The sequence below is a fragment of the Macaca fascicularis genome, chromosome 14 (assembly GCF_037993035.2).
Source record: "Macaca fascicularis isolate 582-1 chromosome 14, T2T-MFA8v1.1".
Taxonomy (NCBI): domain Eukaryota; kingdom Metazoa; phylum Chordata; class Mammalia; order Primates; family Cercopithecidae; genus Macaca; species Macaca fascicularis.
The window spans coordinates 129,097,622-129,169,710 of NC_088388.1; the positions used below are offsets into that span (position 1 = coordinate 129,097,622).

General features: G+C 42.4%; 1 pseudogene; it reads left to right on the top strand.

Moving 5' to 3' along the window:
- The first annotated feature begins 4,389 nt into the window (after positions 1–4,389).
- LOC141408561 (uncharacterized) lies at positions 4,390–51,402 on the top strand (annotated as a pseudogene).
- Positions 51,403–72,089: the final 20,687 nt, after the last annotated feature.

The window sequence follows — 72,089 nt, forward strand, 5'->3', positions numbered from 1 at the left end:
CTCCCTCTGTTTTGTCTTCTATCTTAGAGGTATCACAACCAAAAACTCAGGTATCCAAGCTACAAACTTGTGTGGTTTTTGACTCTAGCCTCTCCTTCATATGTGATGTCCAATCAATAACCAGGTTCTATGGATACTGATTTCTAAACGTCCCTTGAGTCTATTCCTGTCTCTGAATCCCCAATGCTATTCCTTTATTCAATGATCACAGGCACCCCAAATTGCTTCAGGGTCCTCCTAGTTGGACTTCTGGTCTGCAGTCAGCATACTGGAGCCGTGGGGATAGCTTTTTAAAACAGGCTATGTGGTCAAGCCACTGCCTTGTTTAAAAAGTTTTAATGGTTCTCCGGGAAGCAGAGATTGCAGTGACTTGAGATTGCACCACTGCATTCCAGCCTGGGCAACAAAGCAAGACTCCATCTCAAAAAAAAAAAAAAAAAAAGTTTTAGTGGTTCCCATTACTTACCAAGGTCCAGACACATCATGGCTTAAAAGACTTCATAGTCTGACCACAGGTCATCTCTCATTCCTCATCTACTGTCACGTCCTCTGCATGCTTTGTGCACCAGTCGGACCCAGATATGGCAGAAGCTGCAGATGTGGCAGAAGCTGTCCTACCTGAGAAGATTAATAAAGAAATGTCGAGTGAAAAAACCACATACCACCTGTTCTCACTTATAAGAGAGCGCTAAACATTAGGTACAGTGGAAATCAAGATGGGAACAATAGACACCAGGGGAATCCAAAAGAAGGGAGGAAGAGGGGCAGGAGTTGAAAAACGACCTGCTGTGCACTGTGCTCCCAAACCTCAGCCTCACACAATCTATCCACATAACACACCTGGAAAGTGCACCCCCAAACCTAAAATTAAAAAAGAAATTTGGTTGGGTGCAATGCTCACAACTATAATCTCAGCACTTTGGGGGGCCAAGGTGGGTGGATCACCTGAGGTCAGGAGCTCGAGACCAGCCTGACCAACATGGAGAAATCCCGCCTCTACTAAAAATGCCAAAATTAGCCAGGTGTGATGGTGCATGTCTGTAATCTTAGCTACTCAGGAGGCTGAGCCAGGAGAATTACTTGAACCCAGGAGGCTGAGATTGAAGTGAACCGAGATTGCACCACTGCATTCCAGCCTGGGTGACAGAGCCAGACTCTGTCTCAAGAAATAAATAAAATAAAATAAAATAAAATAAAATAAAATAAAATAAAATAAAGAATTGTTAAAATGGTAAAAGTCATGTTGTGTATACTTTGCCACAATAAAAATGGATAAAAAAAAAAACTTGGGTAAAACAGGGAATCATACAAAAATGACATATACATATGATATGTATTTTATTTCAACTCAAAGCACAGAAATGTGTATTTATTCAGCAATGTCTTGAAATAGGGCCAAGACCTTTTCTTAGAGTGTAACTCGATTGGTGTTTGGAATCATCTTTTTTGCACAAACCACACCAATAATTGATTATTTATGATTTCTAATTACAAATGGATCAAGACTTAAGAACACTTACGAAGCAATGTAAGTGTGTAATTATTCTACATTTGAAAAACTTTTCTCCCCAAAACTATTACAGTTGTTTTTCCCATATCTAGTTTGATAGCATTTTCTTTTTAGGACTTAGACTCATGAAATCTCTTCAAAACATTCTACCTAGGATAAAAATAGTAACTTTCTTTTGTAATCATGTTTCATGAGTTTATATAATACCTATTTAAATCCTATAATTAAAATAACGTTAAGCCTGGCATAAACAGTTTTGGGAACAAATACAGCTGACCCTTGCTAAGCATATAACTCATCCAGTGGAGTGGAAGTACACAGGCTCCCCGGCCTCGCACGCTCCTGTGCTGTGTGTGCGCACTCGTCAGTATTTTTTTTTTTTTTTTTTAAGGCAGAGTCTTGCTCTGTTGCCCAGGCTGGAGTGCAATGGAGAGATCTCGGCTCACTGCAACCTCTGCCTTCCAGGTACAAGCGATTCTCCTGCCTCAGCCTCCAGAGTAGCTGGGATTACAGGCGCCCACCACCATGCCCAGCTACTTTTTTGTATTTTTAGTAGAGATGGGGTTTCACCACGTTAGCCAGGCTGGTCTCAAACTGCTGACCTCAAGTAATCCACCCGCCTCAGCCTCCCAAGTGCTGGGATTACATGTGTGAGCCACTGCACCTGGCCTTTTTTGGAAATGAGTTAACATAAGGGAAGGGTGGTTAAGAGAATGTCTGCTCTATTTGCAGTTCTTTAAATGTTCATCTCCAGGTTTGGCTTATGTAGGTCCTTCCACTTGAGAACCTCTTTCCTAATTATGTTTCCTACTCATTCTTCCTCATGTCTCAGTGCACTCATCACTCCATCTGATAAGCCTTCCCTAAGGCTCCGGCACTTACATGCCTCACTTTGTGCTACTGTGTGTTTCTGTTGCTCTCTAGGTTTTCCCAACATTTTGGGGCAGATGATGCCTTTTGAATGGGTCTGTTCTGTGCCTTATAAGTTGTTTAGCAGCTGATCTCCCCAAGATGCCACTAGCATCCTTCCCCCAGTTGCAACACTCAAACATGTCTTCAGATATTATCAATGTCTCCTTAGGGAACAAGATTGCTCTGGTTGAGAATGATTGCTATAGATTACAGATGTTCATTGAATGACTGAATGACCTTAGTTCTTGGATTGCTGCAGAACTGATCAGCAATAAAGCAGCATATAAATTCAGGAAAGTGCTCATGTTCTTTTTAGAACAGTATCTCCATCCTGTAAAATACATTTCAGTGCATTTTTAATTTGGCTCAGTGCTGCTAACCTAGGAAGCTGTTTTTACTACCTACAGGAGAAGAGTATTAGTGGTGTTTTATATAACTTACTCTGTCTCCCCTTCACCCCAATTTGCCACCTGCCAAAATCTTTGGCCCTCAGAGTGGGAAAAATACACCCTACCAGCCAACTGAAATCTACCAAGTGGATCATGGCCAAGTAAATGTTGAACTCTCTGCTCCTGAAGTTTTTGTGAGAATCAGTTTATGTAAGGGGGCGGGGCTGTGGAGTGAGGAGGCATGGGTTTGAAGTACAGTTAGCTTAACATCCCATCCTATTTAACAGTCTTTCTACATCCCTTGAAAGTAAACTCACCAAACTTCTAGGTGGGAACCCCTTTCCATATTTCTGCTATCTATGGGACCTTTACTTATTTGTTTAATAAATATTTTTGGGCACCTAATATGTGACAGACACTGGTTTAAATGCTGGTCATTATGCCTATGTTCGTGTGATTTGCCAAAAAATCAGTTTCATTTATAGGGTTCTTGGCCCCACCTTGGGCTCCATGCTGGGCTGAGTCTTCCCTGTCATCTGGTTTGTGGCTCCCACAATTTGAGAAAAGGTTGGGAAGTGATTCAGAGACAAATGAGTGGTTAAGAGGCTGGCTGTGTCTGTTGAGGAATTGCTGAGAACACCCACTGCGGCTGTCTCCTGAGGGAGAATCAGCATGAGGTGCAGGTCTATCTAGAAAAGGGGTCTCATACAGATTTTCAGAGCTTTGTTCTCCAAGTCCACGTGGCATAGAGAAGTGTCAGGCATGAGGGAAACAGGTGAGATGTGGCAAAGCACTTCCTGACATACCTGCTCTCTCCCACCAAGTGATGGGTGGTTCCCCAGACCCACCCTGCGACCGGGCACTGGCTGCCTTGCCATGCCTGCGTGCTGGCACCTTGGACTTCAGAGCCTGGGGAATTCTCATGGCAAATCCCTACCTGATAAAACTCTGCTGGGGGAAAATAGGTTTTCATGCACGTTCCCAGGAGTCACTGTTGAGGGTTGTGTTTTTTTTCCTGTGAGCCGTTGGCAGAAGCAGGCTCTAAGACTAACGTCAGAAGGGCAAGGGAGCTTTCTGTTAACTGATCGCCTGCAGAGGATCAGGGAGGAATTTCTGCTGGACTGCCTGCTTTGGTCCACCCTGGCCTCGTTTTCCATCTCTGGATCCTTCCAGCCATGCAAACATACACAGCGTTGCCATGGCGACTCTGAGACAGACACATGCTTGGGAGAAAAGCGTGAGGCAAAATCTCTCCTCTGATGATGTGCTGGGAGGGAAGGAGGCCTTGAACAGGTTTCAAAAGCACCTTGTTTCACCCCCTGATTTTCACACGAGAGCAGCTACCCCAGCCATAAACGCAGTGGCCTCTTTTCTTCTGCTTTGCTTGCTGAGGTGACTGCAGCTCTGGGAGACCGGAAGAGGCTCCAGGATGAAAGAGCCTCACATCCTTAAACCCACCCTCAGAATGTGTTGCCAGTCATCAGCTGGGGACACCACTGGATGATCAGGGCTGTCCCTGGTGATTAAACCCATTACGCTCCCACCAGGACCCCTCGCTTGTCCTTGTGAGTTTCTGACATGGTCCTCCTCTGTCTCTTCCTCGCCAGCTTGGCTGCCACCCCTCAGGCTGGGGTCACTGGGGCATGGCCCACCAGCGGCCTCTCCATTCTGGCCCAGCTCCAGCCGTCCTGTGAGCTCAAGTGGACTCAGCTTTCCAGGTCGTCCTGGAGAGATCTGGTCATGACCACATCACTCTGGATTCTGGTGCATTTCCAGCATTTTTCCCAGGTGAAATCAGGCTTAAATGAATATTACGCAGTGACAGGAAAAACAGCTGCTGCCTAAAGAAAGAACACACACAGCAGAAGAGAAATGATGGTGGCGATGGAGGTGGGGTAGATGTTCAGTGGGGGGCCCTGGAGGCGGGGGTGGGGTTGGGGGAACAGCGGCAGGGTTTATTTGTCAGCCCCCACCATGCTGGGTGTGTCCTGAATGCCCGTTCTGATTACTTGGTAATGTTTTTTGGGTGCTGTGCTGAGAAAGTGTGTGAGGCTGCACGAGGTTCTGCAGTAGAGAGCCCTGGTGCTCCATGACCAATACCTGTGACTGGTGCAGCAAGAGGGACGTTCCTCCCCTGAAATGAGTGAGTGCATCTTCCCTGAAGGTGGGTGTGGAGAAAGTCCATCACCAGGGTCCTGTTTGGAGGAGAAGCAGCAGATCTGAATGAATCAACTTTCATCAAGTCACACCATGGCTCTAGGAGAGCCAGCCCACTTTGTCATCAAGCCCCACATTCCCTGGCTGGCTGACTTTCAGCCTCCAGTTTGACCTGGCTCAGAGCAATTTCAACCCCTGTTCTCAGCACACCCCTCCTGCTGTGGTCGGGCACGTGGCCTTCTTAGTCCTTGAAGGTAGCCCCCAACACCTGTTTCCATGCTCTAGTCCAAGGCCCACTCTCCTTCCTCTGGCTTCCTGAAATCCCTCACGTTGAAGGCCAAGTTCAGGACCATGTCCTCCACACACCTTGTAGACAGCTCCACCCGTGGTGGTCTCTCCTCTTCTGCCCTTTTCTCTGTAGTCTGTGCATTCCAGATCGGCACATGAGCTTTTGTGTGTGTGTGTGCACACAGTGACTCCTGGGAATGTCCAAGGTGCCAGCACACAGCCATGGCAAGGCAGCCAGTGCCCGGTCCCTCTCCTGGCTTCCTTTGTGTTAGGCACAGATGGGAATCCAAGGCAGAGATGATGTTCTGCCTTTACCACATTGCTGGAGACAGGATCAGACTTGTGGGACCTGCTTGGTTACCACCTGCTGAGATTCTATTTTCTTTTATGATTTTATATGGTAGATGTAGCACACTCTTGGTTGCTTACCCAGTGTGCATTTCCCTTCTCTGCCTTGGTCACAGAACCCAATTTTATTTCAGTTAGTGTGATGCCCAGTTAAAAGGTATCCTTTCCATTTTATTATAAAGCTAAGAGTTAACATTGAAATGTGAGCAAACGTGGACAGAGATGGATGTGTTACAAATATTTTCTCCCAATGTGTGGCTTGTCTTATTTTCTTAACAATGTTTTCCAAAGACTAAAAGTCTTTCATTTTGATGACTTCCAGTTTATCGCTTTTCTCTCTTCTAGGTCATGTTTTCTGTGTCATATCTAAGAAGACTCTTCCTGACCCATAGTAACAAAGATTTTCTTCTAGGGTTTTTGTAGTTTTAGCACTTAGTCATAGGCCTGTGATCCATTTTGAGTTCATGTTTAGATATGGTGTGTGGTAAACATCAAGGTTCAATTTTTTTTCTTAATGTATTGTTGTTATTATTATTTTTGAGACAGAGTATCGCTTTGTTGCCCAGGCTGGAGTGCAGTGGTGCAATCACAGCTCACTGCAGCCTCAACCTCCCATTTTATTTTTGTTTTTGCAGTGATTCCAGCACCATGTATTAAAATCACCCAGAGTTTAACCTAGCATTAGAGACCTCTGTGGATTTGCTTAGGGAGTTTCGGAACACTTCAAGTTGCTTGGAACTTTTTGAGTGTATGTGCTCGTGTGATTTGGGGATGGAAGGTTGGTGGAAGTGGAGATGACTAACAGCTTTCACCAGATTCTGGAAGATGCTTATCTCCCAGAAGCTTAAACATCTCCACTGTAGTGTAACACGCAAGGCCTTTTTCTTCACCTCACTGAGCAAAGGGAGCTACAGAAGAGAGAGGGATGTCAAAGACTGCGTGTGAGCTGCTTTCGAGTTCCTGGGAAGAAAATAATATGAACTTTGGGGAGTAAGCCTGTAAAAACATACACAAATTATTCTTAATAATAGCATTAAAGCCAAGGCAGTAAAACTTTGTTAAATCTGATACTAGGCATCTTTAACATAGCACATAATTCAAAGCAACTGCACGGTTGTTTTAAGTTCATTCTTCTGGGCCGCTGTGTTTTGAATAGATGAACCTTACTGAGCAAGAGAGTTTAAAATCTAAGTTGAAAATGAAATTTTAATTAAGGGGATTTTGTGAATATGGCTAGAATGAGTATTCTGCATTCAGGATCTTATAGTCCCCAAATGTCAACTAGGTCTAATCACCAGAGATCATTGGCCCCCTCACTCTACTGGATTGGCCACAAGGCTCTGAAAACATGAGCTGCCTAACTCCCGGAGCTGCAAAATGTCCGTTTCCCTGGGCTAGAGCAGCGGCAGCCACTTCCCCATGAGGGTGAGGAAATTCAATATCTTCCTGATGGGAGACAGAGCCAGACTCCCACCGGCTGTTCTTTCACTCTAGCAGCTGCTTGCCCTACATTTTCCACGTTTCTGGTCAGGCCGCCCATCAGCCGACCCTTCCAAGTCACCGCTTCCTGAGAGCCCTCCAGTGTGACTCAGACCAATCCCATGGGGCTCCCTTGAGCCATGGAAGGCGCAGAACCAGAGAGCTGGACGGAATCTTGGACATGAGCTGCTCTGAGCCCTTTCATTTTCAGAGAAGAAAATTGAAGCCCAGAGAAATAAGGCCGGTTGCCCAAGGTCACACAGTTAGAGGTAGAACTGAAACTAGATGCTGGGTTATCCTGACGTGAGGCCAACATTCTTTCTATGATAGACGGAGTAGAAAAACGGAAAAAAGCACAAACTTGGGGCTCAGACAGACCTAGGTTTGGATTCTAACTTTTTGTTCACAATCTATGTTACTTTGCGAAAGGCACTTTAGCTTTCTAAGCTTTAGTGTCCTCATTGGAAAACAGAGATAAATATGCGGCAGATATTAAGTTCCTTTTCTGGACTGGCACATGCTATTTTTGGTTCTGAGTACATAGCTGGAAATGAAAAGAACCAAGTCCCTTGGCCCAAGGTGTAGAACTTACATCCCAGTGTGTGAAGGATAATACCAGTGCTTCTGAGGTTATTGTAAGGATTCAAAGAGACAAAAAATGTGAATGTAAGCCCAGTTCCTGGCAGAGTAGGTATCTAGTAAATGGTAACAGCAATTATAATTATTACTTTATGTTCCAAATGTCAGTCTCCACAAAGAAGGCCAACTCCTGGGATATAAGGGTTCTGTCTCAGTTTCCTCACCAGCACCCCAGTATATAGGACCCCCAGGAAGCCCTGGCAATCTTTGGTGCTCAGAATCCTGCCCTAACCTACCGTCAAACCCTTAGTTCTTGCTTCTGAATTCATCTGACATCCTATTGACTGACCTGTATGCTACCTTTGCTTCTCAGCTGGGACTCCTTTGGAGAGCCTGAAAGGTGGTCTTGCTGGGACTGGAGACCACCTGACAGCCCACTGTGTCCTGCAGCTTGGATCATCCCAATGGCCTGCTTAGCTCCCTTGTGCTCCCCTGGCCTCTGAGCCACAGCCATTAGATCCCGACTCTGGCCTGCCATTTGGCTCCTGACCCCTCATGTGGGGTTGGCTTTCTCTCTCCTGTCCAGTCCCAGCCCTGCCTGGCACCTCTTGAGCTGCCAATGATGCAATTCCTATTGGTAGTCCAGCAAAAGGCCTTAGAGCTGGAAGCAGTTATACCCTGCCTTGGTCTCAACCATGTCGAAGTCCATGGTCCATTCTGAAGTAACAAGACTCACATCTAGGGAGAGACGCCCTTGACTTCAAGGAACCACCCACTCTGTGCTCTTTCCACCCTCCCCTCATATATGAAGCAGGGTGAGCCATGACTTGGGTTGATGGGTGTTGTGGCAACTTTCAGAAAGGAGAGGAAATGGAAATTTGAATGACCCATGTACACATAGCGGAATGCTGCAATCACATGCCTTTCCTCTCACTGCCAAACCTCAATGGTGTTCTTATGAATTTTTCCTAATATATTGGAGTCTCCAATACCCATTCAATCCCCAGGCTCTCCAAAGCAGAAGATATCGGGACTGGAAAATGAGCAATATATATTTAAGGGAGTATGTTTCTGTACAAGAAGCCAATTTCTGAATAGTTCATCCCTCCTCGCTTTCTCTTTAGTAAAGATAACTGAGACTCAGGTAATGATGGCCAACAATTATGAAGCACTCAGAGATCCTGTTCTAAGTAGTTTACATATATTAATCTATGTAAGCCTCAAAACAACCTTGTGAGGTAGGCACTATCAAAATTCACTTTATTTCGGATGAAGAAACCAAAGCACCAAGAGCTCAAGTAATTGGTCCTAGGACACAGAGCAAGGATAACAATGCTGGCAACCTGGCTCCTGAGCCATTATGCAATACCACCTATGATCCACTTTCTGCTCAGTAGCCCACACAAGAGAAATGTCTTTTATCTTATCTCAGGCAAAAGCAGTAATTTAATACGAGTGTGCATTCCAGCCACATTTTGTTGTCAGAAACCGTTACCAGGGGCAGCAATGGAATGTGAGGCATGATGGTATGTGCCAGGCTGTGGTTTCTTTCCCTGTTGCATCAGGGCACCTCCTTTCTCTCTTCACGTGGAAAGTTAGGCTGCAGCCTGCTGTCTCTCCTCAGTGGCAGCACTGAGGAGGACAGAGTGGGGAGGCCCTCTCTTTGCTCAGATTGTCTCTTTTCAAAAGAACTTGGTTCCCAGAAGATTTGTAAATCGAGGTGTGCTTGAAGGGGAAGTGATAATTCTGATTGGTAAATCGGGGATCAGGAACTGGGCAAGTGCAGCTCAGCCCCTCCCCTCTCCTCATGCTCCTTGTATCTACCCAAGGCACTAACAGTCTCCTCTGCTTCTGCAGCAGAGATTTTAGAGCGTAGGTTCTGCCTTTGCTGATGGGATAGAACTGCTATGGCTGAGAGGTTAAGTACGTTGGATTTCAGAGTTCAGTGTTAGGAAGCCTGCTATTGCTGCAAATTTAGGTTGTATTTTCCAACAATTATGTCAGTAACTAAGTTGATATTTGGATCTTCCAGCCTCAGTTGGTTCTAAACACAGACAAAGAAAAGAGCAGATAATTATTGTTCACCCCTCATTCCTAACCATTTCCTTTCCTATCACTGGAGTTGGCTGAATTGGTCATGAGATATAGTTCAAAAATACATAGGTACATTTGCACAAATATATGTAGAGAGCTAAAAACCAATAATCACAAGCATTTCAAGGAAGGTTGTATGTGGTGGTTTCATTACTTCTATCGGTTGAGTCTACTGTGTTTGCAAGCTAAAATCTGAGAAGACTGAGTGTTCCAAAGTAAATTATCTATTGTGTGTGGGTCTAAGTTGTCTTTTAAAGCTGTCTTTTAAGTAGGCAGAATAGATTGCAGAAATAGGAAAAGAGCAGTGGTAGTGCCAAAACAATGCTGGGCTTGGGTCAAAAACAAATACGAGCTTTGGTTAGCCTAGATTTGGTGACCCCATACCTTGGCACACAGGAAATAATTAATTAGAAAGATAAATAGGTATGTGTCATTTAAAAGAATGTGTTCACTGCCACAATTTATATAAAATAAATACCATGTTCCTGGGTTTCTATTTATAGCAGACATTTTCACATTCACCACCTCAGTTATTATCATGACCAATATTTTGAGGAAGCTGAGAAACAGAGATTGAGGTTAAGTGACTTGTATAGAATCATATAGCAAGAGGTGAGATTTGAACTCATGTTTATTCATAGCAGGGTATATCATCTTTCCACTATATGATGTTATGGACACATTAAGTGTGGACATAGTCACTATTTTTAGGAAACTTAACACTTGAACTGAAAGGATAAAAATACATCCATGATAAGAAATTAACAACCAAATATGCTCAAAGAGCTAAAGGAAAGCATAAACAAAAAACTAAAGAAAATCTGGAAAACAATGCAAAACTGAAGTGAGAAGATGGAAATTATATAAAGGAACAAAACAGAAACTCTGGAGCTAAAAATATTGTAACTGAAGTAAAAATTTTAATAGAGGGATTTAACAGCAGATTTGAGCAGGCAGAAGGAAGAATAAGTGGATGTGAAGATAGGACAATTGGAATGATCAAGTCTAAGGAACAGAAAGGAAAAGAATTTTAAAAAGTAAAAAGAGCCTAAGGGTCCTGTGCACACCATCAGGTGGACCAACATATGCACTGCATGAGTCCCAGAAGGAGAAAAGAGAGAAATTAATAGAAAGGTTATTTGATGACACAATGGCTGAAAATTTCCCCACTTTGATGAAAGATATGAGTCTACAAATCCAAGAATCTCAACAACTTCAAGTACAATAAACTCAAAGAAAATCACACTGACATGTTATCATCAAACTCTAGATTCTTGAAAAAAGCAAGAGATTGTGATTCATCATTGTATTAGTCCATTTCATTGCTGCTGATAAAGACATAGCTGAGACTGGGTAATTTACAAAAGAAAGGTTTATTGGATTTACATGTCCACATGGCTGGGGAGGCCTCACAATCATGGCAGAAGGCAAGGAGGAGCAAGTCACATCTTACATGGATGGCCACAGTCAAAAAGAGAGCTTGTGTAGAGAAGCTCCTGTTTTGAAACCATCAGATCTCATAAGACCCATTCACTGCCACGAAAACAGCACAGGAAAGACCTGCCCCCAAGATTCAATCATCTCCCACTGGGTCCCTTCCACAACACATGGGAATTATTGTAGCTACAAGATGAGATTTGGGTGGGTATACAGAACCAAACCATATCAGTTATGCACATTGAGTCCTCAATAGAATTATTAGCTAATTTTTTATTAGATAATTTGGAGGCCAGATGGCAGTGACCTTAAAATGCTGAAGGAAAAATCCTGAAAACCAAAAATCGTGTATCTGGCAAAACTGTCCTTTAAAAATAAAAGGGAAATTAAGCATTCTAGTAAACAAAAGATGAAGGAGCTCATTTAAACTAGCACTGCTCAACAAGAAATGCTAATAGGAGTTCTTCAGAATGAAATGAAGGAATGCTAAATAGTAACTCAAAACTGTATGAAGAAATAAAGATCTCCAGTAAAGTTGAATATATGGGCGAATATAAAAGCTGATATTATTATCATTTTGACTGATATGTTTACTTTTTATTTTCTATGGAATTTAAAAGACAAAGGAATAAAATAATTGTAAATTTCTTAATTAGACAATGCATAAGATGTAATATGTGACATCAGTAACATAAAAGAAGAGGGCAGAGCTACATAACATTAGTTTTGGTATGTGATTAAGGTTAAGCTGGTATTAATTCAAAATAAATTGCTGCAAATTTAGGATATTATATATGACCCCCATGGTAACCACAAAAAAAGTATCTGTAGACTATACAAAGAAGGAAATGAGAAAGGAGTCAAAATGTGTCACTACAAAATATCGACTAAACCCATACAAGGCAGTAATGGAAAAAATAAAAGACAGAAAACAAATGCAAAATGGCAAGAGTAAGTTCTTTCTTATCAGTAATTACTTTAAATGTAAATAGATTAAATTCTCCAATAAAAAGGCATAGATTGGCAGAATGGACTACAAAAAAAAATTCAACTATATGCTATGTGCAACAGATTCACTTTAGATCTGAGGCGACAAATAGATTGGAAGTGAAAGAATGGAAAAAGATATTCTATACCAATAGTCACCAAAAGAGAGCTGGGTGGTTGTATTAATTCCAGGCAAAACAGACATTAAATCAAAAATTGTTCCAAGAGACAAAGAAGTATGTTGTATATTGAAAAAAGAGTCAATTGTCAGAAAAACATAACAATTGTAAATATACACACGTCAAGCATCAGTGTTCCAAAGTACATGAAGCAAACACTGGCAAAATTGAAGGGAGAGTTCAATATTCCACTTTTAATAATGGGTAGAACAATCAGATAATCAGTAAGGCCATAAAAGACTTGAACAACACTGTAAACCAGGTAATTTAACAGACTTACATATAAAGAATACCACCCAACAATAGCAAAATACACATTTTTCTCAAGTATGCCTGGAACGTTCTCCAGGATAGATCATATGTTAGGACCCAAAATAAGTCTTAACATATTGAGAAAGATTCAAATCATACAAAGCATCTTTTCTGATCACAATAGAAACTAGAAAGAGAAGGAAAACTGGAAAACAGAAGGAAATATATGTGGAAATTAAACAACACACCTTTTTTTTCTAACCCAAGAGTTCGTCACAGCTTTATTCACAGTAGCCAAAAACAGGTAAAAATCCAAATAAATTTTCATCAACAGGTGAATTGCAGTCCATCCATACAATGGACTTGTTTCGACAATAAAAGGGAACAAATACAGACAGAAAACAACATTGATGAATATGAAAAAAATGGCATGCCGAGTGAAAAAAGCCAGACACACAAGGCTACCTCCTGGGTAAATCTATTTACACAATGCTCAAGGACAGGCCAAACTAATCTGTGGTGGAGAAAAACCAGAACAGTGGGTGCCAGTGGCAGTGAAGGTGGGTATAAATGAGATGGAGCATGAAGGATCCTCCCAGATCAGTGATGGACACACTTGTTAGATGTCCATGAGAAGTACAATTATGATTGAAGGATGTTACTGAATGCAACTTATTAAATAGCCATTAATAACTATTCATCAATACTGGCAAACATTAAATACAAGCAAATACCAAATACTAGTAAACTAAGTTCAGGAGCATTTTTTAAACTTTTATTTTAAACATGTACACCAAACCCCCCAGTGACATGCAATTTATGTGTATAACAAACTTGCACATGTACCACTGTACCATGCAGGTTCACTATATAGGTAAATTGTGTGTCACAGGGGTTTGGTGTACAGATTGTTTTGTCATCCAGGTAATAAATGTAGTACCCAATAGAAGTTTTTCAATCCTCACCCTTCTACCACCCTCTACTCTAAAGTAGAACCTGGTATCTGTTGTTTCCTTCTTTGTGCCCACGTGTACTCAATGTTTAGCTTCTACTTATATGTGAGAACGTGCAGTATTTGGTTTTCTGTTCCTATGTTAGTTCACTTAGCATAATGGCCTCCAGCTTCATCCATGCTGCTGCAAAGGGCATAATCTTGTTCTTTTTTATGGCTACATAGTATTCTGTGATACATATGTACCACATTTTCTTTATCCAGTCTACTGTTGAGCACTTAGGTTGATTCCATGTCTTTGCTATTGTCAATAGTGCTACAATAAACATACACATGCACGTGTTTTTATGGTAGAATGATTTATATTCCTTTGGACATATATCCAATAATGGGATTTCTGGATTGAATGATAGTTCTAAGTTCTTTGAGAAATTGCCAAATTGCTTTCCACAGTGGCTGAAGTAATTTACACTCTCACGAGTAATGTATAAGCCTTCCCTTTTCTTCACGACCTCACCAGCATCTGTTATTTTTTGACTTTTTGTTAATAGCCATTCTGACTGGTGTGAGATGGTATCTGATTGTGGTTTTGATTTGCATTTCCCTAATGATCAGTGATGAGTGTTTTTTCATATGCTGGTTGGCTGCATGTATGTCTTTTTTTGCAAAGTGTCTGTTCATGTCTTTTGCCCACTTTTTAATGAGGTTCTTTGTCTTTTGCTTGTGTTATAAATTTTGTTTAAGTTCCTTATGGATTCTGGATATTACACCTCTGTTGGATATATAATTTGTAAATGTTTTCTCTCATTCTGTAGGTTGTCTGTTTCTTCTGTTGATAGTTACTTTTGTTGTGCAGAGGCCCTTTAGTTTAATTAAGTCCCATTTGTCAATTTTTGTTTTTGTTGCAATTGCTTTTGTCATCTTTGTCATAAAATCTTTGCCAGGGCCTTTGTCCAGAATGGTACTTCCTAGGTTTTCTTCTAGGATTTTTATAGTTTTAAGTTTTACATATAAGTCTTTAATCCATCTTGAGTTGGTTTTGTATGTGATGTAAGGAAGGTGTCCAGTTTCAATCTTAGACAGTTATCCCAGCACCATTTATTGAATAGGGAGTTCTTTCTCCATTGCTTGTTTTTGTCAACTTTGTTGAAGATCAGATGGTTGTAGGCGTGTGGCTTTATTTCTGGTTCTCTATTGTGTTCCATTGGTCTATGTGTCTGTTTTGGTACCAATACTGTGTTGCTTTGGTTACTATGGCCTTGTAATATAGTTTGAAGCCAGGTAATATGATGCCTTCAGCTTTGTTCTTTTTGTTTAGAATTGCTATTCAGGCTCTTTTTTGGCTCCATATGAATTTAAAAATAATAGTTTTTTAAATAATTATGTGAAGAATGTCATTGGTAGTTTGATAGGAATAGCATTGAATCTGTAAATTGCTTTGGGCAGTATGGCAATTATAACAATATTGATTCTTCCAATCTATGAGCATAGAATGTTTTTCCATTTGTTTGTGTCATCTCTGATTTCTTTGAGCAATGGTTTGTAATTCTCATTACACAGATTTTTTTTTTTTTACCTCCCTCGTTAGCCACATTCCTAGATATTTTAATCTTTTATGGCTACTATGAATGGGATTGTGTTCTTGATTTGGCTCTCAGCTTGGATGTTGTTTGTGCATGGAAATGTTGCTGCTTTTTATACATTGATTTTGTATCCTGAAATTGCTGGAGTTGTTTATAAGATCTGGGAGCTTTGGACAGAGACCACTGGGTTTTTTAGTGGCAGAATCATATCTGCAAACAGAGGTAGTTTGGCTTCCTGTCTTCCTGTTTGGATGCCTTTTAATTCATTCTCTTGCCTGATTGCTCTGGCTATGATTTCCAGTACTATGTTGATTAGGAGTGATAGTGATGAGAGTGGGCATCCTTGTCTTGTTCCAATTCTCAAGGCTAATGCTTTCAGCTTTTGCCCATTCAGTATAATGTTGACTATGGTTTTGTCATAGATGGCTCTTATTATTTTGAGATACGTTCCTTTAGTGCTTAGTTTTTTGAGGGTTTTAACATGAAGGGATGTTGCATTTTATCTGCATCTATTGAAATGATCATGTGGTTTTTTGTTTTTAGTTCTGTTTGTGTGATAAATCACATTTATTGATTTGCATATGTTAAATCAACCTTGCATTCCAGGGATAAAGCCTACTTGATCTTAGTGGATTAGCTTTTTGATGTGTTGCTGGATTCAGTTTGCTGGTAATTTGCTCAGGATTTTTGCATCTATGTTCATTAAGGATGTTGGCCTGAAGTTTTCCTTTTTTGTTTTGTCTCTGCCTAGTTTTGGTATCAAAATGATGCTAGCCTCTTAGAATGAGTTAGGGAGGAGCCCTTCATCCTCAATTTTTTGGAAATAGTTTCAGCAGGAATGGTGTCAGCTATTCTTTGTATATCTGGTATAATTCAGTTGTGAATCTATCTGGCCCAGGGCTTTTTCTGGTTGATAGGCATTTTATTACTATTCAATTTTGGAACTCACGATTGGTCTGTTCAGGGTTTCAATTTCTTCCTGGATTAATCTTGGGAGGTTGTATGTTTCCAGGAATTTATCCATTGCTTGTAGATTTTCTGGTTTGCGTGCATAGAGGTGTTCATAATAGTCTCTGAGGGATTTTTTGTATTTCTGTAGGTTCAGTGGTAATGCTCCTTTGTCATTTCTGATTGCACTTATTTGGATCTTCTCTCTTTTTCTCTTTATTAGTCTAGCTAGTGGTCCATCAATCTTAATTATTCTTTCAAAGGACAAACCCCTGAATTTGTTGATCTTTTGTATGGTTTATTGCATCTCAAGAGCATAGTAAAAGGATTATACTCCTTGATCAAGTGGGTTTTATTCCTACAATGGAAGGATGTTTCAACATCTGAACATCAATAAATGTAATATACCACATTAATAGAATGAAAAAAATACACATAATCATCTTATTGTAGAAGAATAATTTGACAAAATTCAGCACCCTCTCATGATAAGAAAAGACTCAAAGACTAGGAATAGAAGGAAACTATTAGTAAAGGCCATATATGAAAAACCCATAAGTAATGTCATACTCAATTGTGAAAGACTGTAAGCTTTTACTTTAAGGTTGCAGGAAGAAGATATGGATGCCTGCTTTTGTTATTTCTATTGAACTTAGTATCAGAAGTTCTAGATAAGCAATTAGGCAAGAAGAAGAAATAAAATGCATTCGAATTGGAAATAAAGAAGTAACATTCTGTCTGTTTGCAGCTGATATGATCTTATATGTAGAAAACCCTAAAAATTCCAAACACAAAACAGAGCTAATAAATGAATTCATTAAATGTGCAGGATACAAAACCAATGCATAAAAATCAATTGCATTTTTATTTACTGGCAATGAATAATCCAAAACGAAACTAAGAAAACAATTTCATTTCTAATAGTATCAAAAAGAGTGAAATATTTAGGGATACATTTAAACAAGGAGGCAAAAGACTTGTATGATGAAAACTAGAAAACATTGCTGAAAGAAATTAAAGAAGACGTAAACAAGTGGAAAGACATTTCATGTCCATGAATTGGAAGACTTACTATTGTTAAGATGACAATACTACCCAAAGAAATCTGCAGACATAATATAATTCTTATAAAATACCAATGGCAGGTTTCTAAAAAATAGAAAACCCCATCCTAAAATTCATATGCAATCTCAAGAGACTCTGAATATTATTCAGCCTTAATAAAAAATGAAATTTAGCCAAGAAGAAACGAGTCATACTAACTCATCCAAATTCTTTTTTTCTTTTCTTTCTTTCTTTCTTTCTTTCTTTTTTTTTTGAGACAGAGTCTTACTCTGTCACCCAGGCTGGAGTGTAGTGGCATGATCTTGGCTCACTGCAAACTCTGCCTCCCAGGTTTAAGCGATTCTTGTGCCTCAGCCTCCTAAGTAGCTGGGATTACAGGCATGTGCTACCACCCCTGGCTAATTATTATTATTATTTTTTTTAGAGACTGGGTTTTGGCGTGTTGCCCAGGCTGGTCTCGAACTCCTGACCTCAAGTGATTTGCCTGTCTTAGCTTCCCAAAGTATTGGGATTACGGGCATGAGCCACCACTCCCAGCCTCATCCAAAGTCTTTTTTCTCATTCTACTCTGTGGTCAATAGCATCCAGAGTCTTGGCAAGATGGCCAGCTGAGCTTTGTGGTCCATATGTGAAATCACATGTGGATTCATATGCATAAACCTTAGAAATAGTACGCTAAGTGAAATAAGTTAGACACAAAAGGACAAATACTGTATGATTCCACTTATATGAGTATCTAGAAAAGGCAAATTCATAGAGACAAAGTAGAGTCGAGGTTACTAGGGGCTGGGGGTAAGGGTTAAACATAATCTTGGGAGTTATTGTTTAATGAATATAGAGTTTCTGTTTGAAATGATAAAAAATTTCTGGAAATGGATAGTGGTGATGATTTCACATCATTTTGGGATGTGCTTAATGCCACTAAATTGTAAAATTGTACACTTAAAAGTAGTTAAAATGGTAAATGTTATGTTTACTGTAGTTAAAAATCTCAGAAAGATTAACTCTCACTTAAAAGACAGCTATAATGTTATGAGTAATATTTTAATTTGTATTTTCTGAAGAACAATGGATCATACTAAATCATCCAAATTCTTTCACCTGTTCTCCTTTATGATCAGTAGCATCCGTGGCCTTTGCAAGATGGCCAGCTGAGCGTTGTGGGACAGTCGGTCCCATATGTGGGGCAGTTCTGTCATTCCTTCAACTCCCCACCTGTCATATATATGAGTCTAACATACTGATATTTGCTTTAAAACATACATATATGTATTTAGGTTTTGCAAATTGGGATGTGGACAAACAGTACATATATATAATGCAGCAGCAATTTTTAAAATTACTCCCTCTGAAAAACTAGTTAAATTGAGGATTCATCTTATAATTAGTGATATATGTAAATTAAAAAGATATAGTTGTGACCCCAAAATATGAATGATATGGGAAGGTCATAAAGGACTAATAGAAAGGAACTAATTAAGAAAACAGGTAAGGAAGATTTCTTGGTGCTAACTTCTGGGGCTGCCTAGAAAGTGGCACAAATTAGAAGAAAGGAGTGTTTACCTTTTAAATAAAGCGAATAGATTAAGTAGAGAGTATTTCTATACTTGTGTCAGGAAATAATGTCAATCAGCATTAAGATCTTTATAGATGCTTATCCATAACCCTCCTAACAAGAGTATAAGGTGGATATTATTATTAACCCCACTTTACAGATGAAGAAATTCAGACACAGAATGAATAATCCCTACAAGGTTTCACAGCTGGTAAGTGGCAGAACTGTGATTTGAACCCAGGTAGTCTGTCTAGAGTTCACCCTCTGACTACTACTAGCTCTACCTGCTTTTGGTAGGAGTCATTAAAATAAAAATGGAAAAAGAAAAAGAAAGGAAATATGTAGTTACTGGATGCTTAAAACTACCAGCAAATGATCATTGAAATTATGTACAAGACACTGACTATTCATTGACCAAGTCCAGCACATTGGCTTCAAAGGGACTGTTGCTTGGGGATCTTGAGACAAGTGAACACTAATATAGGAAGTCAGTGTCAATCTGGAAATACGTTAGAGGTATTACACGTAGAATTTAGCAAGGAGTTAGTCTGAGTATGCCTTATTGTATCTTTGGCAATAAGATAAAAAGTTTGGAGTGTAATGAATTTATAATGGTCAAACACCACAGCCAAGAAGAAAAAACTTCCTATTACTGTGAGTAGGCTAATTCTTATGGGTATATTTTGATCACTGAACAGTGGAAGCACTGTTGGACGTCAGGCCAGTAGTAGGTGAAGGTGCCTCCCTGTGTGTGTGTGTGGGGGGGATCTCCCCAGATGGAATGAATCTCAGTGTGTTTTGGGTGTGGGGATATGAGAACGTCTTGGATATGTAGGAGTTATTATATAGTCATAGGTGAATTATTAGGTGCTTACTTTCATGATTTTCACTTTCAAATAAGAAAATTGAGCCTTAGAAAAATGAAGTAACTCTCTCACCACTGCCACCCCAGTACAGGTCTGTCTGACTTGACCCCAGTGCACTGAACTGAAGAGTTAAGGCAGTCTGAGTCCTTAGCCAGACATATTTCTGGAGCTTTTCTCCAAAAAGCTTGGCAAGTTTTGTGTTGTGCTTTAGTAAGGGAGGTATTCTCTTGTTCTTTTATGTGCTGATTAATGCTTTAGAGTCATTCCAAAGGGAGGCCTCCAGGGATATAGGACTTCCTGTGTTACCCACAAGCTTGATATGTATATCTTTTATGTCTTCCTATGTATATCTTTTATGTCTTCATATAATTAACTGATAAAAATGTTGAATAAGAGATGGCTAGAACTGAGTGGTATTTCAATATAACCTCAAAAGACTGGAATTAAGGGCCAAAACCAATAAGATGAAATTCAACTGGTAAAATGTCAAGTCCTGACTTGGTGTAAAGAAAAAATCAGTTTACATAAGTATCAGGTGGTAAAGACCTAGTTTGAAATTTAGTTGACTGCACACTTAAGATAAGCCCACATTGTGAAACAATGAATAAAATAGAGCTTGAATTCTTAGGTTGCATTGCAAGCAGCAGTGACCAGAGCAGGCAAAATGGCAGACCCATTGTACATGGTGCTAGTACCCCATCTAAAGATCATGTTCAGGTCTATATAAAGGAGGCATTGACAACCAGATTCTGGTCAAAGGGAGAGGGATGGTGACTGTTGAGAAAATCATGTCAAATAAGGAATAATTCGGGAAACCTGAAGTAGTTATAGCAGGGCCTGAATAAGAGAAGCCTTGAGGATAGATAAATTACATATTTTCTCCTGGAGCTCACCAGAAATTCTGAATATCTCCCTAGCCAGCAGGCATAGGTGTGGAGAATCATGAGGAAAAGAGAAAGGAAACAGTAGAGGAAAAGGAAAGGGGGCTATCTCAGTCCATCTGCCCCTTTCTAAACCCACACATCATGCTGCCGTTTAACTATGTATGTCTTGGGGTAGTGAGGCCTTCACATCCTAGAGTTCCAGTTGGAAATGGGGCTCAGTCTCCTTTTTGCTTTCAGCTTCCCACTCGGTCCATCCAGGGCCTGTATTCTTTTGCCATGTGCCTGCCCCACCCTGAGGCCAAGACTTGGGTAGGCATGGCCTCCTGATGGAAGAAACCCATGGAGCAAACTGTCCAGATGCCTGTGTGGTCTGTACATTAAGGTGTTTTGTAATCCTCTATGATCCGAGCTGACCACATTTGGTTTTTGATACTTACAGGGAGCGTTCAGAATTTAGAGAGAATCTTTCTTCTTTCAACAAAGTCTATTGTCCAGCTGAGAACCCAAGAAAGAACCCAGTGGTTCTTCAAACCACTGCAGCTTGGCTTCTAGGTACATCTATGGAAATTTCTGTCAATGCTCACCTTCTAACTTCCAACTCTTTCCAGGACTCTTTTCAGTGCTATTTTTTTACTGAAATCCTGCTGCATTTTCTTATCCTCATCACTCTTCCTTTGCAAAATTTCTATTCCCTTGTCTTTTGTTCCATACCTCTGGCATGCCTTCTCTTTCCCTCATACAGTTCCTTGCCTTTGCCTGCCCCTTAAATGTTGATATGTCATACGTTCTCATTCATGACCAACTTCTCTTCTTATCCTTATCCCCTTTGGGGTGATTTAATCCACCTGCAGGGTTTTAACCATCACTTATATGTGGATGATGCTCAATTCTAAATTTCTAGCCCACGTGTTTCTTCTGAGATTCAAATTCAACCTGCCTGAAGTGGAGTGGATCTCCTCATCCTCTAAAATACACCTGAAATTCTCTATCTCGTTTGATGGCACAACTGTCCGTATAGTCACCCAAGATAGAAATCATATGTAGTTGTTGACTCTTTCTACTGTTTCTCTTTTCTCAGAAGCTCTTGAACAGTCTTTTCTTGTCTATCCCTACAGCCAAAGTTTTATATCAGATCCTCCTTTTTTTTCTGCTCAGATAATAGAAACAGCCTCAAAACGGGCCCTGCTGTGTCCAGATCCATTCCCCTGCAGTTCACTTTCTGCAGGGCAGTCAGAGTGACCTCTTTAAACTTCAACAAAGGATGTTACCACCCCCAGTGATTTCTCCTTTGACTACAGGCTCCATACAGACCCGCGTGTCTCTCCATCACCTTCCTCTCCAGTGTCACCTCCCATCACTTCTAGGCAGACCCCTCTCACTCCAGCAATGAGCAATGGCAGTACAGATGTTCCCCTACTCATTCTGCCCCGCACCCTGGAGCCCCAGCCCCTGTCTTCTCTGTCTCTCCCAACTCTGACAAAAGCTTCCATGTTCCTCCTTCAGGATTCCATACATACTAGATCCTACCAGATAGAGTTCCCACCCTCTGCCCAGCCCTGCTTGCATGTGCTCAGGGGAATCAGGTATTCCTAAATGCTCAAGGAAGATCCTCTGAAGACATACACCACTCATTATACTGATTCAGCAAACTTATTTTTCCTATAATATTTATAATTTTTAAAGTGATTGAAGTGCTATAGCATACTCAGTTCAGAAGACCTGGAAGAAAAAACATCACTCACCATCCTACTAGTCCTAGGAACTTCATTATTAAAATATCAACAGTGGAAATATTATTTCCATCACTTTTGTGTGTGTACGCATACATATAGATTTTTAAGTAATGTGGTGTCATTCAAAATATATTGAGCATTTATCATGTGCCAGGAACAGGCCCTACCCTCATTCAACTATAGTCTAGTTGGAGAGTCAGACATTAATCAAAGAGTCACACAAATAAATGCAAGTTACAACTTTATTTACATAGTTGAGAAATGCTAAGAAGGTGAGGCCATGGAGCTCTGAGGACATAACTTAAAGAGAACTGACCTTGTAGGAGATGAGGATGAACAAATTAAGATTTAAAAGAAACTAGGAGTTAACTAACTCAGGAGGGTGGTGTATTGTTGAATTTCTGCATTGAAAGCTTCTTTTCTTCCTTTAGGATTTGCACTTAGCAATAAATTGCAAACATTTTCCTGGTAAAAATTCTTTTGTGACACACAAGTATCTTAGGTATAATATTCAATCATATGGATATATTGAAGTTTAATAAATCCCCTAACATCAGATATTTAAAAGTTTCCTACTTTTTATTATGAATTATGCTGCAATGAATATTTTTGCACATATGTATGTCTTTATGTATGTCTCCAATAATTTCCTAAGGATATATTTCCACAAGTGGGAGTGCTATGTCAAAGGGTGTGCATATTAAGGTTTTTGCAATAGGCTGCCAAATTGCTCTCTGGAAAGACTCCACTGGTCTGCTTTTCCTTCCATCAGCCACAGCCGGGAATGCCTGCTTCTCGCGGTGGTCACCAGCACTGCATCCTTGCTTCCTTTGGAATCTTTACAGATTTTAATTACCCCCAAAATTGTGTCTTACTGAAGTTTTAGTTTTCATGTCTTTGCTTCCCATCGAGGCTGAACTTTTAAATACATTTTTGGCAGTGAAAATTTCTTTTGCTAGCTGCCTATTTTACCACCGTATTATTTTCAAATTGTCGTTTCAGATCATCATTTTAAAACTGCCCAAGTGTTTGTTTCTTAATAGATCACTGAGGGCAGAGGCTCTTATTTTTGCCCAGTGTATTACTTTAAGCCTAATAAGTACTAATAAGGGTATTTTTGAAGGTGATTTGGTTTCTAGAGCACCACCAGTTCCCTGACCAGAATGAGTGTGCAGAACCAGGATCGCTTCCGTCTTGTTATCCTAGACAATTGCCAAGGTTAGAGAATTAATATTTTCTTTCTAGATCACATGATTCAATCATATGTACTATTTTTGCTTCTAACACTATATAGCTCCAGGTACCTAATCTTAAAGACCTTTTAAGTATAAGAAAGAACCGAACTTAGTGGTCTACAATATCTCTTCAATATTGTCTTCTCCTTTAAACCTCTGGCTCCCTAAAGGTGGTAACAAACCCTGCAGTTCAGGACACCCTGGCTCTTCCCAGAGAAGGACAATGGGAATACACTGGATAGCTGATGGCTCTCAGCTGTGGACCTGACATCTCTAGGGGCTAGGAATTATCAGTCTTCAATGCCCAGAAGAAAATAAGAATGACTGAAAGGATATAAAAGCAGATGATGAAATGAATGACTTAAAGATCTGTGGGCATTTAGCTGATAAAACAAATGATTTCAGGAGTGAGAAAATACAAAACCTGTCCTTAAATTCATTTTAATTATAACACACATTTTTCTTACCTAAACTGGATATAGCACTATGGATTAATAAAGGACATGATTTACTTTGCACCCGTTACTGTTGCTTGTAAGTTGGTTCATTCATTCATTCAACAACTCTCTAGTAAGTTCCTAACAGGAGCCAGATACTGTGGGAGGTGTTACAGACTCGAAGGGGAACAAGACAGCCATCACCCCCACTCTCACAGAGCTTACAGCGGATCAGGAACAGAAACTGGCTGTGCTCTGGGAGGACATAAAGTGTCGTGTGTAACACACTGACTTTGTCTGAGTGGCTTCATTTATGATAACAGTGGAAGAGAAGGGTCTAGAAGAATTAGTGAAAACACTGTGTTAATGACAGTGCTGGTGCCCATAGGAGCCACAGGGAAAGATCTTTTGATAAATGGTAAATGTGAACGGATGCTGGGTTTACTCAGTGATGTTTAAATTTTAAAACAGTCCACTTCAAACTGTATGTCTTTATTGTCAAAATGTCTTCATGAAACAAACAAAAATCCCGTTTTGTTATCTTGAGTCTAAAGTTCTCCATCTTTAATTTTTCCTTTCCTTTTGAACACATGATTTGTGGATGCAAGTGTTCCTGGCATGCTGCTAATGAATGATAGGACAGACCGCTTTGAGCTCTCTCTCTTGTTCCGCATGCCAGGTGTCAGTAAAGACCAATGACTGACTGCCAGCTGCAGGGAAGTAGTTTTTGGTTCAACATTAAGGTGAAGAATTTTGCAATGAAGGAAAAACAGAAAGGAGCTGTTTTTTCTTTCTTTTCTTTTTTTGAGAATAGTAGTGAGCTGTCTCTCTAATAATAATAACGATGCTGCAATAGCAGTGACCATTTTACTGTACACTCACTACCTCCCCTGGGTGTGCTCAAAGGTTTGCATGCATTATTTCATTTGATCTTCTCAAAAATAGCTAAGAGGTATTACAATGCATTTATATAGACGACGAAACCAAGGATGAGTGAGGCTGAAATATTGGCCCAAAGTCATGAAGTTACAAAGTGTCGGCACCAGGGTCTGGGCATGGAAGCATCTCCTCCCGAGCCCCTGTTCTCAATTACTGAGCTATTCTGTCCGGTTTTCATCACTGGAGGAGTTCAAGCATAAATTGGATTATTGCATGAATGAAACTATACAGAGAGAATTCAAGCTTCAGATGAGGATGGAGGTCACAGGGCTAGTTAACAGCAAAGTCAGTAGCTCTAAACATTTTTAGTAATGGGTTTTGTTGGGAATTTGACAACAATCTGTGGGCTTTCTCAAAAATACATGTGTGCACACAGGTGCAACCTATTACGATGTAAAAAGTTTGAAGATGCTCATGAACCTTTTGATACCATCTTGGGGTTGTACATTGAAAGCCCTTGCTTGAAAGACACTTTTGCTCTGAGATTGTATATGCAGCTACATGCTTTTGGAGGTGAATTTCCCTCCAAGTTATGACTACAGGTGTTGAGTTGGTGCTATCACCTTGTGGCACTATGAGAAAAACAAAACACTGAGTCATCTCCCTTCCAGAAGAAAGAGAAGCCTTCATTCCACATTTCTCAAAGTAGGCTTTGTGTGCCACTGAAAATCTCTCCCTTGGCTGCTACAACTTCAGGTGCATTCAGAATGACTCAGAAATAGAGACCCAAACCATATGTACAGTCTCCATTCATACTATTATTTATGGGGCACAGGAGCCTGTCTCTCCCCAGCAAGCCCCATTGCCAATAAAGAAGTGAAGGGAGACTGGGGAGGAGGGGCAAGATCATGGAGTGAAAGTGTCTGTGCAAGGCAATATTTTTATATGTTGTTGATTTCTGGTTCCTGCCTGGCCTGACAGCGCATGTGTTTCCAATTGGGAATGAACACGTGAGCTCAGTATCTACAGAGAGGCTTATTGGGTGAAGGACCCTCCTCTCCTACCCTGCATTCCACTCCCACCTGCACTCAAGCGTATGGGAACTCTGGTCCTGGGAGTTTGGAAAACATCCCACAGCGGGCCTGGGCTCCCTCAGTCTGGCACCATCTCAGAAACATATATGTGTGTGTCTGTGAGTACATGTGCATTGTATGGGGGTTCACTTAAACCTTCTCCTTTGGACATTTGGGTTGCAGCCATTTCTGGGAGATTATGGATGCAGGTTAGGGCCTTCTGGGTCTGCTGGGGAAGGCTATGGTGTTTATCCTCTCCTCCAGCCTGCCTTCCATTTTAATGCATTGTTACATGCTTAATTGCTTTGGCGCTGGTCCTTAGAGCAGCTCTCAGCACAGGTTCCTGATGATTCCTGCAGGGAGGCTCTGTGGGGAGGTGGGTTTGCCAAACAGGAGACAGAAGGCCAAGGGGTGTGCAGAAAACAGGTTTTGCTTCTGGCCCTGCTTCTGCTCTGCTTTGGGCCCTGGTATCTCTCATCTAGCCTGTGGGAAGAGCCCTTTCTCTGCCTCTACTCTTGCTCCCATTCAATTCGTACTCCACCCTGCTGCCAGAGTAACGTTTGTCAAAGGCAAAAGTGTCATTATGTGGCTTAAAAGCCTCCTGTGGCTTCCTGGTATCTTGTTAGAAACAATAATCACGATATCTTCTACCAGTTTTGGAGCCCTCCCTCCGTGCCAGGCACTCAGCAAAGGCACTTGCCATGCACTCCCTCTGATAATCTTTCCAACATCCCTGCCAGGCACAGTTTATTGTTCTCCGCGCTTAACGGATGAGGAAGCTGAGATTGCGAGTATATAACTAACCTGACCAAGGTCACAAAACTGGGAAGCAAAGACAGTGCATAAGGTTGCACCGCTCACACCCTGCCCAAGGGCACCCAGCAGCGGGAGACCTGAGGACTTAACTCCAGCCAGGCCTCTGCTGGCCAAGCCGTATGCCTCGGAGAGAAGCCCCTTGTCTAAATTGTCCTGTTTTCACGGAGCAACATGAATTCTTTAGCTCTTGACTTTCCGCCACCTGCTGTTACTGCTCTCCAGGCTATTCCTTTTGGTGCTGGTGTGACGTGAGCTGCTAGGGATACAGAGGTAATCAAATATAGCTGCTAATCTTTGAAACGTATAGTTCTGTATGGGGGGCAGATGGTCACAGATAGCTCTGTTTCCGTGGGTTAAGAATAACCATGAACTGTGAGCAATGCATGGGAGCACAGAGGCAAGTCATCTTATCCACCTTGGACCGGGAGTAGAAGAAGGGTGAGAGGTCCAGGAAGGCCTCCTGGAGGAAGGCGATGCTTGGGCAGTCTTAATACTGAGTCCTGGTTAGTCAGATGAGAGTGGAGGTAGGCAGGAAGAAGGCATTTGAGACAGTAGGAAAAAGAGCAAAGCAGGAAGGTGTAAACAACACGGAGTACTCAAGGCTCTGTTTTGAAAAACAAAAACAAAAACATTGGTAAGTGAATTTGCAGTGACAAAATGTTACATCTTAAGGCAAAACTTGGTTGGAGACTTAGATCACAGTAAACGTATGAAAACCCTTTGCACAAAATTTCAGTCTGGGCACGGTGGCTCACACCGGTAATCCCAGCACTTTGGGGGTGCGAGGCGGGAGGAGTGCTTGAGTCCAGAAGTTCAGGACAAGCCTGGGCAACTAGTAAGACTCCATCTCTACAAAAAGTTTTAAAAAAGTAGCCAGGTATGGTGGCAAGCACCTGTGGTCCCAGCTGCTCAGGAGGTTGAGGTGGGAAGATCGCTTGGGCCTAGGAGATTGAGGCTGCAGTGAGCTAGGATCACACCACTGCACTACAGCCTGGGCGACAAAGTGAGACCCTGTTTCAAAAATAAAAGATTACTGAAATAAGGACAGTCTGCTAAAGGCCAATGACATTTGCTATGACTTGGGCTATTCTGAATAGCAGTCACCGTGCTGTCAGACTTGATGGTCTACCTTCGTTGTGGATCTGATGGGATGTGGTGAGGTCATGAGGCTTGTATGAAGGCAACGCACCATCCACAGGCCTTGGTTGCATTTCTTCCTCCTTTCTGATGTCTTGTGCCTTTCAGATTTCACTTCGCCTGCCTTCTTCTTGCCAGATCCCAGTGATACAGAGACTTGGGTGGAAAAAGCATGAGTCAGTTGTCCACGTTAAGCTGCACATGATTTCCGGGCAGGTATTTCTTAGACCGGGGCTTTATAGCCTTCATTTTGCTCACTCTGCGCTTGGTGCAAAAGCTCATCCTGCCTGCTTGACTATCCCACCTGTCCCTGCTCCATTTCTGCTCCAAGCTAACATCCCTTCACTTCTTTATCCCCAGGGTATCACTATATGAAGATTCACTCTCATTATGCCTTTTCATTTCCCTTCTGTTCTCGCCCCACTTAAAAAAATTAACCAAAGTAATGCATAAAGTGTCAAACAGTGTTACAAGACTTACGACAAAAAAAACCATTCCACGTTCCACCTTTTCTCTTCCCTAAGTCCTACCCTTGCGAGGGTGTCATTCCAACTCTCAGCATTTTTGCTGGATGTTTATCTCTGTATTTCCTTACTCTTCTTGCTGTGAACCGCACCACTGGCTCCCCACGCCTGCCACACCTGCTACACCATTATCCTAGGGATTACCTTTCCCAACTTCTGATTCCAGCCCCTTAATCCTGAACACTTACTATATAGACTAAATGTTTGTGTCTCCCCCAAATTAATATGTTGAAACATATCCTTATAGTGACAATATCAGGAGCTGAGGCCTCTGGGAGGTGATGAGGTCATGCAGGTGGGGCCCTCATGAATGGGATTAGTGCCCTTCTAAAAGGAACCCCAAAGAGCTCCTTCACTCTTTCTGGCATGTGAGAAAAAGCACTTCTAGAAACCAAGAAGTGGGCTCTCACCAGACACTGAATCTGCCGACACCTTGATTTTGGTCCTCCAGTCCCCAGAAGTGTGGGAAATACATTACTGTTGTTTATAAGCCACTCAGTAAGTTATTTCGTCATAGCAGCCTGAATGACTAAGACAAGAGTACCTTTCTTTCTCTCATTTTATTCTTTCCCTCCCTGACTCTTTTTTGGTGAAGAAGTAGCTTCTTGAGAAAGGGTAGATGGGAGGTAAATTTTCAAAGAGGTCGTTATTGTATTCTCACACTCGACTGAAAGTTAGGCTGGCTTTAGAATTTTAGGTTGGAAAAAAATTCTGCACTTAATTTTGAAGGCATTGCTCCATTGTGTTCTAGCTTCTATTGTTGCTCTTGGGAGGTTCGATGCAATTCTGTTTCCTAAGTCATTCTATGTTACTTTTTAAAATCTTTCTCTGGAAGCTTTCGGACCATCTTTTTATCCTGCCCATTGTGAAATTTGATAGCTCCATGTCTTTATGTGGATCTTTTTCATCCTTCGAGGCCTCTTGCATTCTAGAAATTCACTTTACTTTTAGGGAAAATTCTTGTATTCTTTCTTTAATTATTTATTTCCTTCAATTTTCTATGTTCCCTCTTACTGTAAATTAGACATAACATTGTCTAGATTTGCCTTCTAATTTCTTACCTTTACTGTTTTTTATTCTTTAACTTTTGGCCCCGGATAATTTTCTTCACTTTACCTTCCAATCCCCTAATGGCTTTTTGGTTTTGTATTTTTAACTTTCTCTAGCACTTTCAGTCCCCAGGATCTAGCCCTTGTTCTCCGAATCTGCCCTTCTTCTAATCACATCTCGTTCTTGGGTCTTCTCACCAGTATGAGGCTGTTCAGAAAGTTTACTTGTAAAGTTTTTTTCTGCTCCTTCTGACCCTGTTTTGTGTGTGTGTGTGTGTGTGTGTGTGTGTGTGTGTGTGTGTGTGTTTAATTTTTCTGTTTATTTTAGTTTCTGTCTTCATGCTAGAGACTTTCATAAAATATTTAGTGACCTCAACTGGCCACTATTATTTTAGAGAGAGGCACTGAAAAACTCACTGGCAGCTCTGGTGTGGGGTCTCTGTTTGGTGACTGGGGAGTTTCACGGTGAAATTCTTCTGGTGGGGGAGCAGGAGGCATCTGCAACTGATGGTAGGTCTTTTCTTTCAGACCAGTCCATTTATCCAGGGAGGAGCTCCTGACTAGGGTGCAAGCCGGCTTCTCCTGGCCTGAGTGTTTTGGTGGGGTGTGTGAGCTGGGCGGCTCACTCTCAGCCCGTAGACTTTCTCTTCATCCTGCACTTTCACAGAGCATGGTCCCTGCTGCCCTCTGTCATGCATGGTATCTCCAAGCCCACAACCTCCCTGTTCCCCTGTTTCCTGCCAGTATTGGGAAGAAACAGATCTGCAGGTTAGGGAAAAGGCTGGGGGAGGCCTCTCACTCCTCCTAATACAGATTTTCAACACATTCTCGAACTTTATTCTCCACCTTCAGTTCACCAGGTGCCACCCGTTTCTGAGCCCTTTTGAGGTTCTGTGACCCAGATTGCTTTGCTTCTTGTCTCCTGTGCTGCAGTTTCACCCCTCTGGTAAGTCAGTTCCCATTCATTCATCCATTTTCTGTCTTCCGAAGTTTGGTTGTGTCTCCAGTCTGTTGCCATCTTCTCTCATTCTCTTTGTCTTCTCATGAGTTCAAAATTCCTACTTCCATTTTAATAGCGTTTCAGAAGAGAATGTAGATTGATGATGTTCAAGCTGCCGTATTGAACTGAAAGTTATTTTATCTCCTTTTCTTCTTCTGACTTTTAATTATTCTCCTAAAAATTACTTACAACAGCAGTAACTCCCTTTTGAATACATTGGTACTGAAAAGCTTGCATGCATTGAATAGGTAAAAAAGAGAAAATTCATATATTCTAGAATTGAGAATGAAGAAAACTGGCCAAGGCTTTGGCGTCTGAAATAAATCCAAGGCAATACAAGTTCTCAACTCCCAAAGGAGGCAGTGTGGTCTCTTGGAGCATGACACTAGGCCGGTGGTCAAGACACTTGCGTTCCTATTCCAATTCCAATCTTCCTACTAGTTAGCTCTGTAACCATGGGCAGGTTAGTTCTCCTCTCTGGGACTCCATTTCCTCCAGAGGACAATTCTTCTCAGTTCTTGACTTTCATGCCTGTGTTTTTAAGTTCTTGAGATTTAGCACTCACCTGAGGAATATCAGTTGCTGGGATGAAATCATGTGTGAAGGCAAACACCTATAAAAAGGGTCCTTGTTCCAGTGTAGTCTGTAAGTTTTATTAATTTTCCTCTACGTAGCCTCAAATAATATTCCTTTCATTCAAAGAAAAATACCTTTTCCTATTGTCTCTGAGTAATTCCTGGCTTTGTTTTGAAATCATCGTGATCTTTGCTAAAAATACCATATTGCTGGGTAGTAGGTGCTTACACAGGCAGTTCTGGCCACCCATTTGGATTTGAGCCCTTTAGAGACTCCTTCCCCAACACATGCCTCAGAGCCCTCTCATGTGCTGATCCCCTTCTCTGGAACACTCTTCCCTACTCTTTGCTTTGAGTAATTCCTACTTACCCTTTAGTCCTCAGCTTCATATCCACTTCTTTGGACAGGCCTTTCCTGACTCTACAGACTCCTTTGGCATATGTTCTCCTACTTCCTTATATATCTCTCTCTTTTTTTAATAGTTCATTTCACCTTTTAAATAAATAGTGCTGCCTGGATGTAGCTGTTGCCTCAGTTCCATGGTAGGCACTCTCTCTCTTTTGCCTCTTATCTGCTAGGTACAAAGTTTGGCTTCTTTACAAGTTTCCATAAGAAATCAACCACACTGTGGATGTTAGTAGAATTTACTCAAGATTTGGAGGACGTGTCAGTGTGTTAAACCCTGGAGGATGGGCCTGCCTGCCCTTCCTCAGCCTCCCTGTCTTTCTTCCTTCCTCTTTTCTCTCATGGATGCCCTTGGGAGCTCCACGTTCTCTTCTCCTGAGCAGTGGCTCCCCTTTCTTTGCAGCTTTGGTGCCAGCTGACTTCTGGGCAGAAGAGTCTTGGCTTCCACACACATAAGAAGACAACCCTTGAAGATAGAAGGGAGCATGGCTGACTGGGGGGCCCTGTCCGACTGTAGTGGAGGGACACAAGGCCACACTGTGTGCAGGGGCTTGTCAGATGCTTCTGCAAGGAGGCACCTTTCAAAGGCAGCTGTGGTGAGGAAAGGAAGCTGCCTGAGAGCACAGCTGGGTGCCTCCACGGCTCCGTGTTCACTCATTCCCAAGGCCAGAGGCCTGGAGCCCACAGAAGCTGCTGGTCTTGGAAACTCTGGTGAGCAGTGTCCTTGGATTCCCAAGCTCCTCAAATCCCAGGGAATGAAGATTAGAAAAAGCCACAAAGACATAGGCAGTGTCTGTCATGTGATATCAAGCTGCTAGGGGACCACAGAGGAGCCACTAGGGTGGAGACAGGCCCGAGCAATTCAGCTCAGCTGTCTAGTCCCCTACTCCAATCTACTAGGACATGCATGAAGATAATGTAAACATAAAAATGGATGCTTAGGATGATGAAAATAATATGGTGCAGAGAATGTGTTTTGTCACAGAAACATTTACCAAGTACTACAGAAAATGTCTGATTTTAGCCATTTTGTAGGCTCAGACATGGGTTAGATATTATCTCTCTCCCCAAGAAACTTAAGTCTACCTTGTGAGAGAAGACACACATGGAAAGCTAGTCCTTCAGGTCAGCACAGGGGAGAGGCAGCATGAAGCAGTAAACCTAGCATGGCATGCTTGGTTTCAACCTTTTTACTTGCCCTGTGATCATAGCTTTGTCTTTAAAGCAGGAATGCTACCATTACCTTGTAGTATATTAAATATGAAATGAGGGGTCAGGTGCGGTGGCTCACATCTGTCATCTCAGCACTTTGGGAGGCCGAGACAGTATGATTGCTTGAGCCCAAGAGTTCAAGACCAGCCTGGGCAACAGGGCAAGACCATCTCTACAAAAAAATACAAAAATTAGCCAGACATGGTGGTACATGCCTGTAGTCCCAGCTACTTAGGAGGCTGAGGTGGGAGGATCACCTGACCCTGGGAGGTCGAGGTTGCAGTGAGCCATGATTGTGCCACTGCACTCCAGCCTGGGCAATGGAGTGAGACCTTGTCTCAAAAACAAAAGAAAAAAAAAATTAAATGAGGAAAAAACCATGTAAAGCACCTACGTCTGTATGAGGCATGTATTGAGACCTTAATGGCCATTAAATCTAATTTTAATACATAACTAGTAAGTGGTTAGATTTGTTTCCCAGGGCTGCCATTACAAGCACCATGAACCAGGTGGCTCAAGCTATAGAACTTGTTGCTTCACAGCTCTGGAGGCTGAAAGTCCAAGTCTCAGTGCCAGCAGGGTTCGCTTCCACCAAGGGCTGTGTGGGGAGCCTGCTCCAGGCCTCTCTCCTAGCTTCTGGTGGTTTGCTGGCAATTGTAGGCTCTCTGCCTTGGCTTCTACTGCATCACTCTGATCTCCACCTGCATCTTTGCATGGTGTTGTCTTGTGTGTGTGACTTTGTCTAAATTTCCTACTTTTATAAGAACAGTAGGAGTGGATTAGGGACCCACCCTACTCCAGTGTGACCTCATTATGACTTCATTAATTACACCTGCAATGACCCTATTTTCAAACAAGGTCACATTTAGAGGTACTGGGGTTATGATTTTGACATATAAATTTTGGAAGACACAAGTCAACCCATAACAGTAGTAAAAGAATAAAAATCTAGAAAAGGTGGGAGAGATGGCAACAAATCCTTAGTACCCAGGGCGGTCAGTGGAACCTTCTTAGATCACCTGGAGCTGAATCCAGGACTGGGCAGTTGGCAGGAACTTGTAGTGGTGGGCATGGGGGCACAGCAAGGAGAATGTGACATGCAAGGACACAAAAGCAGAAATGTGTAGGCATGTTTGAAGGGCAGTGAGGAAGCCAGCCAGGCTGGACTGGAGAGTGTGGGCCGGGGAACACTTTGGAAGCCTTTGACTCATGAAGGAAGGAGTTTGCACTTCAGACTCTTGGCACAAGGAAGACAGTGAAGGATTAGGATGCGTACCGCTGAGACAAATAAGCACTTAAGACCCGAAGATGTAAATATTTTCTCTGGTTATTGAAAATGACACGAGAGAGCTGTATTACTAGTGCATTCACTATGACTTACTTTACAGTAGTGAGATTGGAATGAGTGGACTCATTCCCTATCCGCCCTGGTTCTCTCAGCATATATTTGCCCTCTTGGCTGGTTGAACGTAGAGGTACAGTCTCTGATCAGATGAGAGCTTATCTGCGATCCAAGTGACCTGATTTACATGGAGATCAGTCTAAATTAAGAGCACACAGTGTTCTCAGAGCTGGAGGGAGGATAACAACAGAGGTCTGGCTGTCTGTGTTCTTCAGGAAGTGCTGGCAAGGAATAGGGAGCTCTAAGAGAGGAAGACGTGGTCTGCTGAATGGAGAGATGGTAGAAAACACAAGTAGTGGTCTCCGGAAGCTCAGGTTTATAGATGACTGCAGCTCACTGCGTTTATCCTTGCTCCATTAGGATCTCAATACCTAGGTTATACAAGAACAAGTGTCTCATGGAAAAGTAAAAATCTATCCAACCAATCAATTGTTTGGTCTACGTGATGCCAACTAATTCAAGGGAAACTACTGTGTAACCTCAGTCTCCGGTTGCGGTGGCAGTAAGTCGGCACTGTCCTGATGTCTGGCACATCTGACACATCACTCAGCATTGCAGCAACATCTGGCTCCATGCAATTCTTGTGGGCAATTTCGCAGTCACCACAGACAGTGTAGACTCGTAATTAACTTGTCAACACTCCCCACCAGGAATTTCCACTGGTCCTGGAGGGCCTAGCTCAGGGTATGAGCCGCAACGCAGGAAGAGTTTCTGGTCCTGACTCCTGGAACCAAGCCTGGCAGTTGTGGTGGGTGAGTGTGCTGGGACCAAGTCCGGTCCACTGCTTCTCTATGTACTTTCAACTCTGCAGACTTCTCCTTAGAAGGGATCTATGTTGGTTTTTTAAAGGCTGCTACTATAGATGTATCACAGACAGAACCCATACTCAAAGCCAATGCAAGCTGACAACACTGGTCTAATGTGTAAGTACTTTGATTTGGTATGTAACTAGCATGCTTCATTGCATGTTGAAATACATGGGTGCTCCCCACCTGGGCTTCTTTCTCGAAGGTCTTCCACTCACTTGAGAATGGGATGCCACATCTGTCTCCTTTTTACAATGACCTTTGGCTCTGACTGTTCCCCAGCATTGAGAAGATGCATGGAAAGCCCACTTATTACTCAGCCCTTGATATCTAGCGAGCTCCAAATAAACGGTAGATAAATACAACAATTACAACCAACCCCACAGTGTGCCAATTGTTGTATCAGCGAAGGCTCCCCCAGTCTAGGTATTACCTTCTGTTTGGGTTTCTTACAAACAGTCAGGTCCAAACTGCAGCACTGGTTGGAATTATCAGGGAAGGAAGAGGTGTTGGCTTCCCTGGTGTGGCCAGCAGTCATGGAATCAGCTGTACGTAGTGCTCCAGGAAGGGAGTCGGTGCCTTGCAGATATGACAGGGATTGGTGATCCCTCTTATTTTCTTTATCAGTTCTAAGTCATTCACTAGAAAGCTTGAAGAAATCTAAAGCTAGAAGATTTTGTGGGTAGTAGCTGATAGTTCCTAGTTTCTCCTATTTGAAAAAATTTAGTTAGAGGAATAATCATTCCTCATTTTGTTTATGACTTAGTGCCTTTGGTGTTGTGCAGTGAGAGACAGGAAGGACAGAAGACACAGTTCCTATGATCAGAAGTTTACCATCTAGTTGGATAAAGAGGGCATTCATACATAAACACAACAGCTACAGGAAAAGGTTTTCAAAACTTCCCAGGCACTACCCCAAAGGATTCACAGATTTAGTGCAATTCCTATCAAAATACCAATGATGGTTTCTGCACAAATGGAAAAATCTACCCTAAAATTCATAAAGAATCTCAAGGGACCCCAAATAACCAAAACAATCTTGAAAAATAAGAATAAAGTTGGAGGACTTATACTTCTGATTTTAAAACTTTCTACAAAGCTATAGGAATCAAAACAGATTAAAAGTGGCAGAAAGACAGACATATATACCAATGGAATAGAATAGAGAGCTCAGAAATAAATTCTTGCATATATGATCAGTGACATTAAACAAGGGTACCAAAACCATTCAATGGGGAAAGAAAAGTCTTCTCAACAAATAATATCGGGAACACTGGATACATGCAAAATAATGAAGTTGGACCCTTACCTAACACTACATACACAAATTAATTCAAAATAGATCAAAGACCTAAATTTAAGAACTAAAAATAGAAAACTCTTAGAAGAGAACATAGGGGAAAGGATTCATGACATTGGATGTGGCAATGATTTTTAAAGGTATGAAACTACAAGCATAGTCAACAAAAGAAAAAAACAGGTAAGTTGGATTTATTAAAATTAATAAATTTTGCGCATCAAAGAACATGATCAACAGAGTGAAGAGGCACTCTTCCCCCATGGAATAGAGGAAAATAGGCAAATCATATATCTGATAGGGGATTAATATCCAGAAAATATTAAAAAAAAAAAAACTCTTACAACTCAATGACAAAAACAACCCAATTAAAAAACAGACAAAGGATTTGAGTAGACGTTTCTCCAAAGATTATACAGATGGCTAATAAGCACATCAACAGATGTTCAGCATCACTCATCATTAGGGAAATGCAAGTCAAAACCACAATTACACAAAGTCATTAGAAGAGCTATTATCAAAAATAAAAACAAAACAAACAAGCATTGGCAAGGACATGGAGACATTAGAACCCTTGTGCATTGCTGTTCAGAATGTAAAATGGTGCAGTGCTATGGAAAACCATATGGCAGGCCCTCAAAAAATTAAATAGAATGATCACATGATCCAGCAAATCTACTTCTGAAAGAATTGAAAGCAGGAACTCCAGCAGGTATTCATACATCAATGTTCATAGCAGCGTTTTATTCACAATAGCCAAAAGGCAGAAACAGCCCGAATGCCCATTGACGGATGAATGGATAAACGAAGTGTGGCGGGCACATACATGGGGTATTACTCAGCCTCAAACAGCAGTGAGATTCTGATACATGCTACCTCCTGGATGAACCTAAAGATGTTACGCTAAGTGAAATAAGCCAGACACAAATGAACAAGCATTACGTGATTCCATTATATGTGGGGCTGGAGGAAAGGAGGTGTGGAAAACTGTTGTTTAATAAGTATGGAGTTCAGTGTGGGAGGATGAAATGGTTCTGCAGGTGGATGGTGGTGACGTTTGCACAACCATGTACATGTATTTAATGCCACTGATCTGTACACTTAAAATGGTTAAAAATGTCAAATTTTATGTTACATTTCTTTTACCACAATTAAAAAAAAATTTCCTGAGAAATCCAAATGACAAAAGTGATCAGCCTGAGGAAAATGGAAATGGATGGCTTCCTGGGGGAGCAGAGTCTTCAGGGAAGTCATGACCGCAGAGGGAAGGCCTGGGGTGCTTGTCAAAGGCTCACAGTCAACTCTGCATCAGCTGTGTGTGGACAGCGCAGGGAGGTCTTGTCTGGCAAGGGCAGCAGGTGTTGGGGCTCTGGGCGAATGAAGCTGGGTGAACATGGGGCGGTGGTGTACAGTCTGCAGGAGGAGGGCTGGCTGGTGGGGCTGGGACAGAGCCCAGACAGGCCGGTGGGAAGGGCTGGGTGCTGGAAGAGGGACCAGTGCTACTGTGTTATCAGAACAGTCTGGGAGAGAGACAGCAAGGGAGGAAGGCTGGGTGAATAGTTAGCACCTGTGGCAGCAGCCCAGGCCCGAGGTGTCAGGGCAGGGGGTGGTAGCAGTGGGGATGGGAGGCCCTGGCAAGCCTTGGCAGACAGGCATGATTCCCATTTTTCTTCCTGGTCACCAGTGGGTGCCCAGATCCTGTGCCTTGGGAAGGGCTGTGTTGAAATACCACTACCCTCTTCTTTTTGCAACTTTTCTGTTCTTCTGGTGGGCTCCTTTTGAGGTAGGTGTGTACGAGGACTAGACTGAAGGGTTTATCTGGGGAGTTTCTCCAAGTGGTTCTCTCATATAGTAAATGAGAAAGTTGGGTTAGATGACAGCTACAGCTCTTTCCTGCTTTTAAACACTGTGATTCATCTAGTTGATTCATAATTCCTCAGTTCTTTCCATGTGCCAGGCACTGCATGAGCTCATAGCTCATACAACAGTGACCAAGAGGACAAGCATCTGCTCTTGTGCGGCTGCCTCTCCTGCCTTTGTGCCATCCCTGTTAGATGAGCTCGTGTGTGCCATGGTGCCTAGTTCATACCTGGAAAGAGTAGATGCTACCCATGGTGCTCACTGCTTCTCCTGGCTCTAGGTCCCACATCGACTCATCCTTCATCACATTGTCACTTCTCACATGTGCTGTTTGCCCACACACCTTTCCTTTCTCTTTACATTTGTTATAATGCTAAACCCAGATCACCAGCAGACACCGCCCCAGCATAGCTGTGAGCTCACCAGGCTTGAAGCAGGCCTGGCATTGCTTAGCAACCGTGAAAATAACTCCAGCAGACCCCATGGGACGCTCGAGAACCTCATCCCTGGGGCGTGTGGGAACGGAAGAGCTTCAGTTGAAATAAAGATGCAAACAAACTGAATTGGTTCCCAGACATCATGCTTCATGTTGCCTGACACTCAGCAGAATGAGATACTTGTGTCCCGCTCTCTCAAGCACCAACCTGTACCCAGAAGGGTAGATCAGAGGAAGCAAGCAGTCAAGGCTGGAGAATCTGCAAGCTGTCTCTTAGGGATACACACACAACTTCACACACAGACACACAATGATGTGCACATCCAGCTGCACATGAGTACCCAGTTCGGGCTGACTTCCTGTTCCATCAGTCTGCATGGAGTCTGGTTGCTGTTTGCATGTCAGAGCCCATGGGTCATCGTGAGTGTTTGACCAATGAATGAGGACAAAAGTGGCTTCTGTCAGAGATGTTATGCAATTACATGTGATGGATGCTCGCTCCCCTCCCTTGTTCTTCTCCACTGCGCAAACTTTGTAATACGTGGGAAGATTCAAAACCCTTAAAGGCCAAATGCCACACCAAGTGGGGAAGTAGGGTGGGTGTTAAGAAACTACTTTCTCTCTCTGCACCAACTGGTACTTCTGGTTTGCTTCTGGAGATGCTTTAGGTGCTCAGTTCCTGTAAAAGGTATGATCTTAAGGTGATGGAAAGATGTTTCAGCAGGAAAGCTATGCTGAGGAATTTTCTGCTGTATCAGGAGTAGAAACAGGGCTGAGTGAGTGATTTGGTGACCTCATGAGGGTTGCCTCCCCCTGAGACCCCAGCTGTGGAAGATGATATGATTAGGAGAACGGCACATTGCTTTGACTTCGGGGACTATAGAGGTCCAGTCTCCACCTCTGATTAATGATTCGTCACAGCAGGAAGGAGTGAGGTTGGCCGAGCTCACATCTTGCAGAACGGCATTGCAGGCCCTGGGTCAAGTGGCCTGGGACAGAATTTTGGTTCTACCACTTACTGTCTGTGTGTCCAAGGCAAGTCTTCATATGTAAAATGATACTAATGATAGCTCACGGGGAGGCGAGAGATATTTGGGGCTGTATGCATGTGGTTAAAAGCCCAGACTCCAGCCAGCAGTGACTCTGTCACTATAACTTATACCCAACATGGTATAAGTTTCTCACGCCCCTGTTCACCTTGAGTGCTTCTGCCTGACCAGGTGTCACTGGCTCTCCTGTTGTTCAGTTGTGATGGCTTTACTTCTGCTTAATCACATCCTGTCTTTGGGCAGGTTCTTTAATTCCCCCTCCTTGCTCCCCTTAGCTTCCTTCACACCTCCTTGCCCCAATTCTGTTGGCATCAAGTTACCTCTATTTTTCTGAGCTTGTAGTTGACTCCTAGCTTATTAGAAAATTACCTACATAGAACTTTATGAGATAACTTAATATTGCAAGGTTTAAAAAAATATTGACCCAATTCATATGAGCTTAGATTTAGTGCTTTTACTTCTCCAATCATTTCTCTTAGTCTTGGGGTTGGACTAGAGCCAGGATGCTTTGCTTCCAATCTTCTGACATTTTCTTCCCATGGAACTGAGGTGAGAATTAGGGTGACCCTGGATGTGTTGTGAGCCAGAGCTAACCCAGGATAAGTCTGGAATGAAACAGGGTCTGTAGAAATGGCTGTCTCCACATTCTTACCTTTAATTCACTCTGTATATCACTCCAATTTGGCTTCCACTGTCACCATTTTACTGAAATAGTTTTGCTACAGGCGATAATTATGTTGCCTTCCCCTATGAATATTATTTGTCTTTTTTCTGTTCTATTTTTAATATCAACTTCTATCTATTCAAAGTAGAAGGTATATCTAATTATTCAAAATCTTTGTGGCTGATACAAGCACTAGAAAAAGAATGCATAGTTAATAACAGTGAGTATGGGCAGTTTCACAGATTATTTTACTTTCTGGAAATCTAGAATCGCTAGAATGTATTAAAGTTATAAAGAGGTTAAATTAACTCATTTTATTTTGGTAAGAACACTTAACATGAGATCTTTCCACTTGAAAAGATTTCTGTGCACAATACAGTATTGTTAACTAAGGACAATATTGTACAACAAATCTGTAGAACTTATGCGTCTTGCATAATGAAACTTTATACCCATTGAACAGCAATTCCCATTTTGGTTAAATGTAACCACATTAGAATACTTGACATTGTCTTTGGTCATGAAGCATAAATGTATAATGGTAGATATATTTTAATCCTTATTCAGGAATGATATTTAAACAAAACTCTCACTCAGTAAGATACACATGACTACATGTTAGGAAAATCACATTCTCAATTTTATAGAACACTCTCAGGTGATGTTAACAGATTTAAAAATAAGGACAGCCAATGCCGTCGTATACATCTTTAAGCTGGGAAGTTTCTCAAGTAGTGGAGTCATATTCAGGAAGTAATATTTAAAATATAAACTCTTAATTGCGATTGCTTCTCTGTTAAGTCCATCTCTTTCAGATTCTTCAGTTAACAACAATACTCTAAAAATCTTCAATTGTAAAATTTTAGCTTGCAATGTTTTGATTTCTTCCTGAATTTTGAAATTTTTAAAGTGCCATTACATGTCTTATTAATGAAATAAATTAAACATATTCTCGGGAGACTACAACTCAGGAGCAGCCAGATGAGCCGGAAGAGATCCCCAGAGAGAGCCAGCGGGGAGGCAGGACTTCCACGCCCTCTCCTGTCCCACCGCCTCCCCAAGGTGCGCTCGCCAACCCGGAAGCCCACGCCGCTCATCTTTCATCTCTCTTGTCCACGATGGGGTTTTAAGCTCCACTGACCATTCCTTCTTTCTTGGAAGGCTCTGCTGCCTTCTGGGACTCCACACTCTCCTGGTTTGCCTCCCACATCTCTGGCCATTCATTCCCTCAGTGTCCTTTGAGGGATCTTTTTCTTCTGCCAAATCTTCAATGTTAGAGTTCCTTAGGTTTTGATCCTAGACTACCTTTTCTTCCTACGCTACTTCCCTCTGGGAGATCTCGACCACTTTCATGCCTTCAAATATTCTCTGAAGATGACGACTCCCGGTGGTGCATCTCTAGATAAGCCTGGTCCTCTGAGTTCCACACTCTCACATGCAGCTCCTGTTGGCTCTGTCAGCTCCCTCAGTTCCATCCACCTCTCTCCCTCCTCAGCCCTACTCCTTTGTCCCTCACCTGGATAACTGTGATGACCTCTAAGACGCCTCCCTGCCTCTACTCTGATGTCTTCTGCACTCAACTGCTGAAGCGATTGTTTATCAATGCAAATCAGATTCTGTCATTCACCTGTATAGAACTCTACAGTTGTGCACCATTCTTAGGGTCAAGTCTAATGTTATTAACACAGCCTTATGGGCCCTGAATGATCTGACTCCTACTCATTGCTTGGGTGCTTTGGCTTTCTTTCAGTTTCTTGAATTTACCAAGTTTCTATCCATCTCACATTCCATTTCCTCACCAGGTGTGTCCTTTAATACAGTCATAAGTGCCATGAACTTTTTCTTTGTGGCACTTTCACAATTGCCACTAGATAATTATTTGTTCTTTAATTTTTTTCAGAGACAGAGTCTTGCTCTGTTGTCCAGGCTGGAGAGCAATAGTGCCGTCATAGCTCTCTGCAGCCTTGACCTCCTGGGCTCAAGCGATCCTTCCACCTCAGCCTCCTGAGTAGCTGGGACTACAGGTGTGTGCAACCATACCTGGCCAATTATTTATTTATTGTCCATCTCTCCAATGAAATGGTCCTGAAAATTAGGTATCATGTTTGGTTCAACTCTTTATCCTTATCCTTAATGCTGGGCACCGTTTTATTTGACTCAGTAAGACTTCTTGAATGACTGAATAAACCAGTGAGGGGAGAGTGGGTGGCAGGATGGGGAAATCCTGACATTGAGCTTTTGCCTGAACCTTGAGAGTGTTTGTGCAGATTGGTGCCTGGGAATAGAAGTGATGCCCAACTTTCTGCCAAATGTAGATCTTAAACTCCCACAGAGGGGACCATCTGTATCAAGGTGCCCGGGTGGTCCAGAGGACAGCAGTGTGTATAAAAAAGCCCAATGACAACAACTCTGTGAGCCTCTGGGCTTTCCTGTTGGGATCAACAGAGGGGAAATTGTGACCTTTTTTTGTTTTGACACGTAATCAGGTCATAGTATAATGCTGTGAAAAGAGATTAGTTTAGGCTCAAGCAACAAATAAAGCTCATTTGAATCCTGACTCAACAAGCTAATAGCTTGTAAAATCAGGCTAATTATTTAACTTCCCTGAGCCTATTTTATAGGCTGCTGTGAGGATTAAATAGTCCATGTTAAACGCTCAGCTCAGTGTTTGATACATAGAAAGAGCTCCCTAATTGTTGCTGTTGTTGTCGCTGTTAATATTACTAGTGGTCCCAGCTCTCCAATAACAAATGATTTGACTAGGCTGCTTCCTTTAGCTATAAGATTACCATCTTTTGGGGGACAAGATGACCTCTGCAGTCTCTCTAGCTCTAGGATTCAATGATCAGGGGACTTTTAGATCTCCCCCATGCTGGAAGTGTTCGAAGCATTTCCATGGGAAAGGAAAGAATCACTTCTCTTTGCAGCCACGCTCAAATGGATTGTCCTGGAAGATAAACAAAGATGACACATGCACGAGAGGAAAGTCCAGTTCAGTCTGGCTCAGACCCTCCTGGCATCTGGTACTTTTGGGTGGGACAGGAGACAGATGTTCCATGACAGCCAACATCGTGTACTTCAGACTTTCTGGGAATGATGGCAGGAGAGAAACCAGAAGAGCAGGGTGACTTGACTTTATTTTCTTGGAAAGACTATTTTGTTGGCAAGACTCATCCCTGGCCTCATAAATGGACCGGAGACTGATGGACTAGGAAGAGCTGCTCTTGGGCCACTCTCTCCCTGCTGGTCAGGCCCAAGAACGTTGCCTCCGAGAGTATGGACCCTGGCCCCAACCCATACTTGCCTTCCCCTGAGGTCGCAGGCTGTCTTTCTGCCCCTTTGGTGATCTGTCATTAATCTGATACATGTGTAATTTGAATCCATTTGGATGAAATTGTAGAGGAGGAAAAGAAGAGAATGTAGAAAGGAACAATGACATTAAGTAGTATGGGCAAAGAACAGAGGTGTCTTGTGCAATAGATAGGCCTCTATCCAACTGAGTGACAGAAAACCCTAAATTATAGTAGTTTAATCAAAGTTAAGATTTATTGGTATCTCACATTAAGTTGTAGGGAGGCAGACGAGACTTGTAATTGTGACTCTGCAGTCATCAGTGACCGCCCTTGTTCTATACCACTCCTCTGCCATCTTCGATATTTCTATTTTGTGGTCCAAGACAGTGGCTCTAATTTTTGTCATTACATCTGCATTCTAGCCAGCTAGAAAAAGAAAGAAAAGGGGAAGGGAAGGGCACATGCCTTCTCTTTAAGGACACTCCCCAGATATTGAACACATTGCTTTAACTTATATCCCACTGGCCAGTACTTAGTCACACGGCTACATCTAGCTGTAGAGACACTGGAAAATATGTCTTTATTCCAAGTGGCTGTGTAGTTGGCTAATTTTTATAAGGTTCTATTATTTTTTAAAAAGGTAAGAACAGGCATCAGAAGACAAGTAGCAGTCTCTGCCACCCTTGGAAACAAGAGTGGACATTACAGATTGATGTCATAAGAATAGCCACAGTCAGCCTTGGGTGTAATCTCTAGAGCCAGGTGGCAAGAGCCAATTGGAATCTTATTCTGACCAGATGCTAGCTAGGCAATGCTGGGCACATTGGTTAATCTCCCTGAACCTCAGTTTTCTCTTCTGTAAATAATAGCAATAACAATGACTTCCAAGAATTGTAAACAGAACGAAATGAATGATGTGTGTAGAGTACTTTGTGCCCTTTTTGTATGGGGTCATGGGCCAGCAGTAAATATTGAGGATAACTCTATTTGTTTTGGATGCATAGCCTCCCTGAGGATGCTCTTTTCCTCGCGATTTCTAGTATCATCATTCTTGTGACTATTACCCACACCCTTCAGAAAAGTCATCATTTTCTCCTAGATTAATCTCTTTCTTGAATTTTGAATTCCCCTAAAAGCCAAAACCTCCATTCTGTCAGGGCAGAACAGAGCCCTCATGTTTCTAAAGAAATAACTTACAACCAGAAAGTATCAGTAAATTCCCTTTTCCATGTTGCTTCATTCTGTCAGGCATGCATGTCATTTAGCCTTAGTAAGTGGTTATTGTCCACTTACTGATAACTGCTTATGAAAACCATGCCTGGGGCCTGCGGTACAGGCATAGCCCCAAGAACAGCTCCAACCTCCCCTTTACCATATCCTACACCGGCTACCTAACAGCCAAAGTCCGTGCTTCTCCAAGAGGACTGTAGGAACTGTTATCATTGCAGGAAAGGAGCCTGTCTAGACTGCTTCTTCCAACTCCATCCCAGTAATGAACTTGACCCTAAGATGCAAGGCGTGTAATCGCTTGAACCCGCTTGAACCCACTTGAACATATCTGCTGGACCCATGTCTTCTGCAGGCTGTGGATCCTGCCCATGGGCTGCATGTGCTGCCAGACGGAGGCAGGGCCATGCCCTGAGTGTTTTTTTCACATGGCACCAGGAGTGTTGTGTGTGATTTCTGATAAAATTGAAGAATAGCTAATGATATTTGACATTTGTTCAGAGTTTTGCGGTTCACAAAACATTTTCATATGTCAGTAAAAATAGCAAGAATAATACTAACCATGTATTGAATATATATACTAAGTATTTTTTGTACATAATCTCAAAATTTTACATCAAGTATTACTGAGACTATCATATACCAGTTTTACAGATGGGTAAATTGTGGTTCAGACAGTGGCCTCTCCAAGGATACAAGCTTATAGGAGGCAACTTTTAAAAGAGGCAAACTTGGGACGCTATGCATATTCCTGATTCTGGTATAATATTTTTGCCTCTGAAGGAAGCTAACTAAGTAGAAGCAAGAAGAGGACAGATCTGGGCCATATGAATGTTAGGAAACACTTTAGAACCACAGCTGAATGGTTGCTGTAGGAAGGTTCTGCAGGCTCTGAGTAGCTCGGGAGCTGCTCATTCTCTTGCGTTCTCCAGGCTTCTTTCTGAGCTGGGGTTTGAAGTTTGCTGGCTAGAAGGGGTTGGAGAGAGAGATGCCCCCTTCAACAGGACAGTCCCTAGCTCAATATGATTGGTCACTTGAGTTAAGAGCTTTGCAAACACTGTTTCACTGATTTCTCACAGCATTCTTGAAAGGCAGATATTACTCTCTATTTTACAAATGAGGAAACTGAGGCTCTCAGAGGTTAATGCTCAAGGATGCATAGCTGGTTCATGGTAGACCCAGGATTTGTGTCCTGGCAAATTAGTCAGATTCCGCCCATGCATTTAATTACTACACTAAATGCAAATAAAGTTCTTACCATGGTGAATCGCCAGGTGAAAAACTAGGGGACTGAAATATAGCAAGCACTCAATAACTTGTAATTATTATCTTATCAACAGAATTTCAGCTCACTGAGGGCAGGGACTGACCATTTTGTATACATCTTTCCATGTCTCTAAGTGGACAGTGCAGGACAGAGCTGTCAATGCTTCATACTCACTGGCCACGATGACTTCAGAAGTGATAGCATCTGTGGAGAAGGGTTGACAGTACTAGCACAGCACAGCTCACAGCATGCGATGTGAACATGTTTGGTGATGACTGGCAGCTCAGCAGTCCCATGGGAACCCAGCTGGCCAGGCTGAGAGTCTAAGGCTCTCCAGGGAGTGGAAGAGCCTGGGAAAACCTGCGACGAGGAGCAGAAGGGTCATTTCCAGCTGTAAAAATTCTAAGATTTGGTTTCCAGAGAAAAGAGAGAGGATACGGGTTCACTGAGTTCTGAGACCTCAGAGTAACCACAGGGTTTTCTTAATCCCAGCAACCAGCCACGGATTGCGGTGAGTCAAGGAGGCGGCAGGGACACAGGAGAGACGCAGAAAGCATTCGATGTCCCTTTAGGGAGGGAGTGTCCAAAGATGATTCCAGTCTAATCTCCCTCCCAATCATTGTAGAAAACAGCTATGGGGACTCAAAGGAACAAACACTGCATGTTTGGACCTGACATCCTCCAGCATTGGTGGCAGCTTCCTCCCAGGGGCACAACTGTCTCCTGTCTTTACAGGGCTCCCCTAACTTCAGTCCAGCTCCAGCTCCCAGTTTGCTCTTGGCCTGTCTTCTATTGGGTTCACTTGGGTTCACTCTTTTTTTTTTTGAGATGGAGTCTCGCTCCGTCACCCAGGCTAGAGTGCAATGGCGCGATCTCGGCTCACTGCAACCTCCACCTCAAGGGTTTAAGTGATTCTCCTGCCTCGGCCTCATTAGTAGCTGGGATTACAGGCACCCGCCACCACACCCAGCTAATTTTTATATTTTTAGTAGAGACGGGGTTTCTCCATGTTGGGCAGGCTGGTCTCAAACTCCTGACCTCAGGTGATCTGCCCACCTCAGCCTCCCAAAGTGCTGGGATTACAGGTGTGAGCCACCATGCCTGGCCTGGGTTCACTCTTTAACAAAGGGGAACTTCTAATGAATCAACACTTTTTGCCAAATACCCTGTAGGTCAGACGCCACTTTTGTCATGAAGTCTGCAGACAACAGGTCAAGTCAGAAAACCCGGGCAACTTTGAATGATCCTCCTTAGCCAGAGAGGGACAAGAGCCGGCATTCCAGGGAAGCTCGGGGCACGTGAGGTCCACTAGAAAGGATTTATTTGCTTTTGGTAATGGGCCTTCTCCGTCTTTAAATGCTAGCAGCTAGAGTGAGTCAAAGGGATTTCTGAAAGGTTTGTTTTAGGGTGGGTTTGAAAGCTCCCCTCTCTTGCCCTGTTTTTCTTTTTAGGCAGCTTTGCACAAGGGGCAAGTCTCCTGCCAAAAGCCCTCGTAATGCCCCTCTTTAGGGACTGAATTTATCCGCTCAGCTGTCCCTTGTAAATTTATTCCTGTGTGAGATTTTTCCCAAACCATTCATTCCTACGCTTAGCTCAGGCAGCTGGAATGCAGAAAAAAATACATTTTTTCTCCCAAGAATATGCCTTTTGTGTGCTTGGAGGGGCTGGGCTAAGGCGAAAAGAAAACAATCATGTGCAGCGATGCACACACACACACCAGACTATGATGCACACACACACACACCAGACTATGATGCACACACACACACACCAGACTATGATGCACACACACACACCAGACTATGATGCACACACACACACCAGACTATGATGCACACACACACACCAGACTATGATGCACACACACACACACACCAGACTGTGATGCACAGACACACACCAGACTGTGATGCACACACACACACACCAGACTATGATGCACACACACACACACACACACACACACACCAGACTATGATGCACACACACACACACACACCAGACTATGATGCACACACACACACACACCAGACTATGATGCACACACACACACCAGACTGTGATGCACACACACACACCAGACTATGATGCACACACACACACCAGACTGTGATGCACACACACACACCAGACTATGATGCACACACACACACACACCAGACTATGATGCACACACACACACCAGACTGTGATGCACACACACACACCAGACTATGATGCACAGACACACACCAGACTATGATGCACACCCACACACCAGACTATGATGCGCACACACACACACACCAGACTGTGATGCACACACACACACACCAGACTGTGATGCACACACACACACACCAGAGTACGATGCACACACACACAGCGGACTATGATGCACACACACACACTGGAATATGATGCACACACACACACCAGACTATGATGCACACACACACCAGACTATGATGCACACACACACGAGACTATGATGCACACACACTGGACTATGATGCACACACACACACACACACATATACACCCCCCGAGCTATGATGCACATGCACACACTGGGCTACTAACAGCCCTGCTGGGGCTCGGGACTGCCCTGGGTGGTGAGGGCGGCGAGGGGTTCCTGGCTACCAGTGCCCAGCGTGACTGTGGTATCGGCTGCGGGCCCTCCGCCTGGGATGTGGCCAGAGCAACACCTCACTGGCTGTTTCCACAGCAACATCACAGTCTCACTGGAATGGAAAGCCACGGTGATTCGGAGCCAGGAGAGGCTTTCCAGCTGCATGTGTGCACAACGAGGGTCTGTGGGGAGAGGGGTGCTGGGAACTTTGACTTGATTTTTCCTTGAGCGATTACAGTCTCCCAGGCAGGTGAGGGCTGTGGCAGGAGCTGGAGGTGACATATATGCTTAAGGAATTCAGGCTGCCTGAGGGGCAGGGAGAATTTTCCTGCAAACCATGATGGCTGAGGAGACCTGGGAGACTTGGCGGGGATGTGAGCCCACTGACCTGTCCATCCTTTGCACAACTATGATGTTTCTCTGCCACGTATCCCAACACGTAGAGATGGTTGGAAGTTTAGCAGCGATGGCAGAAGAGTCAAGGACAGGAGTTTGCCCCACTTTCTGGAACAACAGTAACAAAAACCAACCATGTGCCATGGAGCAAAGAGATTCTGTGGGAAGGTCTATGAGCAGGAGATGAGAAATCCGGGTGTGCGGCTGTCTGATCCTCCAGCTGCAGTCCAGGCAGGCGGGATTCACCCCAGCACCCAGTTCCGGGTTCACAACTATGTCCTTAGCATTTTGCAAGGGTTTCTGCCAAGAACTTCTGCCCTGCCAAGAATCCAAGTCTTCTCTTCAGAGCAGACAAGCAATTTTTAGAATCAATGAGCCTACAGCAGCCATCATTTTCTGCCTATGGAGTAGATACACTTTTTGGGTGCAGGTGCCACCTTAGTTTGTTTTGTTTTGTTTTGTTTTTTAGAAAAAGGGTCTCACTCTGTCACCCAGGCTGGAGTGCAGGAGTGCAGTGGTGGGATCATAGTTCACTGCAGCCTTGACTTCTTGGACTCAAGCAATCCTCCTGCCTCAGCATCCCAAGGAGGCAGGACTACAGGCATGCACCACCACACCTGACTAATTTATTTTTTATTTTTTGTAGAGACAGGGTCTCACTATGTTGCCCAGGCTGGTCTTGAACTCCTGGCCTTAGGCGAGACTCCCACCTCAGCCTCTCCAGGTGCTGGGATTACAGGTGTGAGCTGCCGGCTGACAAGTGCCACTTTTATCCCTACAGCACAAGAAGATTTGGGGAACTTAAAATGTCATTGTGATTTTTCTTGTATTTCCGAGGGCCTGCCATGCACCTGCTGGCCAGAGCTAACCTGTGTGGCTGCGGGTTTAGGAACACATCACTTCTTCCAGTTTGAGCTCTTTATTTGCCACTGGGTTGATGGGACCCGATTGACTGTAGGCTACACCCAGGAAGAGGCAAAAAAGAAATGGATGATGAAGACTCTGTCTTTAGGGAGATGGCTATCTTATGGGGAAGATGGTAGGAGCTGAAAGGCAACATCAGACTGGAGGACAAGTCAGAAAGGGGTGAGTCGCAGGCTTCCCACGCTTCCCGGACCTGTTCGGGAAGTGTGGTGTGGCTGGGATTCTGCCTTTCTCATGAGCTCTGAGTAAAGTCAATACAGCTGATCCACTAACCACTCCAAAAAGCACAGAGCTAGAACACTCACCCAATGGGCCGGGGGGGATTTTGCACTATGGAGAGTGGGTGATACTCTCAATATAACTTTCCTGTCATTGCTCACAGGCAAGAAGGTAGCTTCTTTTTTGTTAGCCTGTCTTTCCGGGTCTTGCCCTCCCAGAAACACTAAGCAGTTCAAATATCCATTGTCAATTTCAGCGTGCCATCCTCTGGAATGAATGGGTTTAAGGGCAACTACCGTTTGTTCCTGAAACTGCAATATCACCAATGGCTAAGAGCACTTGATGTTAGTCAGACCTGGATTTGTCCTGGCTCCCCCACTTATATGGCCATGCAAACTTGGAGAAGTTACCTGTTCTCCTATCAACTTAATTTCCTCAACTGTACAGACTAAATGGAATAATATGCGTGAAGCACTCAGTTAACATCAGCTATTATCATGACTGGTTATGAAATAATTGATGCGTATCAGAAGTCATGAGCTGCAGGTCCAGAGGCCACATCTGCCGTTCCCCAGATGGGTTTAATTTGGCCTGCACAGTGTTTTAAATAACATTGAGTTGGTTGCCAACATTTTAAAATTGGGAAATTTCACATAAAAATCTGAATTTGGGGCTTATATTGAAAAATCATTAGCTCTGACAAACCTGGCACCAATTTCTTACGTGGTAACAGTGAGTTAGCACAGGGGCTGAGCAGGGCTGGCAACTTTCCATGGCATCTGCACCTCCAGTTCACCATCGCCCAGTCCTCCCTTTGTGTTACCTTCTCCCTGTGGACGTATGTCCTTGGGTCCCACATCTATAGGGTCCCGTATGACTCCAGAATTCTAGCTATTTTGGCTCACTGGTATGTAGTAACGGCTTCTGGAACTCAATAAGAAAATGCAAGGATTATCTTGCCAACAATGCTTCTACTGCTTAAATGAAAGAAATCTGGTAGTTCTTCTCTGAGATCCAACAGAGCCGGTGCATTTATTGCTCTCAGCAGTACCTCTGGGGACCAGAACCTGCTGGTTCTAGAAAGTGCCCCTCGCCCATTGCTGCCCATGGGAGGCATCAGCAGCGTGTCTTCTTTGTTCTCTCCCTGAAGTGTAGGATGCTCATGACCTTGGCCTTGCAGTTTGGGTAGGTGCACCTCCTGTCCTGGTGCTGACATCTGGATGATTTATGAACATCATTACCCTTTCACTGGACTCTTGCTCTTTGGAGTCTTCAGAGCTGCCTGGGCCTAGCGCCCAAGAAGTTCGCTCCTTGCGTCAATGGCAATGCTAGACATATTCTACTGGCTGTGGCCCAGAGGTACTCCTGGTGCCTGTGTGGGAAGGGCCACGATGGGAAGAATGCTCCTTGATTGCTCTCATTCTCTGAGCTTTTTATTTTTTATAGGCTGGATGTGGAACTGCAAGAGCAGAGAGGAGGAGAAGTCTCACCATGAAGACAAAAGAAGTCCTGAGCCTTGGATTTTCTTCCTCTAGGTCTGTTTTGTGGACCCACAGACTCGTAGAAGTTCTCTGAGGGCTGCCTGCTCTCCATCTGCCCCAGATGGATCCCTTAAGGTGGGTGAGCCCTGGGGAGGTACTGGGTCTGCTTGTGGAGAGGGTTCTCAGGGGTCAGGCCCGAAAGAGTCCGTGTGGCTGTTCCTGCGGGTGGGTCAGTTTCTCGGGTGCATAATGAATAACGCTGCGTGGGTTCTGGCGTATCCCTGTCCCCACCCTTGGGGTGGAGGTTTTCAGTATTCTTGCAGGCTCTTGGTTATGTGGACAGTGAGAAACAGTGGGGCTGCTCTTGGGAAATGTGCTCTAATGACTCTTTACCTACGTGTCGATTTCTCTAACCTTGGAGACAGGTGCGCCATGAATTTGGTTTTGTAGGTTTGTGTATGAGGGTGGATAAGAGACTTGTTGAAAGAGCTTTGAAATTCCTGCCATAACCTCTAAACAGTGGGAGTAGAGCAACCAAATTCTCCAAAGACACGAGGAAAATACCCCTTTGGGCAGAGTCAAGCTTGCTGTTCTTTAAATTCTTTCAGCTGGCTCAGCAGGAGAGGAGGGGACGGTCAGAAGTCACACCCGTTTTCTGGAGGGTTGATAGCCTGAAGGTGTGTTCCCTGATCTAAAGATGAAGAATTTTCATGGACTAGAAGTTGGGTTTACTAATCCTGTAGCTCTGGAAACGAATGGCCTTGTCTTCTCTAACTGCCCAGCTACCTGGCATCACGTAGATAGGCCCTTCAGGTGACTGAGGGTTCTGGAACTCGGTGGCTGGAGGCGCACACGAAGAGCCTGCTCAGAACCTCCTGTGTCTCCTATAGACACAAGAGACAGGCAAAGCAAGGGCCCTAGAGCCTGTCTGACCCGTGTCTCTGCAGGGCACAGGTTCTGTCACACCGAGTGTGGGTAGTTTCCACTACAAACTCTGCACCAGAATCACTGGAAGCTTCATGAATAGAGATTCTTAGGTGCCACCAGTGCACCGAGTCAGCACTCTGGAAGTGAGCCGGAGACTGCACTTTTAACAAGCACCCCAGGTGCCTCTGAGCTGTAGAACCACCAGTCTCCTGTGTGGACTTCATAATCTCATGCAGAGAATGTTTCTCATTGCTCAATTTAAAACCCTTTTTAATGGTGTCTCCGCTTAGAGTGGAGACATTCCAGGAAGAGAAAACTAAGCACAGGGAAGCTAAATACTGAGCCCTGGAGGGGTCAGGATCCGGGCCTCATCATCATCTCATGCTGTTTCACACTGCGCTCGGGTCAGGTGAGTGAGAGCCCCATTACCTGGGATACCCGCTGTGCAGGAGCGTCTATAATCTCTTCTGGATGGCCCAGCTAAGCCTGAATTGTTTTTTTAAAGGCTTGACCCAAATGCACCCTGATTCCAGGTGGAACACATTTTCACGTAAACCATCAAATGCTGACTCTGAAGGGAATTTAGAGATCCATTCCAGAGCCCTTGTTTTTTATGTGTATATATATATATGGAATTATAGGTTAGAAACAGACCAAAAAAAGTGCCATGATGATAAATTCCTGAATGTACATTCAAGGAGCTTCGTGGAGAGAGGAACTTGGGAGAAGAACAAGCAACTATGAACAAAATCATTTTCACCAGATTCAGCCAATGACTGGGCATCAGTGGCCTCTAGTTCCCTGAGAATCCCTCCAAGGTGGGGGCTGCACTCCAGGCAGGGACTGTGCAGCTCCACGTCCTCGCTGGGCTTCTCGTGCCTATGGCCAGCTTGCCTGGCCCCCTCTGCCTGGGCAGGAGACTTCCTGGCTCTTTCACCAAGAAATGTAGGCACCCTAATTTGCATGGGGTAGGATTTATTCTGTAAATACTGAGTGCCAATTATGTGCGATTAACAGGAGAGATGGGAGCTACTCTTGCAGAGCTTACTATCTTATTCTAAACTTATTAACTTCCGTTTATGTGTTTTTAGTTGTATAGTTTCTGCCTGTAGAGAAAATGTTGGTGCTTTGGGAGTTGGGGTGGGGGTGGTGAGGAAGCCTTTTCTGAAAGGGTCACAAGTGAAGTGAGATTTGAGTGACAAAGGGAGCTGTTGAGAGAAGAGGTGCGGGGTACAGCAACTGCAAGGCCCTGAGCAAACTTGGTTCTGTTCCAGAAACTCAGAGTGGAGCAGTGAGGGTGGAGAAGGTCCTGACCAGGTTGTGGAAGGGGTTTTAAACTATGAGGGGACCTCATCCGATTGACATTTCTAAAAGTTCCTTCTGGCTGTTTTGAAGAGAATAGATAGGGTGAGGTAAGGACAGGAGCAGGAACAGTATTTAGGAGACTCTTGCACCTGCAGGCAGAGCTGGCAAGGGCTGGAGCCTGAGGGTAGGAGAGGATGTACAGAGGGCAGGTGAGAGCAGGACATGTTAAGGAGAAACAGCAGAAAGGGTTTGAGGACAAAGGTCTTCTTACGTGAAAACCCTGGCGAGAGTATGACATACATACTGGAAGACTGTTATTTTCTGGTCACTTCAGCATAGGCTTCGGAAAGGCAGGTGCCGTGCCTACTGAATGCAGCGTTGCATACTGTTGGCAAGTCACCTCTTCCTCTGAAACTGCAGTTTCCTACCCTCACCCAGGCACCCCTTCCCCAAGCTCAGGACATCTCAGAGGACTGGTGCCTGGGCTGCAGCCAGCCTGACCCAGCTCTATAAAGAAGCTCACCCTTTACAGATACCCCAGAGAGGCCCCCACCCTGCCCTGCAGTCAGCTTCCTGGGCAAGTGGGATCAGGTCAGTGCATGTACCTGTCCTTCCCTGAGCATAAAAGGGGGGCGTGGAGGGAGATGGTATTTGAAACGTGGCAGTGGGGACCCACACAGACATCATGAACAATCCCTTTGGCTTTCCATTTGCCAAGTTGTTTCAGGGTCCAGGGTTTGTGACTCATCCTGAATGGAAACACTTGTACAGCTCCGCGTGACTGCTTTCTGCCCCTGTCTGGGCGGCAGTGACCCAACCAGCTCTGCACTTTCTTTCTTTCCTTTTAATGTATCCATAGGCACCCGGGGTCTCCCTCCTCCAGGGTGTCCTGAAACATGATGCATTCAGCCCTTGTAGAGTTGCTGGGGAAGTAGAAGGAAAACAAAGGTGGCTCTTGAAGCCCCAGGAGCTGACCTTAGATCCTGACACTCCTGGGGTGTGCAAAGGTCTGAGGGGATGGTCAGATTGAGGTAAAGCAGCAAAAATCTGTGCTTGTCAGGAAAGTAGCAAGAGTCGAGTTCTATACTAGCAATTGACTGGCCTGGGGCAGCCTGCAGCTGCACAACTGCCTTGTACAACGGCAAGGACAAGCAGTATCGGTGATGTAGCAGACTGCTGGGAACCTGGGAGGCATCCTGCTGCTGCAGGAGTCCTGTGCAGAGCAGAGGGCAGTTTAGAAAGTGCAGGGGCCCGCTCTTCTTTTGGTTGGTAGCAGGGAGCAGGTGGGGCCTAACCTGGGTGGGCGGTGTCTGCCTCCCTTCTGTGCATCTTGCATTGGCCTTAATTGGTCCTGCTGGGATAGTCACGAAGCCCGACCTTTGTTCCAGGTGAAGTGCTGCATGTTTCATGTGCACAGCTGATTTAATCTTCACAGGACCTTATGAAGTAGTTATTACATCTATTATCGTCACAGAAAAGAACACTGAGCCTCAGAGAGGTCAAGCAATTGGCCCGAGATCACACAGCCTGCAAGAAACAGAGATGGGACTCAGACCTTGGTCTATTTGGCTCCCGTGTGCCTTACCACTCTGTTATACCCACCCCTGCAGGTAAGATTGGGAACCAGCTGTGGAAAGACTTTAATAATGGGATGGATGGACTACCAATCTCCCCCTCTGTCAGGATTGATTTTGCAGCAAGACTGTGAGCTTAATGAGAGCAAAACTCAGGCCTTATACTCCTTCATGTGCCCTGCAGACTCCAGAGGTGCTAGGAGGTAAGAGGCAGACAAAAGAGTGATGTTACTGCTGTGAACTTTCATTAGGATGTGTAGAGTTCTGTTATATGTTTGGAAAAAATCCATCATCTCCAGAGGCTATATAATGCTTAGAACAGCTTTAGAAATTCTCTTTGGAAATTGCTTTCTGAGCTCCAGGCACATAAATAATATTTTTATATATATCCTCAATCATGGCAAGTCTTAGTCCTTTGAGGGTAGCTTGGAATTCCATAGGAATCTGAAGGTAACTCGGAGCCAAACTTGGTGAAGGGTTTTGAAGTGTCAATTTCAGATTTGCAGTTTTGTTCAAAAACATGTTGATAAAGCAGCAAGGCTGATGGTCATGAGTAGCTCATGAGCTGATTCAGAAGACATTTCTCTGCTGCAGCCAGCCCTGCTTCTGTGACTTCACTCACACTTTCCATCCAAGTGGAATAGGTCACCCTTACCTCTTTCGCACTCAGTCCCCTCCATCCCACACTCTACCCATTCCCCAAATTCCTGGTCATCGTTCCACGTCCTCCCTGAGGGTTAGTGAATGGCCTCATACCTGAAAGTGCTTTTCTTGAAGCGTACCCTGATTCCCCCAGTCCTAAGGCCCTGCTCTCACCCTGCGTTTTCACCCATGCTGCTCCTTGGGCTCTTCAGACGTGCTTTCTCCTGCCTTGCTGTTTGTCTGTGCTCTCCACTGGACCATGAGCTTGCTGAGAAGAGTGTCTGAGTTGCTGTAGTCCCAGGATCCGCAGCCTTTGCTGAATTGACCTGGGTAAATGTACTATTTCAAGTACATTTGCAGGAAAGGGTGAGGTTTGTCCTGGAGAGGGAATAGGGCCAGAGACACACAGTGTCCCACCATTCAGGAATTCAATGCCTACAGCAGGTGTCCTGTGGCTCCCTGTCCTACACATGGCTCACCCAGAGTTTGGTAGCTTGATTTTGGAGGCATACTTAGAATGGCTGGAATTCTCAATTTCTCAGAAGGTAAGATTTGGGAAAAAAACAGAGAGTGGAGCATCAGAAATGTGAGAAGAGAAAAGACTCAGGACCCCAAACCCGTGCACCTCAGCTGACAAAACCAACGGACTGTCACTAACCTAAATCCCAAACCCTCAAGAAAGAAAAGCAGCCAAGGTCTGCAGCTTTCTCATCTGCTGGGTTGGTCAATGTGGTGCTGGTGTGGATGCAGCCAAGCATTTCAGCTATGAGGCCATTCACTCACACTTCACCCTTATTTTACTCTGCTTGTTATGGTCGGAACTGTGTCCCTCAAAATGTGTATGTTGAAGCCCCAACTCCCAATATGACCCTTGAAGAGATAATGAAGGTTTAATTAGAACCTTAAAGAGGGAATGAAGGGTCAATTAGGGCCCATGGGTGTGGCCCTAATGCAATATGACTGCCGTCCTTACTAGAAAAAGAGACACCAGTAATGCCAGTGGACAAGAAGCCCAGGTAGAGGGCCGCCATCTGCAAGCAAGAAAGGGAGGCCCCCAAGAAACCAAGCCCGCTGGCAGACTTCCAGACTCCAGAACTGTGACAGAAAATTTTTTTATTGTTTTAGCTACATGGCCAGTGATTTTGTTTTGGCAACCCCAGCAGACATCCTGCTTTCATTTTCTTCTCCATCCTTTTTCCTATTGTTTTATTCCCACCTGCTCAATCTCTATCTTTTATTATTTATTTCTTTGTAAAAACAACAACAAGAGTATAAATGGATTTGGAGACAGTGGTTTAGAATTCTACTAGATAGATAAAAATCAGCAAACTGGACGCGTGGGTTTCTGTAGTTACAAATCTTCCAGCTAAAATCTTGTTTCCCAGGCTTGAGTTCCATTAGGACTTTTTCTGTGCATAGAAACATACATATATGCTCACAATTGCATGAAATTTTCGTCAGTCTGATGGGTGCACCCTTCCTGATACAATTCTGGGCTTTCACTCAGTTCTAATGTGACTGGAAACTAAATGATTAAGAAATGTGAATGAATTCAGCACTCCCTAACTCAAGCTGGGGGCATATTTTCCACTCTGTCTCTTGTGCCCTCCACTCAGGAATTTCAAGTCCCAAGAAATGGTCTCTGGAAGGAAATCCTTTGCCATCCTTCTAACTTTAGTATTCAGTGATTTCTGGAATAGAACTTGCCTGTTACAGAAATGGGAAAAATATGAGGACATGTGCAGTAAAAATAAAAAAAACTTTAGAATGAAGAGGAGACACAACCTAAGCAGAGTTTAATTTTCATTTTGGCTCATAGGTAATTTTATCCTGGAGTGTCCTAGGGATAATGATGGCATGCTGGTTCACTAGAGTAACTGAGTGAAAACATAATAATGATGAAAATAATGACTATAATTTTTTAAAAATTCACCTTGTAGCTTTGTTATCTATAGATGATGTCATTAAAAGTTCTGAGAAATAAATATTACTAATTCAAGTTTACAGATGAGAAAAAGGAAGATCAGAGGAGATAAGGGATTTGCCCAATGCTAATCAATGAGTAGCGGAAATGACCAGCGTTGGACCTTTCACTCTGAGTGTAATACATCTTTCTTTGCAAGAGCTTTGCCTTCTTTTTCTTTCTCATTCTCTATTCCTTGCCTTCTGGGATACCAATTGCATGTTTGTTGGACCTTCTCTCTGTGTTTTGAACATCTCTTATAATCTGCCCATTTCTTTCCTCCATATGCCTTTCAATATATATATTTTTTCTATTGGCATGTCTTGAAGTTCAGGGACTTGACTTCTGCTATGTTCTATCCACTGTTAAACTCATCTAGGGAGTTCTTATTTTCAGAGATTGCAGTTCTAGAATGTCCATTTGCTTCTTCTTCTTCTTTTTTTTTTTTTATAAATTCCATTCCTCTGTCAAAATTACTTATCTTTCCATCTGTTTTTTCAACCTTTTCTCTATTTTAAAAAATGTATTTATAATAATTGCCTTCAAATCCTTCTCTGCTAACTCTAACCGTTGGCTGCTTTGTGCATCTGCTTTCTCATATGTCTTCCCATTTATCATGGGTCACATTTTCCTACTTCTTGCATCTCATTACTTAGGGTTGTTTGTCAGATGTTGTTGTTATGTATAAAAGGCTACTGAAGTTGATGTTCTTCTCCCCCAGAAAAAGGTTGCCCTTTCCTTAGCTAGGCAGACAGTACAGGGGTATCACTGGATGCTGTGAGGAAGTGAACTAGGTCACGGTTGGGACTGCAGCTGGGTGTAACGCACTCTGGTTTTGACCATCTCCTGGGGGACACATGGGGCACAGGTAGCATGGGCCTCTTTCTCTAGTGCAGGCTGGTCCAGCTCGTGGCCCACAGGCTGCGTGAAGCATGGGACAACTTTGAATGCAGCCCAACACAAATTCATAACCTTTCTTAAAACGTTATGAGATTTTTTTGCAAAATTCTTTTTTTAGCTCATCAGCTACTGTTAATGTTAGTGTATTTTATGTGTGGCCCAAGACAATTCTTCTTCTTCCATAGTGGCCCAGAAAAGCCAAAAGATTGGACACCCTGGGTCTCAGGGGACTTTGACTGTTAAGGAACATGATACTGAGGGGGATTTGACTCATCTCTCCCAGTCCAGCCCCCTTCCTGTGTAAACCACCCTCCATCCCAAACCCTCAATAAAGCTGAGTCAAGTTCTCCTAGGCTTTGGATTGAGTTCCTGTTGTGTCTCTGTCACCTCTTCCCTGAAAGCTGAGCTCTTTAACCTCCGCATCATGTGGATTCAAAATCTGCCAAGTGTTCTCATTGGGGTCCCATTGGGTGTGGTTGCCAGCCTCTTCCTCTACTGTGACTTTGACTCCTAGGCACTCTGAGGCTATGGGAGATTTCACTCTTCCTGGTTGGCTCAGCCCCTCAGTGTTCTGTCCCACCCCAGATGCAATAACTGCCCTGCAGGGAAGGTCAGCCATGCTTTAGGGACTTCTGGATGTTCCATTCTTATGCCAGCCTGCAGGGCCCTGGGTCTCCTCTCTCTTCTCTTCTGCTCACAATAAGGCCACTCTTCAGACGACCTCAGCAAATGCCCCTTGGAAAGAAAACTGCCAGCACACTCATTTCACTCTGCAGGAGCTATTGCCCTCTGGAATTTTCATTATTTTAGTATCCTTTGCCTCTATGATTCTCCATACTGTTTATAAAAACATGATTTTTGTGATATATCATTTTTCCCCCTAGCTGTTGCAGTCAGAGGAATGCCTTGCTAAATCTTACTCAAAGGCGAAAGTTGAAAAACTGACGGTTAATTTATTTTTTCATCAGTGAGAGCACACCAAGTCATACTTTTTGCCAATATTTTATTATGAAAATTTGCAAACATACAGCAAAGTTGAAAGAAGTTTACAATCAACCACTCACATACACAGCAGTGTGTCTGTAAACTGGCTCTCTGGAGGGAAAACAAAAAGTCTGATCTGTATTGTTGGCTGATTTCTGTGGTGGGAATGTTTTTGTCATTGCTAATTTCAAGTTACCAATGTGACTGGGGGGAGATTTGTGCAATATCAACTCTGGGGAGCCTATGTAAGCCAGCTCAGGCCCACCACTGCATGGAACCATCACTTAGAATCCATCACCAACATCTTAGGGTGCTTGTTGAGTCATGTGCGTATCTTGCCCTCTATCCACTGTCAATCCGTCTTATTTTTTTAATGTATTTCAATGTAAATTGTAGATATAAGCAGAATTCTTTCTTCTTAAACATTAACTAGAGTTCGCTATTTGTTTTTCACTAACTTGTTTTTTAGTAATTAATGTTTTACTGTTTGTTTTGATGTGAAATGAAACCTTAGTCTTAATTCTGCATTCACTGAGTTTTGACAAATCCATACACCTGTGTAATCCAGTCCCTATCAAGATATAGAATACCATTACTCCAGAAATTTCCTTTAAAGCTTGGCCAACTAAAATTTTCGGCTTTTTGGGACATGGACTGTTACTAAACAAGGCCTCCTTCATTATATTTGACCAAATGATCATTCTACCCTAAATGCATGTCTTTATAATTGTTCAATTTTGCACTCACCAGGATGAATGATCAGAAATTTGCTAATATATAAATTTGAAAGTAGATGCACCATAATAGGCTGAAAGCTTCAGTACCCAAAGTGTACACCCATGTTGAATCATGCCAAGAAAACATCACAGACGTTAAACACAGACCAAACCCTCAGTCCCCAGGAAACAAGGGGACGTACAAGCAGCCTCACATCCATCGCTTCTGATTCCCTGCAGCTCCAGCTCCCACACAAAGTACGTGTGAATCATTCTGATAATAATCCCATGACACAGTTGTCATCCCAAAGAACAAGTCTTTCCAACCTCCTGCCCTGGCTGATTCTGACCACACCTCACTTGGCAATATATGCATTTGGCTTCCACCTGCCATAAGTCAAGGAAAAATATCAGGCAATGCTGGAAAACAAAATCCAGGAAAATATTCACCAAGAAAAAGGAGAAAGCAATCATTTGCCTTCAGTTATGGGGAAGGATATTTTAGGCTCAAGTGGTGAGAAATATTGGACAGTGTTTCAGTTCTCAACCACAAAACCATGTTCTAGATGAAGAAGGTTTGGAGAAGAGCAAATAGAAATCTCTCACCTGATGGGCCAAACTAGAAAACATTTTCAAAAACAATTTCATGTATTTGAGATATTAACCATGGCAGTAATTGGGACATAGGTTTGCCTTTTATTATTTGAGAGCTGCTAAGATTCTGATACCTTGCCCATATGTCATAGCTGATGAAGCTTTTGTGCTTTGCTACTTAGATTCAACCACTAATATCTCACTCACCAGACCTGTAAGAATGGATGATGCAGATTTCTTTAACCATTAGAGCTGTGTAATAATTAAATGGCTTATTGCTAGAAGGTTCCATATTTCTTGACTTCATGACCACATCACTTTCTAGTGACCAGATTTTCCAAGGTGAGTTTGGGTCATTTTCTTTTGCCAAATAAAAATATGATACCCAGAGATAAAGAATATTCAAGAATGTATTATTTAGCTCATTCAACAAATGTGTATATTTATATATTTACTTCTGATCTCTTTTTCACACATTGACAGAGTTACGCTTTGTAGAATAATAATTTGTGAATAATACCATTTCCCTGCTATTGAACATTTATGGTGTTTCCAATTTCTTCATATGACAGGTATTGCCACAATAACTAACAAGGCATGGAAAGCCTTCTCTGTATGTTGGGTTATTACTTAAGCACAGATCGAGGGGTATAAACCTTTTTAATACCCTTGAGCAACATCATAAAATCCCCTTCCTAAAAGATTGTATCAATTTACAAACCTATTTTAAAAAGTCTCTGAGCGTCCATTTCACTGCAGCCTTACTGGCACAGAGTGACGGTAATATATTGAACATGTCAAGTTTGAGTAGGGCATGCAGATCCAGGCTGGATATTACCACGCCAACTTTGCAGAATGTTCTGAAACAGGCCCTCATCAGTAGGCTTAGCTTGGGTGAACTTTAAGGTCCCAGCCAACCTTCTATGATTATATTTGCAACCAAATTTTAATTATGACACAGCTAGTTATACTATGATTGTTTTAATAACACAGCAATTGTTTTCCGTAAAATATTACAAAAATATGCAGAAAACACCTGAATTAGTTCATATGGTAGACATTGGTATAATCTTTTGGTTTTCAGAATATTTTGAAGACTAAAGTGGGCGTGCTTACAGTTAATTGTTTCAAGATGCAAATAATTTTTACTGTTTAGGTATATATGTGTGTGTATGTATATATCTAATATATATATAGGTGATATATTTGCTTGGGCTGCCATAGCAAAATACCATAAACTGGGTGGTTTAAACAATAGAAATTTATTTCTCACAGTTCTGGAGGCTAGGAGTCCAAGATCAGGGTGCCAGCATGCATGAGCTCTGGTGAGGATTCTGTTCCTCGCTTACAGGTGGCCACCTTCTCACTGTGTCAATAAGGTGTTATATGAGGACATAATAAAAGGAGAGAAAGAGTTGAAGAGACAGAGTGGGGAGGTTTGGGGAGAGATAGACATATCTTACAAGGCCATAGTCCTATTGGATTAGGGTTCCATGTTTAGGACTTCATTTAGCCTGAATCACCTCCTAAAGACTCTTTCTCCAAAGATAGTCACATTGGGAGTTAGGGCTTCAAGGTATAATTTGGGGGAAACATGTTTTAATCCATAGCAGTATGCATCTCCAATAAAAATGTATTGTTGGGATAATAGTTGAACAATACTAAAGCACATCTTTTTGAGTATAAATCATCAAGTTGATTTTGTTTTCAGTCTCAAGCGTTTTTCTACGACTTCTTGTCAAGTCTCCCTCTAGGTCACCAGGTGACATGGGAGGCCACCTCTCCAAGTCAGAGGAGGTAAGCCGTTGTTCCTGAGGAGTTGACTTCCTTCCTATTTTGTTCCCTGGATTTATGCTAAGACCTTATTATGATTATCTAGTACGACATAACAAATCGTTCCGAAATTTAGTGGCTGAAACCAACGGCAATCATTTTATTATCTGTCACGGTTTTTGTGGGTCAGGACTTTGAGCAGAACTTGCCTATGTGATTTTGGCTTGAGGACTCTCACATGGTGGTGATAGATGGAAGGTGAAACTGGAGCAGAGCAGCAGAAGTGGCTGGAGCCGCAGGAACTGGCTGGGCATCTCTTCCCCTCTGGCTATACAGAATCTGGGCCTCTTCATGGGGTCTTTCTGCAGGGATGGTTGTGATTCCTCACTGCATGGTGGCTCAGAGCAGTCAGCCCACCTGCGTGGTGGCTCAGCACTCCAGCACAGTGTCCCAGCACTCAAGGTAGAAGCTGCATCGTCCTCTAGGGCTTAGCCTCTGAAGCCATGCAGCGTCACTTCCTGAGCATTCTGTTGGTTATAAGTAAGGCACAAGCCCATCCAGATTCAAAGGAAGAAGAGTTAGACTCCATCAGTTAATAGGAACATGGCAAGATTCTAGAAGAGCAAATAGGATGAGTTATTATTGCTACAAAGCCCCCTCGTGGAGCACCCAGATCTGAGAAAGGGGTGCTTTCCACTGCAGTCTCTGTGGCCAGTCCCAGTCTTGAGATGTAAACAGTTCTGAGTTCCTCTTTTAATCGAGATGTGTGAAAAAATGTGGAAGTTCATCCTTGGAAGAATAATCATAGAAACTAGCTGTATTTATCCTGGGTAAGAGATGAAGAGGAGACGGGATCACTATCAGCACATGTGAAGGGGGAACAGGCTTGTCCTGGGGCTGCTCCAGAAGGTGGATGGTGCAGGAGTTTTCACGGACTTGGAGAAACTCAGAGGCTTTCTTGGCTGATCACTTTTTTCCCTCTCTTTTTCAGCTTTATTAAAAAACAAATGACAAATAAAAGTTGTGTATATTCAAGGTATACAATGTGATGCTTTGATACATTGTGAAATGATGACCTCAGTCAGGCTAATTAAGATATCTGTCACTTCCTGGAGGTACCTTCGTGTGTATATGTGGTGAGAATATTTACAACCTCCTCTCCGGAAATTTCAAGCATACAACCCGTTGTTATTAACTACAGTCACCCTGATGGATAAGAGAGCTCTTGGCTAGTAAAAATAGAGCAAGTATTTTCCATAAAAATGTGGAAAATAAGCAAGTGTTTTCCATAAATAGAGCAAGTATTTTCCATAAAATATCACTAAGCATTTGCAGGAAAGGCCTGAATTAGTTCTCCTGAAAACCAAAAGATTTTTGAAGACTAAAGTGGGCATGCTTACAATAAATTAATTTAAAAGTGATATCGGTTTTGCACGTTCTGCCTACAATTTTCTTTTTAAGAGTATCCCGTGGGTTAAAATATATCTACAGAGCAACCTCTCCTAACAAAAAAAAATTTCAAACCATTAGGCTTGGTCAGACAAATGAATGTTAGAGGGGTAAAATCAGGTGGAGTGAAGATTAGTCCATTGCAGATAGAAACTAGGACTGTGTCTCTCCAAATAGGAGAGTACCAAATAGGGTACACCCCTGTACCCCAGGGGTGTCTAGTAGTGTGCTTGTGGGTCCTAGAAGATGTAGAATAAGTATGGTACATCATCACAACAAGTAATTTAGGACTTTTTTTGCAGTAAAACAATCAATATTTATTATGCAGTTGATGCAATACCCACATATATTTTAAATTAGATGCTCTAAGAGAACTTTCCACTTGCTAATAGCTAGGCAGGTGACCCTCCAACATTCCCCCAGGATACTGTGTAGACAAATTTGTATTGACAAAAATAAGAATTAGACTGAAGAGCAAGACTGTTGGGTTCAAATCCTGGCTCTGTGACTTACTAGTTATATAACCCTGGGCAACTTAAACTGTTCATGCCTTAGTTTCCTCATTTGTGAAATGGAGATATTAATAATAATAATACTCACCTCATGAGGTGATTGTAAGAACAAAATGAGTTAATTTTAGTGTTTAGAGGAGTGCCTCACGTGTGGCAAGTACCATGCAGATGCTCATTAAATTAAAGCTTGAGAACTATGAGGGAGCCTCTCAAAGAAGGTCATGAATGGGCACTTAGTCTGGGTGATCATGAGCAGAGGCTGGAAGTCATGCATTCTGTTGACGGAATTGCTCAAGGGGCGGCCACTCCTCCAAAAGGAATTCTAAAAATCTAAGACTTGAAGCTGAGGTCCCCCATCTGCTGGGTAGTGTTTGATGGTCTAGACTGGGGGTTTGCAAACTCTTTCTGCAAAGGGCCAAGTAGTATATACATCAGAATTGTGGGTCATCCAGTCTTTGTCATATCCATTCAACTCTGCCATTGTAGTGTGAAAGTAGCCATGGATGATACACACCCGAATTAAATGGACTGCTGTGCTGGACTGGGGCCACAGCAGCACAGTTTGCTGCTGCTTGTCTAGATCCTGTGGGGCCTGAGCAAGTGAACTGGAAATAAGGTGGCTGTTGAGGGGGCTGAAGAGCGACAGGAAGTGAGAAGGGAAGGGAGATGGGTGCAGCACCACTACAATGCCACCTTTTTCCTGGTGTGAACTCACTCAGACTTTGAACAGGTTCTCTGCAGAGATGACTGAGACACTTGGAGCCATGTGCCTGCAGAGACACAGTGGGGAACCATGTTAGAAATGGGAGTAACGAGTCATTCATTCTTACTATATGTTTCGGTATTGTATCGCAAAGGCTTTGAAAAGAAAGCTGAGGCTTTTATTTTCCTGTGAATCAGCTCCAGGCCCCTGGAACAATGCTGTTCATTCTACGGATGCTCAGCAAGCCCTTGCTGACTGTCTTTATTTCTTCACCTGCAATAAGATCCCCCCAGGCCCATATGGAAACGTAAATGTTCATGAGGGACTAATTCAGTGAGACTCTTCCAGGGGAAGTTCAGTCCCCTTGGGAAGTGATTACACACTGATGGAATTTTTGCACACTGGATGGAAAGATGATCTTTGCCTCTTGGCTGTGTCACAGTAATAAGTGGGAGACTGATTATTTCTAAGAGTGCAGCTCTTCCCGGCACTGATAAGAATGGAATGCAGCGCTACCATGGAGATTCAGGTCACTAATTAGTCCCAGAAGCCTCTAGGCCTTGAATCACTGTTATATTAATTATGCATCAAATTAGAATGTTTGCAAAGGCTCAGAGCCAACTGTACTGCAGAACCCGGTGACGGCATGGAGAGATCAAGGAGTGTCCCGCCCAGCACACTGCAGGGACCAGCAGACAAAACCATGCAGCCTGTCTGAGCGTGCAGTGACCCTGCCTGATCTCTGAGACAGCTGTTCGCAACTCCTGCCAGAGAGCTTGTTATCGGCACAGGGTAGACAAAAGAAGGAAAGGAAGACAACGATGGCTTCCCCTAAGTTCCATAATCTAAGCTCTACTGCAGTAATATCCAGCTGAGAAAAGACACAGGACAATCATTTGGACACTTTATTTCCATGGTAACAAATAGAAGATTCTTCCAGATGTTTGCTAACATGATGGAGATAACATGTCTGGACCGTTGTCTGATATTCAGTTGTCATAGCTGGGGAGACCTGGCTTTAGCTTTGGGTAAACTATTCTGTCTCTTCCTCCTCTTCCTCTGCCTCCTTCTCCTTCTTGTGTTCTCCATGAGCATAAAACCAAAATACACTGATGCTTAGTTGTAAAATAAACAGATGATAAATAGCAGTCTCTGTGACTGTTGGGTTATAATTCCATCGAGGGCCGGGGTTGAAATCATAAACCACAAGAAGTGAAGCGTGACCCACAAATAGCCTTCAGGATGGAATTACAGCCCCATAATTCAGAGTGGCCCTTTGAAAAAATAACTCCTAAACCTAGCTTTAATTTGGAGAAAGAGCCATGACAGTGGTGACGTCTTCTCTAATCAGTTCATCAGGAGACAAATTACTCCTCTTTGTTATTCTGATGATATTTTTTAACGTTGGGGTGAGCACTCGATCTGTTTTCTAGGAGGTTACTGTTGAAACCAGGTAGCAGTCGCCCAAACAGAACCAAAGAAAGTCTCACAGTAAGCAAGTTCTAGCACAGATGAAGGTCAATGAGCATGAGATGAGGAGAGACATTCGTTACTTCGGGACTGATGAGAAATATTGATTCCTGACTGCAAGAGTAGTGGCCGAGTTTGTTCTGCGTGGAGTGTGACATAAATTCCGTCCCTGTTCTACTTCTCTAAATGTCTTTGCTATTTTCAGAACTAATTCTGCTTGATCTCATAATTTGTTAAAGCAAGTTGATCTTACACAACCCAAGAGTTACGAGCTTTTTCATGATGGTTCTTGCATGATGAAAATAAATTCTCATTTATTTCAGAAAAAAATAAACCAAATCTGACAATTCTGTAGAAGGTGGATGTTTAAATGGCAGTTTCTTGTGATCATAAATTAAACCATCAAAATCCCATAAGGTTTCTCTGCAGCCTAGATATTAAATAAAACAACAAAGGTGCAAGGGCTGGCAAATGGTAAGGGCTTAATACATGGTCATTCAGTGCCATAATTTGTATCATGAAGTTCAGAAAATCTCTATGTGCTTGTGTGTTATTATCTACTTCCTCAATGACGCTGAAGACATGAGGAGAATAAGGGTCTCATTTGACTCAACATGCCTTTCCACATAGACAATGTAGACTATTATTTAAAACAGAGTCTACAGCATGAGGAAAATAGAAGCAACAGAAAACAATAAGTTAATATAAAGTATTAGGCCAAAATGGACAAGGAATATGATCATTTAAAAGTCCAACTTATTGAGGTATAATTTGCAGATATGCTTTGTGTTTAATTTGCTCCTTCTTTCCTAGTTTAAGGTGGAAACTTAGATCATTGATTTGAGATATGTCTTCTCTTTCAAACACAAGTATATAAAATTGTGAATTTTACTCTAAGTACTGTTTTGGCAACAACACACACATTTTGATATGTTAGGTTTTTATTTTTGCTTTGGTTCAAACTATTTTCTAATTTTTCTTGTGATGAAGTTTGAGGATTTAACAATAGAAAACAGAAAACAAATATTTCTGTTATTGATTTCTATTTTAATTTTGTTATGAGCAGAAAACATGCTTTGTATGATTTAAAGTCCTTTAAATTTATTGAGCTTTATTTTATGACCTAGATATGATCTTTCTTTGTGAATGTTGTGTCTGCATTTGAAAAGAATTTGTGTTCTGCTATTGCTGGATGGAGTATTCCATAGCTGTCAGTTAAGACAGTGGTTGGTAGTTCCATTTATCGTCTATGTTTTTCTGTATACTTATGTATCTGAGAAAATGATGCTGAAACTTCTAACTATCACTGTGAATTTGTCTCTTTCTCCTTTTGGTTCTGTCATTTTTTTGTTTTATTTGTTTTGACATTGTTAGGTATTATTAGGTGCATGTACATTTGGAATTGTTCTGCACTCATGATGAGCTGAGTTCTTTGCTGTTATAAAATGTCTCCCTTTAGCCTACATAATAATATGTGTTCTGAGGCCTACTTTGTGTGATACGAATTACAGCCATTCCAGATTTCTTTTGATTAGCTTCTGCATGGTATTTTTTTATCCTCTTTGTTTTAACTTATCTATATATTTATATGTAATGTATATTTCTTGGAGACAAATATAGGTATGTCTTGCTTTTTAAAATCCAATATGACAATCTGCTTTTTAAATTAGAATGTGAAGAATTTTCTCTAATATTTCTTAAAAACAGGTCTGTAGTTTATGGATCCTATCAGCTTTTATTTGTATACAAATATTTTCTCTATTTCTAATTCACTCTCTATTTTGCCTTCTTTTTTAAAAGATAATTTTCCTGGGAATTCTATAATGACAGTTCTTTCTTTAAGCACTTTAAGATATTCATCCATTTTCTTTTGGTTGGCATATTTTCTCATAAGAAGTCTGCTGTCATGCTTGTCTTTATTGCTCTGTAAGTAATATGTCTTTTATCTCTGGCTGCTTTTAAGATTTTTTTATCTCTGATTTTTAACAATGTGATCATGATGCATTTTAGCATGTATGTTTTTATATGTATTCTGCTTGGGTTTCATTGAGTTTTGTTGACATAGTTTTCACTAAATATAGATAAACTTCTAGCTATTATTATTTCTTCATCTACCTTCCCTCTTCCTTTTGGGGACTCTAATTTCACATGGTAGACAGCCTTGATATTGTTCCTTAGATACTAGATACTACATCTTTTTTGTTTCTCTGTACTTAATTTTGGATATTTTTTATTGGCATGTCTTCAAATTCACTAATCTCTTTTTCTGCAGTTTCAAATTGGCCACAAAACTGTCCAGTATACTTTTTGTTTCAGATCACATAATTTTCATCTCTTCAGTTCCATTGTGGTACCTCTTTCTCTTCTTTAAAATATATTCGTTTCTGCTCCCCATTGTGTTGTTTTTCCCTCCTCCTTGAGCATATTAAGCATGTTTATGATAGTTATGATAACTGTTTTAAAATTCTTGTCTTCTAATTTCCAAATTTCTGTCATTTCTGTTTCACTTCAACTTAGTGGCCTTTTCTAGGTATGGGCCATATATTTCTGCATTTTTGCATACCTGATAAGTTTTTATTCGATGCTATACATTGTGAGATTTTACATTGTTGTGTGTGTGGATTGTGTTATATTCCTTTTAATAGTATTGGACTTTGTCCTGGCATCCAGTCAGAACAGTGATTGCCTCTGGGAAGTGGTGAGATTGATGTTCAAGGTAATTGAATGGCTCTATATCTAGATCTGGGTATTGGATACATGGCTGTGTGCTTGCTACAAAACTCATCCATATATACACACTTACAACATGTGCATTTTACTCTAAGTAAATTATACTCAAAAATATTATAAAATGTTATACGTGACCATTTTAAAAATTTGAAATAATACAATTATATAAAGAATAACAACTGAAAGTCATATCATCCTCCTTCTCAATTGCACTGCCTCTTCATTATTCCCTCTTCCCCCAAATCTTACCATTCATAAACCAGTTAAATAATTTTCTATATCACCTTCAAAATATTTATCTATGGATTTACACATGTAACATCATGGTTAAGACCACAGGCTCTAGAAACAAGACTGCTTAGGACAGAATCATGGCTCTACTACTTAGTAGATTCATTTTGCCTAGTTTTGAACATCATACAAATAGACAGAAAAGGTAGGCATTTCTGTATTTGACTTCCCTCAATGTCATATTTTTGAGGTTCATTGATGTTGCTTATGTCAATAGTTTATTCCTTTTTCTTGTACCCAGTTATATATACCATTTTATAAATATAACACAATTTTCTTATCTGTTCTCTGATTAATAGACATTTGGGTTGTATCCAGTTTGGGCTATCATGATAAAAGCTGCTGGGAATATTTTTATACAAGTTTTTGGTGGATACGTGTTTTTATTTATCCAGAGTAAATATTTAGGAGTGAACTTGCTGGGTCACAGGGTATGTTTAAATCTATTTTTAAAAACCTAACAATTTTATTTAACATTGCTTTCAATAAAGTATGAGAGTTCCAGTTCTTCTACATCCTAACCAGCACTTGGCGTGGGTCAGTCTTTTACATTTTAGTCATCTAATAGGTGTGTTTTGATATCTTTTGTTACTTTAACTTTCATTTCCCTGATTACTAATGATGTTAATCTTTTCATTTGCTTATTTACCATTTGTATATCTTCCTTTGTTAAGTATTTGTCCACGTCCTTTGCCTATTGGTCTGTTATATAGTGCAGTGTAACATAGATAAACCCATAACTTATTGGCTTAAAGATTAGTTTTACATTTTGTTTACAAATCTTCCATTTGGGCAGGATTCAGTTTGGTCAGCTGATTTCTGCTCCATGTGGCATCAGCTGGAGCAGCTCAACTGGGGCTGGGTGTTCTCCCATATGGCTTACTTCCATGCCTTGCAAGTCGATGCTGTCAGCAGGAAACTTAGCTAAGGTTGTTAGCCAGATGCTTTTGTTCCTCTTCACTTGAGTCTGTCCATTTGATTGCTTGGACTTCCTCAAGCATGAGGGCTATGTTCTAAGGATATGTGTTTTAAGAGAATAGAAGTGAATGCTGTCAGTCTCATAAGGTCGTGACTTGGGCACTGGATTAGCTTCACTTCCATCATACACTGTTGGTCAAAGCAGCGCAGAATTCACTCAGATTCACAGGGAGAGGACATAGACTCTGCTTCTCCATGGATGGAATGAGACCACAGTTAATCCACCACAGTCCATCCTCTGATTGGACTGCATGGTTGGAATATGTGATTTGCATCCATCCTGTGTAAAAAACAGAATCAGTTCCTCCTAAGGCCTATGAAAATTTTACGTCTTGTCTCTAAGTTTCATCCTCCAATCAAATTTGAAGCTCTTAGGAAAAAGCCAGTTAAGTATGGATTCATCCCTTAAAATTTCTTATTATTAAGGTACTATCAGCTACATTTCTGTTTGCTTCCAGTGCTCTTCAGTGTTTTCAAACAGTTAGTTTTTGTATTTTGTACATAGTTTATAATTGCTTTTGGCAAGATTAGTATAATAAAAGCTTCTCCACCTATTGTTGAAAACAGAGTCTCCTTGTATAACATACAAAATATATTTTTAAAATATTTATAATGAGGCCGGGCACAATAGTCCATGCCTATAATCCCAGCACTTGAGAAGCTGAGGCAGGAAGATCCCTTGAGGCCTGGAATTCAAGACCAGCATGGGCAACATAGTGAGATCCTCATTTCTACAAAAACAAACAAACTAACTAACTAAACTAAAAAAAAAATTAGCCAGGTGTAGTGGTGTGTGGTTATAGCTCCAGCTACTCAGGAAGTAGAGATGGGAGGATCACTTAAGTCCAGTAGTTTTAGGCTGTAGTGAGCTATGACCACAGCACTGCCCTCCAGCCTGGGCAACAGGGCAAGGCCCTGTCTCTAAAAATATGTATATTTGAAATGAGGAAAAGTAAAAGTAACCCTAAATAATAGTATATAAAATGCAAACACCTAGTAAAAACAAAAAAAGTTTACATGGGAAATGATTTCTAGTCTTGAACAATTTACTGATTATTTGACATCAAAGAGCAGCATCGAAAGTGATATAAGCAGGCTGCTTTATA